The sequence below is a fragment of the Candoia aspera genome, chromosome 8 (assembly GCF_035149785.1).
Source record: "Candoia aspera isolate rCanAsp1 chromosome 8, rCanAsp1.hap2, whole genome shotgun sequence".
Classification (NCBI taxonomy): Eukaryota; Metazoa; Chordata; class Lepidosauria; order Squamata; family Boidae; genus Candoia; species Candoia aspera.
This window is the reverse complement of record NC_086160.1, coordinates 20,579,563-20,651,651: the sequence shown is the minus strand read 5'-3', so window position 1 is coordinate 20,651,651 and position 72,089 is coordinate 20,579,563. Positions and strand designations below refer to the sequence as shown.

Here is a 72,089-nt window from a genome sequence, read left to right as displayed (position 1 = left end):
AATGAGCAGACATTTATTACCAACCTAAGCCGGTTCAATAATGGCAGTGATTTAGTTCCTTTTTAGTTCCATTTCAAGTTTGGCAGGATTGAAGATAATTGCGGATTGTCCTCAAACTGATTAGGGAAAGGGGAATGGAAGCAGGAACAGTCTGGAAGTCCCCTCAGTTTAAAACAGCTTCCTGGATTCCTATGGTGACTTTGTTTATTTGCAGCACTTCAAACCAATTATTTCAGTTAATACCAATAATACTCTATTGGTATCAGTAGAGGTTTCTAGTATAAATTCAAAAGCTGCAACTCAAGCCCAGCCAAGGCAAATATACTACAAACTAGTGCAATTATTATCATATTTGGGATACAAGGTATTTTTATTTCTTTATTTTGTTTACTCTGTTGTGTTCTTCCAAGCTGTTTAATGGTTAGAAACAAAATAATATGTTGTTATTACTTCTAATAGCATAATCAGCTGCATGCTAACAAGATTATAGCCAAGAAAAGAACCAGTGTGAACAACTGGGAGGTATCAGCATGCTCAGAATATCCACAGTTTGCAGAAGTATAAATATTTTTAAAATGTTGGGGGGGGTGAAATAAGACAACAGTAAATGAACAAAAAATCAATATATTAGTGGATGAAATGGAGGAGTTAAGGGTAGTTTGAACCTTGCAACATTTTGCTGCAAGTTCCATACTTGTTTCCTTTTTCTTGAAACAGAGCTAATTAGACCAGCTGATGGCAATTCACCCTCCTTTATCATTTCTGTATCAATGTGTTTTTATAGTAATTTTATTAAAAATTACAATTACAAAGATAAAAAACTAATACAAACTAAAAAAGAAAAGAATAAAAATCAAAAAGAAAAAAGAAAAATCAAAAATCAAAAAGAAAGAAAAAATAAGAATGTAGTAAAGAAAAGAAATACATAAAGAAATGACTTCCCCCTTCATCACAAGTATTAACAATTTTAGTAACTTATCACTTTCTCTTAAAATGCAACAAATGATCTCTTTTTCCCATATCCCATCTCTTGTCTATAAACAAATCCTTAAAGCCTTGTCATTTCACTCCTGATCAGCAAAATGCCATTACAGGTAACAAGAGATAACAACATATCTATTTTAACCTTGATCAAATAAACCAACTTTATATTCCTTCCTTTTACTTTTAACATTCTTAACCTTTAGTCCCTTCAAATAATGTCCTAGAACTTGATTTCTTTTCATTTTTTCTTTGCCCTTTTCACCAAATTGTTCAAAGCTCTAATAAGCCTCTTCTGTAAATCCAATATAGAAAATTTATACAGATCACTGTCTTGGTTTATTATTTGTATACCCCTTTTAATAATTAAGACATCATCCAGTTTTTTTTGTATATCCAGTGTAGCATCTTCTCTATATCATTCTTGTAGCCTATCATTTTTAAATCCACTTTCAGACCAGTCTCAGTCTTGTCAGGTAAAACTTGTTCCTCTTCCACAATGTGTTTTAAACACAGTTTATCTATAGATACAGGCACTCTTAAATTAACTTATGAGTCCATTGCTCAAAAATATCCTTCAGTATGTCCAATGTTAAAACATTTTGCTTCTTTCGGTATTAGTAAGTCAAATTTAAGTGTTCTAGTCCTTTAACTGTAATCTTTAGTTCCTTCTAGTTCCTTCCAGCATCTAACCTTCTAAGTCTCATCCTATCATGATTTTTAAGAGAATTCAAACAAAAGCATTTGCCCATGTGAAGGATTCTTATAATTAATTCCAGAATCTTATTTCAAGTTCATCTGGACCCTTAGTCCATTTGTAACTTTCCAAAATCAAAGTTCTAATCACCCTTTTTAAGCTTATTCCGAAAAAAAAAAAATTGAGTCCTTAAACTTGCATTTAAAATTTCTTTTACTAAGAATTGAAGGAAACCCACTTGGTATTTTCAGACTTGTTGATCCAAAGGTTCCTAATAGCTGAAAAACAGTTAACAAGCAATTTCCAAAAGTGATTAGAAAAGGAAGTATGCAAACCCAGTACCCTTTCGAAGCCGCCAACCATGGTTTGAGCAAGACAGCTATTCCCTCATCTCCCAGAGTAATAAACCCACTGGAGACTACTGTCTTGCAGTCTCCATGTGAGAAGCAACAGTGTGGAGCACTTGTGGGCGATGTCAAGTCTTCTCCTTGTCTGAAGAGGAATTACAAGGAGCCGCTTTACTCACTGGCTCTTCATTCTGCTGCAGTTGTCAGCTCAGCTTTTAGTGGAGCCGTCTTCAGGTCGCCTTCCTTCCCCGGAAGTCCAGTGTGTTGATATTGTTATTATCTACAAGAGAAACAGCATACACACAAGTGCTGGCTGGATTGATATACTGTAATGGCTGGAAACTGGTATAAAATTCACATGCTCAGGTTCCAGCACATGTACAGTGGAGCCAAGAGCTTGAGCTATTTCCCTCCCCACTTCTTCTCCTTCTTTTTTTTAACAATCCAGCAGGAAAAATGTGTATCAGTTAGTTTAATACCCAGGAGGCTTCAGGACTTTGAAGTCATAGTAGCTGTGATGATTTTGACAAGTGCTACAAATGAAAAGCTTATGCTAATGGAAGTTTCAACAATAGATGGAAATCCTGTTAGCCAAGCCAATGTCATTTGACAGCACATGAGTATTTGAGTGCAGGGAACTGTTTTCTTGAGTGGGCAGGCAGGCTTCACATGTATCCTTTGGGGAGTAGTCACAGTTTTATATCTTGACCATATTCCAATTGAACTTTACTGCTCTACTCCACCTGATTATGTCTTGTCTGAATTATGGCTTCATTACTTTACAGCACCAGACTATTCAGTGGACTCATTCATGCAGGGCTCAGGGAATTATGCTTTGCAGCTACATGAAAATCTAAGAGAGATGGGGAGAAGGTTTCCTCCCAAACCGTATTAGGAATTTGTGGGGGTAAAAATGCAAGTGTCATCAATGCTGCATCCATCTTTTGTGCTGAGAATAGATTTTAAAAAATGACAAGAGTGAGCTTCTGATTAGAAGATGACATTATCTGGCACAGCTGCTCCCTTAAATACACAGCTTCTTCTGCAGAAAAATGGTCCTGTCATAATTGGGTTGAGCTTTCATTGCTACTTTATCAAAGCAGGTGAAGATGTAAATTAGCTATATCTTCTGTTGCAAGCAGCTAAGCTGTAGCAGATGAAATATCAGATATGATCCTTGAATCCCCCTTATTGTTTTTCAATTATTGAAAACCCTCTGACTGCCTGTTAGTGATTAAGGAATTATACCTGAATTGGTTTTAAACTTTTGTGAACTAGTCTCAGTGGTACACAAACAGGAAAAAGGGGTACCTTACAGTTCTCAGGTTAGGAAAGAGCAGAACAAATGTAGCTGTCTTAAACATACACCTAGTCCTCATTTAGCAACTGCCTCATTTAGCAATCATTCACAGTTATGACAGTGATGAAAAAGAAATTTATGACCAGTCGTCACATTTATAACCTTTGCAGGTCTGTAAAGCAAAGGAAAGCTGAAGTAAGATCATAAGCACAGTTGCAGTTTCACTTACTGCTAGCTTCACTTGAAGACCAAGTTGCCGGTCCCAATGGTGGTCCCTAAACAAGGACTACCTGTAATGAGATGGAAAGCATACCATCTGAATGAGGCCTTTTCATGCTTGTTCTTTTATCAGACACATGCATATAGAAACATCCAATGTCTTCATTAAAATGATGAAGGTAGAGTTACACCATCATGCCATAAACTGTCCCTTTCATATATGCATACAAATGGAGTTTGCAGTGCAATGATGTGACATGTGAGGTAGGGCCTAACTTGACAGCTGTTTCTGGACTCCGTATTCTTAGGAAGGTGCCACTTGAGAAGATGCATTCAACCTGCACAGCTGCTTTGGTCCTACCAATGCAGAGATACCAAATTATACGGTGGCAGAGCCTGTTTTTCACTTGGCTCAAATAACTGCTTAGCATTTCAGTGCAAGATACCACACAGCCAGAACAAATTTGGGAGATGCTACCATCCTAGACAGATGGATTCTAGGTTCGCATATGGAGCCTTCCTCATGCATTCACCGAATCATCTTCCCCTTTAATACAGTAGGGCCTTTCTTATTATTAGAGACGTTCATTTGAATGCATCTTTATGAGAACCTGACCAATTTATTTCCTCAAACCTACAGACAATGTACAGCATGGGCATAAATTGTGAAAAAAGGAAAGTCCATTAAGAAAGAATTGCTTGCAGAAAGAATTGCACTTGTAAGGAAGAATGCATGTCAACCTGAGTAGGTTACCAAAAGTCATACAAGTTTCAGGCAGCCTTTTGGCTATTTGCAAAACTGCAAGCTGGTAAACAGATAGTAAAATTAACCTAATTCTGGAAAGATGAGAAACGAACCCAAAACAAAACTGAAAGATTTACCCATTTCCCCTCATTAATGCATCCACTCAAAGGACATAGCTAGTCAGCATGTAAATCAGTGTGTATAATCCAACTGCTTTCTTTGTTCACCATAATCACCATCACAACTGGAGAAGTTCTTCACGTATATCCTTCTGCTGACATAAAGGACAAATTTATTTCTTGACAAACAGTCAGCTATTACAGAATTTCTTAGCAGCTCAGCTTTCCTAAGGATGGGAAAGATTTTCCCATTGTACATAATCTTACATTACAGACTTACTCACATATACACTTGTGATAATTAGCCACAAGCAAAAGTTACTCAAAGCTAGGGGTTTATTTCTCAAATGTAATAACAGTTACTGCAAATGTTTTTACTAATAGCCTTATTAGCTAGCAGCTCTATAAGTTCTTGGCTCATTATGCTTAACCTCCAAGATAATATCCTCTCCCTTTATCCCGATTAAAGTCTGGGAGTGCCTAATACCTACCAGTCTCTTAATAGGTGCATTAACTCTGCCTACAAAACTTCCCATCCGCTAATAGCACCACATTCTGCTACCTTGTTCTTAGTTAATTAAGATCTGTGCAGAAATGTTGACCTGATTCCAAAAGTAATTTCTAGGTAGTTTATCTAGATGTTCATTCCTGTAAATCTGGGAGTAGTTAAGCTGATGGTTTGCTCAGAAGCACCTCCAGGAATCTTAGGACCTCTAAAGCCATAGATCACAAAAGAGCCTCATAGCCTCAAGCTCCTTTTCCAAAGATCCTATCACAGGAATTTAATAATAATGCATGGCACAACTTCCGAAGGATTTCCAGCAAGGACTATTATTATGTTCCTATGAGTCCTTGCCAACTCCAGGTGACTCCAGGGATCAAAGGTCTCCAAGCTCTCCTGTCTCTCACTGCATCTGTCGGCATCACAACAGTCTTTCTTGGTAGATTTCTCCCCCGAGTATTCCTGGATAGTTTGCCATTGTTTATTTCTCCTGGTGCTGTAACTTATAGAGTTGCTGCAGCCTTGCCTGTGGCTGCCTGATCATAAGCCAGTTGAGGTATTTCATCTTCGACTTACACCAACACTGGCTATACCACTGCAGTCAGGGGGATGGGATTGATTTTTAACATGGTCTGTACTCACCCTGTCAAACTGCCATTTTTGGATTTCTAAGGCATTTTGTAGAACTGCAGTTTCCCCCACAGTTTACCATCTCCTGCCAATACTGCTGTTCATGTCTGTGACTGCTTATTTGTCAGAATAGATCCCACTTACGAGAGCCAGTTTGGTGCAGTGGTTAAAGGCTAGAAACTGGGATCAGGCTAGAAACTGGGAGACCGGGAGTTCTAGTCCCGCCATAGGCCAGTCACTCTCTCTCAGCCCTAGGAAGGAGGCAATGGCAAACCACTTCTGAAAAACCTTGCAAAAAAAACTGCAGGGACTTGTCCAGGCAGTCTCTGAGAATCGGACATGATTGAATGGAAAAAAAATCCACTTTTATCTCAGCTAACCTGCATATCTGCAGGCCATCCCAGTACCAGTGGATGCACCCTAGTTCCTCAAGATAAAGCCCCATCTGGGGTTCAGTAAGAAACAACCCCAATCCCCCCAAAAAGAACAAAGCCAAACCTCTCATCCTCACTAACATTCTTATGTTTCCTTCAGGAATCAATCATGATTAATTTTTACACCTCTTTCTAGGTTAAATGGAAGTATACGATTTAACTAGCATTTCAGAATTAGCTTCTGAGCACAGACACCTTACCTAATGTGGTTCTTTTAAAAAATGGGGCTCTAGGATAATTAACAAAGCTAAATAAATGCACTGAAGGTTCTTCAAAGTTATGCTTCCTTCTAAAGCGTAAACAACATTGCTCATGGAGCCTAGTTTGACTCTTCTGACATGATTCTTCTGAGTGACTGTATACCAAGAGTAAGTGTTACAAATGAGAAGGTTGACTCTGATGTATTTACACTTGTACCAAACTGTGATACTTTACAACTGCAGTCTCTTTCCTTGCCCTCACAATTCTGCCTTCACCTCAACCCTAGTCCATTAGTGAAACAGCCTTAAGCCATTGTTAGTAGTAGACAGCCAGGGAGGCAGCCTTGAAGCAAATATTCAGAATCTGATAGGTAAGCAAAAAGGGGACATGCGTTCCTTAAGTCCCAGGAAAGGAGATAGCATTAAGAAGAGACTCAGGATGATTCCTCCCTCACCCAGTAGGGTAGAAGAAGGATGGGAGGAGAAGGCCAATCAGACTTGCAAGATTCTATTATTATAGCCTATCTCAATAAAGTATAGTTCTAGTCTTCCTGTGGAGCAGGTTTACTGATCTGGTCTATCTTAAAGGGCTGGTAGTTAACTGTGTTAGTAATATTTTTTCCATTATTCTGACACCATCCTATCAAACCTCAGTTGATCAAAATCTGTAAGGCTTTATCACATTGGAGGAAGCCAGATAACTGGGAAGAGAGGCAATGAAGTCTGAATAGGAATTAGCAGTGGCTAATAATGCCAGCAGCCAGCATTTTATGCCTGCTCAAGGATGGGTGGGAAAACATCATTTATCTTAAAAAGCTAAAGCCCCTGAAATATATCAGGAGGGTTGAAAAATCCTCTGTTTCAGATCCATTTGCAAGATGCGGCTTCTGGTGGGAATGGCGAACTGAACAGCTGCACCCGAGGGTTCAGCAGGCAACACTGACAATGCAGTAACTATTTTTGGGCTCAGGCAGGTTTTCCTAAAGCCCAGAAATGTTCTTCAGATCAAGGATAATACCTGGAATCATCCTATCTGTCCTACAGATGGCTGCTTGCAGCCAGAAGATCGCAAACAGCGTTTCACACTCAACTGGTAAGAGCAGCTGGGAGGCTGCAATTTCACCATTTCCAAGCTGCGCTGTAGCCTTAAAGGGACACTAAGACCAGCCTCCTCATTTCTAAATCACCAATTTGTATTTTTTTTTTAAGTATATGTACCCCAAGGGAGGCTTTCTACAGCGAGGAGAAGCTGGTTCTCTTGATGCTTAACATTATTTTTTGGATTACTTTTTTTTTTAAAAAATCTTTTAAGTTTTGGATTTCATTTTCCTTCCAAAGGAAATTCCAAACATTGGGAGTAAATAATTGTCTTCATTATTATTTTTGTATTAAATTTGAAGATATTAGCATTTTCCTACACATTGAATTGGTTGATTTGAACCTTCAGCTTTCTGTTTTCACTTTCCTTTGAGAACTGTCTGCTATCTCTCTCTCGCTTTATGTAAACACACTCTGGAACTCTTCCATGTCTTCCACTTTCACTAGTTAAGCTCCTAGGGGGTGCCATAATCTACTGCATGAAACATGGAGGATTTCAAACAGATTCTTTCTGACTTTCACCAGGATTTTAAACACATTTCTTCTGGCTTTTATCAGGCTTTTATGCAAGATATCCTGGACACTGTGGAAAATATGAGATCTAAAATGTGCCATCAGGTTGGGGATGTGGTGGATGAAATTGAGGAATCTAAGAGCAATAGAAAGGGTTTTTTTAAGACTGAGATTGGGATTTTTATTGAGATGCTGGATGAAGATTGGATAATGGAGTTGGAGAAATTTATGGGAAAGAAAGATCTGCAAGCCACAAGTGAAATTGACTTTCTGGTGGAATGCCATTAAAAAAAATAACCTGGAATCTTTGAGGGGGGCAGTTGGGCTGTTTGATTTCAAGAGGACAGCTCTGTGCATATTGTGGGGATATGTAACTCCTCTGGTTTATTCTGAAGTGGGATAAGAGTTGAAGAATATTTATCTGGTTTGCTTTAAGGATTTGATTGATGCTATTTGCCTTTAAAGATTTGGATTTACTGTTTTGCATTGGCTTTGTTTTTTGGGTTTATTAAGATGAAAATTATTAAAGCTGTTGTATTAGAGACAGGGCCACAACTAGAGGGGGGCAACTGGGACATGTGCCCCGGGCACCGCGCTGGTGGGGCGCCAAAATGAGTGCTAGTGGGGGCACCAAAATGAGTGCTGGGGGGGTGCCAAAATGGGCACAGAATCCATGTTTGCCCTGGGTGACACAGACCCTAGTTGAGGCCCTGATTAAAGTTAAAGAATGTTTATCTGGTTTGCTTTAAGGATTTTATTGATGTTATTCCCTTTTAAAGATATGGAATTACTGTTTTGAATTGGCTTTGTTTTTTGGGCTTATTAAGATGGTAAAGGTAAAGGTTCCATTTAGTTGTGTCCAACACTAGGGAGCGGTGCTCATCTCTGTTTCATGGCTGAAGAGCTAGCGTTGTCCGAAGACACTTCCACTGTCATGTGGCCAGCATGACAGTCATGGAATGCTGTTACCGTCCTGCTGAAGCAGTACCTATTTATATACTCGCATTTGCATGCTTTAGAATTGCTAGGTTGGCAAGAGCTGGGGCGAGTGCAGGAGCTCACTCCATCACGCAGCGCTTGGGTCTTGAACCGCCAAACTTTCAATCTTCTGGTTGACAAGCCTGGTGTCTTAACTGCTGAGCCACCATGCCCCCAACATGGTAATCCCAATTATGATTGGGATTATTAAAATAGTTGTACTATTAAGTATAATAGCAGACAACTTATGTGCTTTTTTAATTTGATTCTTATTATAGTAGACAGAAATGTATAGAATAGTGGTAGAAAGGGAATAATTAAATAGGTGTTATCTTCTGAAGGGGAGAAAGATGTTTAGGAGGTTTATATGAATTTTTTTTCCTTTATTTTAATATAAGGGGGAGGAGTAACTGTACTTAGTGATTTTTATTATGTATTAAAGTGAAATGACTTATAGAAATAATCTGGTGTTCTGGTGTAATATAGAGTAAGAGATTGATTATGGAAATTTTTGTATATCCTTGCTGTTAAAAGTTGGAAGCCACATCTTTCTGTAAATTTGAAAAAAAAAATTATCTTGTGCTTCTGCACTTTTTTAGTTTTTTTTTTTTTTTGCTCTCTTTGCAGCTTTGCAGGGGGGTTATAGTTTTTATTCTTTTTCTTGAAATCTAATAAAATATACTATTAAAAAAAGATCCATTTGCAAGATGAAAAGTACCCACAACCAGTTTCAGCAATGCATTCACTGCACAGTTCATTATCCCAGTTGTACTTCATTTTAATATTACCATAAAATTCAGAAATAATCTGATAATAATTCACTAAAAGAAAATATGTTAGTTGAAGAACACTGATGCTTATAGGTAATTAAACTGAGCAATAGTCCAAGATTCTGATTGCCTGTCAGCTGTTTCAAATGGCTATAAGTAATAGCAAAGTGCAGGCAGTCAAAACTATTGTAACAAAATAGGAAGGATAGGGTCTCATTGGGAAATTGTTATGATTCTTTTTTTCTGCTTTGTGAAACCTTTGGGAGTCTTGCCTCTTTCTTTCTTACCTAGCAGAAAATCAGCCTTCCCAAAGTAAGAAATTGCTGTTTGTTAGCCAGTTCAATCATGCTTATGAAAATAGTTTTCTAAGTCCAAAGACTCAAAGAAGTTTTGGGGAAAAAAAAGACTTTATTGCTCAAGCTGGTCTGGCACTAAGTAGGGACACCAGGTAGCAAAGGGCCCATATTTCATATTTCAGTGATGAAGAAAATGGTCATACAGGGGAAATTGGGCTTTTAGTGTCAACTGCTTCCCACTTGTTAAGAATTAATTAATCTTTATTATAGCCATAAGGTCGTAAGTCAAATACAATATATAAAATTTTAAAAATTACAGTTCTTCGGTCACAAGTAAAGGTGGGTGGTACATGAGGAAGCACAAAAATTAAGCAACCTGGGAAGATATATTTGGATCCTGGTTGGACAAAAGAAGGAATGAATAGAAGTCATGTTCTCTGCCAGGGAATTTCTTCAGAATTGGATACATAAAAGTCATCTGGAATTCTCCACAGAGAGAGACAGCAGAAAAGGCGCATACGGCTCAGGGGCTCTATTGAACCATACCCACAAGGACGTATGTGCTGGAGGGGGGGGAGTGTTAAGAAATTGAACAAAGAGACTGATTCCATTAAAGGCATCATGTCTGAAAGGATGGCAAGTAATATGAAAACTCAGAATATTGAATCAAATCCCTCATTGCGACTGTTTTATATTTCAGAGACAAAGAAAACAAACCATGACAGCTATCTGAGGCACTGGTAGACCACTTTCTCAGAGACCGAGAAAGAAAAGTTGGTATTTCAAAACAAAGAACAAATGAATGTTTCAGTCTTCATTCTTACCTGGTAAAAGGGCCATTGGTCCTTCAGTTAAACAATCTGGGAGAAAGAAATTCCAGCAATTTACAAAGATCCCACCTTAATGAATTCACCAATAAATAAGGGCTGGAAGTTTCTCCTAACTACTTTTGTGTGTGTGTGCACGTGCACATACCTTCAAGTCAGTGTTGACTACTGGCAAATGTCTAGACTGGCCCTTGCCATTTTTGGCAAGGTTTTTCAGAAGTGGTTTGCCCTTGCCTCCTTTCTAGGGCTGAGAGAGAGTGACTGTCCCAAAGTCACCCAGCTGGGTTTGTGCCCAAGGTGGGACTAGAACTCACGATCTCACGGTTTCTAGCCTGCCGCCCTAACCACTACACCAAACTGGCTCTCCTTTTTAACTGATACTAAATGAACTTCATGTGAACCTTGCTTTTCTGGCTGCATGTTGCTACTAGGAATTTGACCGCCACTATCTCATGAGTTCAACTTCTTCACAGTATGCAAATGATATGAATACAGCTTCGAAGATAAGGAAAGCTGAACCTTTCCAGCATCAGATAGGGACACTGCCACAAAACCTTTGCATTACATTTCTGTTACCCTATGTAGTAGTCATATGTAGTCATATGATTTATAGTTCTGGAACATGAAATCTCACAGAATGAATTAATTGGTTCTACATGTATGAGTTCTAGTCCCACCTCAGTCATGAAAGCCAGCTGGGTGACCCTGGGCCAGTCCCTCTCTCTCAGCCCAACCCACCTCACAGGGTTGTTGTTGTGGGGAAAAGAGGAGGAGGAAGGAGTATTAGGTGTGTTCGCCGCCTTGAGGTATTTATAAAAATAATAAAGGCAGGATAAAAATTAAAAAATAAAAAATAAGGAAATATGTGATATCTTATTGGTGTAACAACTGCCTCATTCTTAGAACACCTGATGCAGACTCTGATCTGTCCTCTGGATGAATTTTTCCTTCAAAAACAAAAATCCATTTTTTCTCTGACTGCTTTTCAGCAATCATGGCTTCCATGCACTACCAATTATAATGTATTTCAAAGCTACAAAGCTATTGTTCTCATCTGTGGACCACTGCTTAAGGGACTTATAAACAGGGGAAGCCAAACTTTGCAATATTCTATAGGAATTGTGAAAATAAGTAGGAAGGCTTGAACCTAGCAGAAGGAATTAAGGATTAGAAGATATTCTGATAAAAGTCAAGTATCAAGGATTAGGAGATATTCTGATAAAAACAGCTTATGAAATCGGCTTGTGAAATAGACTGGTTGCACCACTTCAGACAGCAGGAAAGTGTCTTGTGGGGTAGATTTGTGGAGAACTGGGTAGCATATGTGACACCAGTTGGCATCCTGGGTCATAGTGTGGAATGCAAGGTAAATATTTTGTCCAACATGTTCTCCCAAACTTTTACCCCAACCTGGTAGATCCTGTGAGTAACATACAAGTGCAGAAAGTTAATTTCTTTAGATTACAAATCAAAAGCTATAGAGTGGCCTAGCAGACTATTAGGAAATCAATATGGATCCCACTTTTAAAATTACTTCCCTAAGTTAAAAGGTCCAATGTTTTAACTCATTAGCTAAATTCATCCATAGCATTATACCATGGCTTGTTATAATTAAGGTTTGTAAATAAGCCAGCAGGGTTGGAATCATACCTTATATGAAACCATAAACAAAAGTTGATAATCCACAATGGCTTGGTTTGCATGCTAAACTGGAATTAAAGAAATTGAGTTATGGCTTAATGTGATGTATAAATCCTATATAAAGTATGGTTTCATATATTCATAAGTGGTACTTTCACTACTGGGGCTAAAAGTAAGCTGTTCTGGGACTTATAAGCAGATGGCCTCCATTTTATATTCTTATTTCTTCTAATTAGCAATACAATTGTGAGAACAAAGATGTCTTACTATTTTACGAAGGACCAGATGGTCAGTCTTAACTCACACATTTCAATAGGACACTTTTCAGGAGGACTTTGGTGAGGTAACTAAAGGCAAAACCAACACTTTCTGATTATGATAGGTTTGATACAGCAGAGGTGTTTAAAAGCTGTACGATTTATGAAGTTAATGTTATTTGGTACAACACAATGTGAATTATAAATAGTGTTATGCAGATAATGCCATAACTTGATTTAAGAACCAAGATTCTAACACAGATAAAGGGGACAATGTGCACGGATGATGCCATCTTTAAAACCTGGGCATTTAAGGCTTTATTTAAGGCTTTAAAGTATGTTGGGAGGATTACATACTATTTGTTCAGTAAATGGTTGAATAATTAACAGCAGTAAATCAAATAATGTTAACAGGAAAAAAAAGTTTTAAAACCTCTGTAAGAAAGATTTTAAATGAAGTGCAATTATGTAGAGAACAAAATAGCAGTAATTGCAGCTCAGTATGGTCTATCTTTTCTTTCCTTGACAGTTCATTGTAGCTGGAAAATTATACAGTAAAAGGATGGAGCCTTATAAACAAACACATTGTAAGATTTCAGTAACTGTAAAAAATCAACTGTAAATACAGAGGTAAACTTTCTTCCAATGCTCAAAGGTTTTCTTTCCTCCTTTTGGTGGACAAACTGAATGTACATATATTCCAAGAGCCATGTTGGATGGAAACATTGGGACCTGCAGCTCAACACAACTAGAGGGCTCCAGTTTATGGAAAGATAAGAAAAGGTCTTAATGAATCAAGACCTACAAAGTCAGATAAAGTCTAGCAAGCATCTCCTTAGACTCACAATATTTTAATGAATGGATTTTATCCAAATAAAATAAATAGCAAAGTTGCTGGAAAGATAATGCTTGGGGCATCTACTGTACAGTAGCTTCTCAAACTCAGAATAGCTTTCTGTCTTAAAGCAGCAACTTGACTACACCAAAAAGAGCCCTGAAATTCTTTAATCAAGCTGTTTTGTAGCAAGTCCAGCCTGGAAGATTTCTGGGCAGCCTTCTCTAAGCAAGTGTCCTCCAGAATTATGGTAGATAAAGTCCAACACAGCAAAGAGACTCTAGACCAGAAGAGATTACTTTAGATGCACAGAGTATCCCTTGATCATTGTTCATTTGGAGTAGACAGTTCTTAGAATACGGGGGAAAGATCATGCAGTTTCAACTGAGAAATGTTCTATCTTTATGCCCCTACTCCAGCTTTGTTTGTATCTAAAGTGAGCCCCTGATATTAGACCTTAATAAGACCCACAATGGAGTTAGTTTCTTTTCTAAAATGAAATCCTTTTTGTGCTTTATCATTTCCTCCGTTAACTCTGATAACATTTGATAAAGACTATTCTCTTCATAATAAAGAACTCTCTCAAATGACCTATTTTTCTTGGGAACTGTTAGAATTTTCTATTCCTGGAGGGTTTTGTATTGGTTTTTTTTAAAGAATATCATTAGGCTTTTGCAAATGAAGACATGTAAGAATTCTTAATCTGCAGCAATTGGTCCTGGTATTTTATTTTCTGCTTGGGATTTCTGCAGTCCCCTAGCATATGTGATGCAGCAATCCCAGGCCGAAGCATGACAATCTGCTTATGCCAATAGTTTCTCTACCATGTCACTGTAATGTCACCGGAGGAGGCTGTGGCTTGATGGATAGATATGAGCCTTCTTTACTCATTCAGCATATTTTGGGTGAGTTGTGCAAGGAGATGAATAAAGAAATAAGAACCAACTTTTTGGATCAGGCCACAGGTCAACCTGATCCAATGGTCCACTTTGGACAGTGGCTAGCTAGATATCTCTAGAAACCATTATTTTATTTTATTTTATTTTATTTTATTTATATGGCCACCCATCTCATATGCATGACTCTGGGCAGCTAACGGTTAAGAACAGAATAAAACATAGCAACCAAAATTAAAAACAACATTAAATAGCATAGCAGCTGAGAATACCCATTTAGCATATCCATGACTGAGGAACAGGCTCACCCATTCTATCAGGGTGCCTGATTTGTTCTCATTTGTTCACATTGCCTCTTCACATTTCATTTATTTATCATAGCTAATGGGAAATAAAAATATTTAATTCCTATTCATCTTTCTGAACATTGTAACTAGAAGTGAAAGGAAAGGTGTGGGCAGCCCATGACCTCAGTTTAGCAGCCTCAAGAATCTTCTAAGATACTGTTTTTTTTCCTTCTTTTAAAGAAAATAATCATCCAAAGTATTAAGTATTAATAATAAATTAAGCATTAAATAATAAAATTATTAAGTGTTTGGAGAGGTCTTATCACATATATTTTGAGTGCAAATAGCTATCTAGATTCCCTCAAAATAGTGGCTTTTCTATAGTCTCCCACCCCCAGTTTTAATGCATGGTTTTATAATTTTATAATTAATACATATCCCTTTGGGATTTTAAAGATCAGAAATGGGATTTAAATGCTCTAATGAAATCAATATTAAAGTCAGACTTGATATCTCTGGGGAAAATCCCTCTTTACCCTCCTAAGGTCAAAGTAATTGCAATAATTGTGCAATAATTTAAAAGAGAGATTGCAAAGCTGACCGCTGCAAAGTTCCAGAGGGGGCACATCTTTCAAGCATGCATTCTCCAGAAAACTTAGGAAATGGTAAAAATGATTCAGGTCAAGTCCAACTTCCAAAGAATTTTATGGACATAGCCATGCAGTTTTCTTGGCTACTGAACAGATGTGGTTTGGCACTGCCTTCTTGGAGGTTTTGTTTTTTCTTCCCAGGCTAGTGTTCAGCCTGAGATTTCCTGGTGGCCTCCTGTTCAAGTACTAATTAGGTCCAACACATCTTAACTTCTGAGCAGAGACAAGGTCAGCCACATGCAGCTGCTTGCTGAGACCCAGAAACCATTGAGTATGTATTACATTTCTAGCAGCAAAGCACTTGAGGCTGTGGGAAGGATCTCAAAGAGAACATTATTGAGTTCTCAAGGACTACGGAAAAAACAACTAATGCTTCTAAATTTTCTCTCACTTTCAGAATGCCCTCCAAATGAGAAATGTGTGCATATCTCATTGGAAGGGCTGGGATGCTTTCTCTTTATTTTGTTTTGTTGTGTGCGGTTTTACTGAGATGTTTCGGATTAATAACTATGATTTTATGATTGATCACTACTGCCCTGTAAAGCACCATGAGTCGCTCAGATTAGGCAATATAGAAGCATAATAAATAAACAAACCTTGGAATGAACATTTTTAGAGCTGAGATGTAAGAAAGGTTATTGCATGCATGTTATTAAAGAGTCCGTGTGTAGTCCGCACATAAGCTTATGAAAGACTTGTCATAATTATTTTACGCTTGTGAATATAGGCTTTGATATTTAAGATGGACTTAGTGGAGTGCAGATACCACCAAAGAAACGTAAGGAATAAAACCTCAAGAGATTTAACCTTGTTCTTCTGTTCTTTTCTCATTTGACTTACCGGTGCATTGAAGCTTAATTGGCTAGGTTTCAAACCCTGCAGGTAAGTGAGGGGCTGCTATCAAACATACTGTTCAGGACAGTTTAATGCTTTTTTTCTTATCTTAGTTCACCCAGATCTACACATTTTTTTTCATCCCTGTACAAAAATGAGTCTCCCCACTGGTGACATCAGCATCCTTTCCTCTCCAAATCACTTGAAAGCAAGAGGGACGGGTGCCCATTTCTCCACAGACTCTCTGTGACCCAGGGCCCTTTCTAATAGCTTTGACTCCGCACTAGAGAGACAGCTGTTTTTCTTCCTTCTCCCTTCTATGTTTTTGGAACAAAGTTGTACAGTCCCCAAAGGACCCATGTTTGATCTACTTGGTAAAGGAGGCCTGCTTTGAGATCCAAGTTTCTTTTGAGTGAAGATAGTGAAAACCATTTCGGTCAGATTTAAGGAAAAGGGCACTTTAGAAAGCATGTTAGAAAAAGGTCCCCTTGCTAAGCTCTGTGCGTTTTAATGTGGCCAATTCATCTTTAGTTATTGAAATAGATGCATCATGAAGCAGTTGGGGAATGTCAGCTGTGAAAAGTGACAAGAAATATTGATCAGGCACTGCCAAAGTCCAATAATATGGGGAGGGGAGTAAAATAATAATAATAATAGCGATCCTTTCTGCTACTAATTATAATTCCTTTCTTTCTTCCTCGTCTGACTGATTTTCTATGTTGGCAATGATTTGTGTTCTTTTCCATTTTTTATCTTTCTGCCAAATGTTGATGTCTATGATTTTATCATTGAGTTATGCAAGATTTACAAACCAGGAATTAGAATGGAGGTAAAAATGGCTTGCTAATGCTCAAACCTTAAATTTTATTAAAAAAAACACATGATGATGATGAATGAACCTGAGTTACATCTTTCTCAAAATGAAACTGGTTACCCAACTTGAACATTTGGGAATAGCCTGCAGGCAGAACTGTTTTTACTAAATCAATGTGGCCTTTCCTTTCCTTTCCTTTCCTTTCCTTTCCTGAGGCCAAAATACCTGCAATTTGTTTCTGTTCTGGTTTAATTAAAAGAGGAACAGAGTCTGATACCAGGAGAAGAGGATCCGCTCTTGCATGGCTGATCCATCCATGTCTGATGTCAGGGCATTTGGCCTGGCTCTTTCTCTCCTACCCCCTTAGTGCCCATTCATTCGCTGAGTCTAAAACTGCTACTGGAAAATTGTTCAGCTATTTCGATTATTTAGCAAACTGTCAACATTCTCTGAACTTTCTCGTCACCATGTACCCAAAAGTGAGACGAGTAAGAGGCTGCAGATAAATCGTTATTGGGGCTGTGAGATGTAGGAATTATTGTCACATGGTCTGAAGTTAATTTTCACCCCAGATATGTTCACTCTAGATACTTGGGGATACAAATTTCTCCTTATCCACTAGATATAAGGATGTCTCATCTCTTACACATTTTTTAGCACACCATCAACTTTTGTGGACTTTTTTGCAAGTCTGGAAAAGACAGCCACTTTTAAATGGGGAACCAAACTTTATAATGAATATATAACATTTATTCCTATGCTGCAATACAATAATTTCTGCAGGTTATCATTACCTGAACTCATTTTCATTTTAATGACAAATTGATTATGCATACTTGATTTTGGAAAAGAGAGAAAAGCGAAGACTCCTTTTTCATCAATCACAGTGAACAAGCACAGGTTTCAGCTAAGGATGAGTTTTAATAAAGCAATAAACATATCCCTGTCTTTTGCAGTAACAAGCATCAGAGTAATTTAAGCTAGGAAACGAATGGCCCTGGCACCATTAGAGTTGCACAGGAGGTGAAAGTAATAGGTTCTTTATTCATACCAAAATCTTATTAAGGAAGATTATTGGTTTAGAATGTTCTCCCATATAGATTTTTTGCCCATCAGAGAAACACATGGTGGGAAAGTAAAGATAAAGGCCATACCAATGTTCCAGATTTAATCCACTGTCACTGTTGGTTATCTGAACTCTAAGGCTTTGTATACTTCAGTAATGATCAGAAGAAATGCTTTTCTGCTAGTACTTAACGCAGCCATGCCCTTTTTCAAGATCTGCACAAACCACTGCCTCTGCTTTAAAGAGTCAGCTAATTAAAGTCATCAACATCTCTTTGTTTTCCCCTTAGGTTGTGTAGAAGCTGATGAAAAGCAGAGAGGTATGTGCTTGTAGAGGTTTGTGGCATTTCTTCTGAATTATTTTCAAAATGTGCACAGCCCTATTGATTTTGGTAGGTATACTAGAGACTCTAAATTCTGGGAGCTCCTGATATAATGAATGGATTACTGAATCAAACAATGTGAAATTTATTTATTTATTTATTATTTAAATTTATATCACCACCCATCTCCCCCCAACGAGGGACTCTGGGTGGTTTACAATAAAAGTAATAGTAAAAACTTGTAGACTTAAATTAAAATATATTTCCTGTGATCTTAAATGAGGATAATAATAACAACAACAATATGCTTCATGTATACTAGATGCTTCAGAGATAAATTTGAATAAAAGTTGGTTCCAATCATCCTGCTTTGGAGATTAATTCAGAAATTGGAACATTACCCAATATGGTGTGGTCTTGTCTAATTATAGCTATGTTTGAAACTGACACTAACAGGACTGTTAGCATAATTCTGGATCAACTGCTGTTTATTAAAGATGCACATGTTCTTGTTAACTATAGCCACAGTATTTGAAATCTGTGTTCAAAATAACAAGAATTGTGTTTTTTTCAGGCATGGGAGATTGACTAAAATAATTATTATACAATATTAGAAGAGAAAATCTACATTTCCTCTTCTAATATTGGTCTACATTTAATGACAAACTTAAATACTGAATTAACTTTGTAGTTAATCTATAGTTAACTACATAGATTTTTGCTGTTGGTTTTGTGCACGTTTAATTTATTTTCATTATATGATATATCTAGGTTTTAGTTTTCACCATATAATCACTATCTATATTTTCCTCCTGTTGGTGATGCAGAGTTTTGTTTTTGTTTTGTTTTTTTGTTTTGTTTTGTTTCACTATTTGAAAATAAAAGAATAGAGGCCTGGTAGCATTTCCCAAATCAGCATTCTTATCCCACTGTTGGAAGGAAATCTTACCAAGGGTTCATCCTGAGCCAGGAATGAAGAAGCACAGGTAATTGCTGGAGCAGAGGTGAACGCTTTATTTCCCAAGAGCATGTATACAGTATGTTGGTTGGAAGGTGGCCACCCAAGTATTTCCCCACTAGCCCCTTTTATAGAGATGTAGACCTTTGATGTTTATGGTAGGTGAGAGATGGTGCTTGCCCTTGCCGGATTTCTGTCAGTTTCAGGGACGCTTTCTAAGGATTCTTAATTGAACAAGGCTAGAGGCATTTTTTTGGTCATGCCCCCTGCTGCTTTTGTGGTTTCTGGCTCCTTTGATCAATTAAGGCTTTCTTTCTGTCTGTCAGGCTTTGTTGTTTTATATTCTAAAGGGAATCCTTTCTTTGCATTTATGTTAAGATGTTTGTTGCCTTTCCACCTTTCCTGTCCTGAGTAGTTTCAGCGGGAAGTGTCTCTTGGCAGGGAAAGGATGTGGTTTGGATGAAGGGGAGAAATGGCGGTTTTGAGGAGAAGGAAGAACAGGGGGGTTTCTTAAATTCTTCTAAAACCAGCTAACCCTCCTTTAAACTTAATTCTATAACTGCCCACTGATGCATTCTAACTTTTAAATATAAGATACAATTGTTATGTGCCAATATACATTCCACACAATCTTGACTATAATATTGACCAACTATCTGGTAGAAATGGGATGTGTATATCTCAATAAAAGCTCAAAGTTAGGGGGAAGGGCAGGCTTTGCCACCATTTCAAAGGCCTTGTTGAAATGTTTATACTACTGCTTCTGTCTGGCTTCATAGGGGTGGCTAATACAGCTCCAGCTGGCTAAAAGACACCATCCCTTTAGGGATGCTTCAGCAGTTGGGAAGCTGGTCACAAGCTGCCCAAAGGATGTGTTATATTCCTTTGACTCTGCTAGTGTGTGTTTGGAAATACATACTCTGTTGTGATCTCTGAATGGATTTTGCAATGGGCTATTTTGGTCAGAAAGGGCAATAACTATGACCCTTTTCAAAAGAATCAGGGCTCTGCTATTTTGTTGAGGCCTTTTTCTCAACATTCTTCAAATGACCCTGCTCTCCACTAATAAATCTCTCTGTAGCCTTTTGGTCACTGTATAATGAAAGATGGATAATAGTAGCCGTATTTATTATCTAGCGATACTTTAGGAGTCACAGTGCAATTTGTAACAACTATAATAAATGCTTTGTAAACATGTGGACAGAAAGAAGCATAAGGGTGAGTGTGAAGCATTACATTCTTTCCTTTTTATTGTGCTCTTTGTCCTCAGTAAGATGCAAGGAAAGGCTTTGAAGTCCTGGGAAAAAATATCTGATTGATTTCAGGAAGGGTACATAGCAACCACCTGTGGAGAGCTTATTCTTTTGCATAGCACAAGAAACTCTTTTTGTTGAGCAGGTATTTTCAACAAAGTTCTCTCTCAGTATTATGCTTTGTAAAAACAAAATTAAATTCCAACTCTGTAGAATGCTGATGTGAAGCTTACCCTCACTTCATTTTAAAGCTCATGTTAGAACAACAACTGCAGCAGCAACCTCTGTTTTGTCCTAGAAGGAAGGTGAATCAAGTAGGGATTTTTAAACCAAGATGGGCAAAGCTGTGCCCTCTGTATATTTCAGATTAGACTCAGCCAATGTCAGGGGTTCTACTTTAGGATAGCTAGAGGGTGACTCCTATGTACAGCGAGGACATATGTCAAATAGAGTGTTGTGAAACTGGGATATGCAGATGCCTTTCATTACAACCAATTCCAATGTGTTTGGCTTCAACCAAAATATTCACTTTGCTCCTCATATACACACACGTGTGTGTGTGTGTGTGTGTGTGTGTGTGTAATACATACACACAAATATAATTTTCCCTGGAACTGCCATTACAGAAAAGGATTCTTTTCCTCTTCATCAACTGGTTGAGCATAAAGATATGTTTGCAAACAGGTTTCAGGTTAAATCTTTCTCTAAAACCCAAAGGCTACTTTGTCACCCCAACCCCCTTTTGTGGCCCATGACTGAACCTCCAAAACATCCAGCAAATTGATAATTTTTGGCAGCACATACTGTTTGTTTGCTGAGGGATGGAAAAAATGGTAATACACATGTCTATGCTTGAATCTTAATCACCCAAAACATTTACCTTCCCCCCAAACTAAAAAGATTGACCCTGCCCATTAAGTATCACTCCTATGCTCTCTATGGCTGAAAACATTTTTTTTAAAACCCTCTTGCCACACTCAGCTGCCATCAGCCTTGCAAGGTAGTCCAGACAAGAAGCATGCCCAGATGAACTAATTCTACTTTACTGTAAGGTTACATTAACAGAATCTTGCAAGTCTGAAAGTACATTTCTCCCCTTCACCTTTACAGCCCAAGAAATTAGGAAGGGTCCCTTCTGTTTGCCATGCCCACATTCCTTCAGCGGGCTAAGCTGCCTCTTAACCGACCGTTCCCCTGGCTGCAGCTCTTCCCCATCTCCCAAGGTCATTCCCACATACCATTACAGCTGCACAAAAGACTGTCTTCCCTGAATTACTAGGTAGAAGCTTAAGGCCTCCAAAGCCCATGCCTTGGAGAATCACTGTCCAGCAGGGATACCCATCATGGCAGATAACTTACCGTCTTTCCCCACTCTTTTCTGCCATGTCCCCATGACACCACCTTGATCCCATCCCCAGCCCTAAGCAAGGCAATCCTATGTCACTGTCCTTGGCTATATCATTCTTAAAGCAGCAGTTTCCTCCTCATTGTGATACCATCCAAAGGCGGCTTCATGATGAATAATATCTGTTAGACTATTATCTTGAAGGCATGTCAAGTACCCAGCGACAGGCAATAAAGGCAGGATAGGGGCCGGCAATGGGGAAAGCTAATTTAATGTTTGTATGGTTTCCCATTGACCCAAGGATGAGCGGAGACCATACTAGCTCAGTAATGGGGAAAGGCCCTTTGCCAGCCATATTCCTTATGGCTTCTCCCAGATCAAATGTCCTGGCATCGTGAACTGTGCTTTTAGCAAAAGGCAACTCTGTTCATCAAATGCTGCCCTTCCAAGGTAAAACCGGTGGTGAGATTGCTAATGAGCACCCTTCAGCTAGGGTGTTTGTATACCCAGTTTTAGCAGGCAGCTGATCAAAAAACCTATTAACGATATATAATTGATTTTATACACAGAGAGAGAAAAATACACACAGAGTTTCAGATAGCTTTTCAGAGCTGGTTAGATAATATCCTTTAAACTAAACTTGACCCAAGCCAAAATATAATTAGCCACAGCATGTTATCCTGAACTTCAAAGCTAGAAGAGGACAGAAAATGGAAATGGATCCCACCTGACTGCGGTGATGTTCTATATCACATGTTGAGGTTTTTCTTCCAGTATTAATTCTTTTAAAAGAGTGTTAGGCAAGTGAAATGGATTTACAGTGCTGTGCAGAAAAAGCAGGGTATCAGAATTTCTTAGATGTACTGTGTATGATTATGATTCTTTTCCTCCATAAAAAACAAAGGCTAATGTACCCCAAAGACAGAAATAACTATTTAGTGGACTGAGGGTAGTTTAGGGCCCAAAGATATTCTGAGGTTTAATTTCTGTCTAGCATGGACTCTTTCTTGGTGTGCCTCATTCACCTGATTTGATATGGATGTTGGGGAAACATCTGAGTGGGCAAAGAGAACTCATTAGTTTACGTTTACCCACTCTTTACTCTGTAAAAAGATTGCTAGAATTGTTTTTCAGAGTGATTTGATCAGTCATGATTCTTTCCCTCCCCCTCCGTTTCGTCCTCTGCATCTTTTCCATACACAAAACATGATTCATTCCTTGTTTTTATAGTTTCATATACTCCTACATATTTTATCTTGCTGTCATTCCCGATTGAACAGATTTGGTTTTGGTGCCTACAATGCCTTTGCTGTTTAGAGTTCAGACTGAGGCAGGTGTATCTGATCTTGCTAAACTGTATAAAACCAACATTTTTGGCTTAGGCAGAAAATTATTATTATCATTATTATTATTATTATCATCATCATTATTATTATTAGATCAGTGTGATATGGAAATGAAGAAACTTGTTACCACCATTATTGAATACTGATTTAATACCAGCATATATTAGAGTACATTAAATTTGGGACCAAGAATTCCATTTTGTTCAAGAACATCACAAGTTTCTTCTGTTTCAAGAGCTTTGATTGAATCTGATACCTTTCTTCAGATAAATAAATATTAAGTTGGTAGCTGGGAGAGTCTCTGATTCCATTACTATCATTAAAAGCACCAATTCCATCTTAACCTGATGCAGCAGCTGTAGCTCTACTTGCCCAAATACAATTTTGCTAGTATAATCCATGCTCTGGTAGCTTAGATTACTATTATACAGTACGTGGGACCACCCTTGAAAATTGTTTAGAAACTAATACAAACTAGTGCAGGAGGAATACTAACCAAGTTGGATGATATGAACACTGTACTATTTTTAATCAATTTCACTGGCTCCCAGTTCATTGACAATCTCATTTCAAGGTCCTGGCTTTAACCTGTAAAACTCTTCACAGATTGAGGGCAAAATATCTAAATTAATGCCTCTTCCCTATGTTTCTACCAATACCTAAGATCATCTTCAGAGGCCCTGTTCCGGATGCCCTCCCAATGCTTTGGTGCAGCAGTTGTCTACTTGGGAGTAGACCTTTTCAGTGTTAGCCCTTTGATCTTGGAATGCCTTCCACAGTGAGATCTGCCTGGCACCTTGTCACTTCTGCACTAGGCAAATATGTCTTTATTCTCTCAGGCCTTTGAATATTTTATTTTTAAGTGTTTTTAATATAAGAGATGGAAACTTTTTAAGAGATACTTTTCATACAACTAGGACCTAATTCTGTCCTTACTGTAGCAGTGTAGGAGCTCAGTCAAACTTACTCCAGAAGGCCTAATACCTGGCTGATAACCATTTCAGGATCTACCTAGCAGGACTAGTGAGGAGGAATTGGTCCATTCTCCCCATCTGACTTGACTTCTTTGCATAGATCTTTGGCACAGTGTGGAGCCCAGCAACTTAAAAGTGATTTTCAGGCCACAAGAAGATGATGTGGTCTCAAGTAATTCAAAGAATCTCTGTCTTGCTTAGTTACACTAAGGCAAGGGTGGCAAAAGGGAAACATATTTGTTGGATTGACTGTAACTTGTGCACACTACTAAAAAATGGTACAGATGATTTCTTACTTCCTCAATAAGTATGAAATATCAATGGCTCAGAAGACTCCTGTGACTTTATTAGGTCTAACACTTCATTCATTTGATAGTAATGTGACTTACAGCTGGCATTCCCTAGAATAGATTTGCTTCAGCAGATCTTCTTTTGCAAAACAAAATGTCAAACACCATTGTGATGGGTCACACAGAAGCCTTAAGCAAACTGGTTTTCTGGCTAACAGTACCACTTCTTGCAGATTTCCCTGGAAATAAGTCCCAATATATTTCACAGTGCTTTCTTCCTAGTAAATGTGTTTAGGATTGCCATTTCAAAACTGAAGGCTTATTTTAAGAGATACAGTATTTTAATACTGCTTGAATGTTGCTGTGTTCATTGGTTGCTCTGAACCACCTAGGATCACTGTGTGGTAGGCAGGCGAGAGAGAGAGAGAATTATAAATGGAATCTGCAACAAACTGTTGGAGTTTATCATTATCCTTAATGGGAGGAGGGCCTATTCAGTTTGCTTAGCCATCAGCCGGTTCAGCATCTCATCACTTCTCTCTTCCTGGTTTTCTTTCCCAATTGACATGTTCCTATCATCTACAACTGGAGTCTGAAGATGATAGGAGCTGAGATGCAACACAGAGAGAGGACATGGTATTTAGAAAGCTTTTACTGAAAAATTCTAATTATGAGTGTCTCTGATTATGAAGAGGCCAGCACAAAAACTGTTTAAATAAATCAGGCATATAGCCTCCTAATAGTGACCTTCCTGTATAAATGATGCCGATAATGATAATGATGTGGCTTGATGAATAGTTTTATTTACACAGTCTTGTAATCTATGCTTGACTAAAACTCTAAGTTCATCTAGAGGAAACCACTAGATGCAAATCCAAATCCCATTTTTAGAAGCCCACTTCCCACATAAATTATTTTGTTAGGTGTGCCTCTAAAATAACATAATATGTGAACACAGCCGAAATAATGCACAACCAACAGGCCTCTTTAATGAAATAGTTGGGTGTGGCTGCAACAGCAGTTTCAGTATTTGTACTTCGTTGTAAAGTGCTGAATAACTCAACAGCCCAAACCTCATGTTGCTGGAGTTGATGTGGTTCTGCTTCTCATTTGGGTCTATCATTTCAGAAAAAAACAGTCCATCAGGTTCAGACTGGATGTTTATTTGCCAAATTTTATTATCGCCCATCTCCCCTCCAAAGGAGGGACTCTGGGCGGCTCCAAAGTATTTATTTTATTTATTTGTCAAATTTTATTATATTATTACATTGCATTGCATTGCATTGCATTATATTATATGTTCCAACATTAGTACTGCAACTCTGAGCTATCAGCACTGCTAGGAGAATTTCCACAGTAATGAAGCAGTGAAAGCTTCACCAGCATTTGTCTTAAGACAAATGTCACCCCAGACAAGGGGTGTCTTCTCTGGCGCCTTCCTCCATTTATTTAAAGTTACATACAGTACTTTAAAAAATTGAGAACCTGTATTATGGGTCTTCCTCTAATAGCAGTCTAGGTGTTTTTCCTCTGCTTCACCTCCCTGAGCTCCTCGTATAACAAGGAGCAACAGTGAATCTGCAAGATGAGAGAGGACTCAGATTTTGGCAGCAAAGAAATGAAGTTTATTAATTATGTAAATAGTTTCAAGGATTCCAGCCACTAATATAATTCGAATTCATTTCATTTTCTTTTGATGAATATACCAACCCAAGGAGCCTTCTTGATTTTTTCAAAGAAAGGGGACATATCTGAATGTATCAAGCTTTTGTGTTATCAGAATTGAGATGAGTCAGCCATTGTTTCTCTATCCCAGATTTTAGGTGTAATAATATGACATCTATTTGTGACTATAACAGTGTGGGTCTGAAATTTCCTTCTTGAGACACTTTGAGACCTTGCAGTAAAATTTGTGGACCCTTCTGCTTCTTTCCGATTTTTTAATATTTTGGTACCACCTCACCTGATGAAGAATCCTGGAGAACTCAAAAGCTTGCACATTCTTTGTATATTGCCCAAGTGTGGATTATGGTTTATGCCCAACATACAGAATAATTCATTTACATGCGAGGATTTGATCATAATACTTCCTCACACTGTTTATTTATAAGTTGCCCATTAATTTAAAAACCCAATTTTTCAAGCACACACAGACCCAAGGCTGAATGAAGGCCAGTGCTGCTGGCTACACATTTACATTATTTCCCACTCCTAGTTACTAAGTGGATGGAGTTCATCCTCCCAGAGATTGGCCTGTATTCATCCTCAAAGACAGACACAAAACATTTCAGGAGTTAGGTATAACTCTGGAGACTTCACTGTGCTTTTTTCAAAATTACATGCGACGTGGCGCTTAATTTTTGGAAAGTTCAGGGAATTCTTAATTGTGCATACTTTTCAAAATAGCACACACAGCTCTACTTTATATCAACTGCCTAATGTTTTATTGACTTCATATTATCTGGGTCTAACAGGATCATGTTGCAAGCTTCCAGTACTGTATTGTATTTCCACAGGTGTATTCAGCCTGACATTCCTCTGATAGAGGCACATTTGTCAAACCCAGTGCTGACATTTTCTATTTATAGAGTCAAATAAGCATGTGAGGTTTTGAAAATGAGGGTTTTCATTCTGGTATAAAACCGAAATAGTGCTGGCACAGGAATTCTGTCGTGATTTACTGCCAGCAAATGTGACCCCATGCTAAGTCAGTTGGACCAGCATGCACCTGATGCCTGCCAGTGGTTGTTAGCTCTGTACCAGAAGAACTATCTTTTAGAAAATGCATACCACATGCTGGAAAATTAGCAGCCTGGCATTGAATCAACAGATGGAAGAAGTTAAATATCAGCCTCAGTGCCCTGCATGTGTTTGTGCCCAGTGAATGAAGTGCTTCTAAGGCATCACATTATTTAATTTTTATAAGGCCTGTCACATCCACTGAGATATACAGCAGTTGCCTTTCAAAAATATCTCCTGAAGGTGCTTTCTGAACAAGTTCCCACTCAAACACTGTCAACTCTGTGTGCACTTAAGCAACTGGGCTCTGCCGTAGTAATGAAATCAAATGCCCCAATTAAATGATTAGTGTAATCCAATAGTGTTTGAGGAAATTGAGTTGCAATACACAAGCACAGCAGTGTTCCCAAATTCTTGACTGGTCTTGCAAATGTTAAAGAGTCTGGTTTGTGCTTAATTAGGGATCATTCATATGAAAATACTTTGCGGCTTTGGGTTCAGGCTTTTGCAACTTGCAATCTGTCAAGCCAATTATAACCACTAGCCATTTAATATCCTGATTTTCCTGTCTGCCTGTGTGTGGTGCTCAACATGATTATTACTGGTATCAGCGGATCACAAATTGTGGCAGTTCTGGAACATGGTTTAATAATTCAAATCCATTGACATACAAAATGTGTTTCATACAGGAAGTAGAAGGAAAAGCACACTTTCCTTATTGGATCCAGCAAGGCTTAATGGATAACTCAGGATGGCTTAGTCAAATATTCCAGGTTAGATTATGAGGGGTTAAATTAAGCATGATCCACTAAAGAAGGAAATGGCAACCCACTCCAGTATTCTGCCAAGAAAACAAATGGATATTCAGAGTCAGAACATTGTCTAAGTGACACTGAAAGATGTAACCACTCCCCAAGTTGGAAGATACTCAATGAGCCAAAAGCAAGCACGTGTAGCACCAGGGTTATGAAGTGGCTGGATTAAAGCTGAAAGGATGTGTAACTGCTGATGTTGCCATAGGGAAAGCAAATAAGTTTGATGCTGCAGAAATGTATATGCCACTGGTACATGAAGTGTCAGAAGCATGAAACAAGCAAAACTTGATGTTATCAGAGCAACATGTCAAGATCTGAACACTGAGATGCTGAGAATCAGGAAACTGAAATATTTAGAATGGGTCACTTCACATCAGACGAGCACCAAATCTTCTAGTGTGGACAAGAAACCATAGAAGAAATGGAGTAGCCATAATTACTTACAAAAAAATGCTAAAGTCAGTGCTCAGATTATGTAAATTTGAGTTCAGGGCAACCTTATCAATATGTAAGCCATCGGTGCTCAAACCACAAATGCAAAGGAAGATGTTACTGAAAAATTATTTGCCTATTTGCGACACCTTGTCAATACAATAACGCCCCCCCCACCCACCCACCCACCCAAAAAAGGGTATCACACCCAACATATGTGACTGGAATGCTAAAGGTGAAAATAAATTAGGATCTGGAATAATGGGGACATTTGTTGTTGGTATATGAAACAAAACCACTGACAGACTAATAGAGTCCTGCCAGGATAATTTTATGTTTATAGCAAATCTTTTTCTAACAGTGTAAAAGACAGCTCTACACACGGACATCAGTAGATAAGCAATCTCAAACTCAGATTAACTGTATACTATAAATTGCAAGCAAAGATGGAGGAACTCTGCTGAGTTGATGCTTACTGCACTTAAATCATGAATTTATTCTTGCAAAATTCCAACTGAAACTAAAAGAAGCAACAAAAATCATCAAGCCAACAAGATATGATCAAAGCAATATTCCATATGGGCATGCAGAACAGGAAAAGAAAAGATGTAATGGAACAGATTTGATAGAGTATGAAGAACTCTGGACCAAATTTGTGATATCATTAAAGATGAAGCAACTAAAAATATTCTACACTGCAAAAAGCAAAAGAAAAACAAATTTTTTCTCCTGCTAGGTTGAAAATAGCTGAGGAAAGGTAAAAAACAAAAGGCAACAGCAATACAGAAAAAAATTACCCAAATACCTTCCAAATTCCGGAAAAGAAGAAACAGAGAGATATATCTAAATACATAATGTAAAGAAATTGAGAACAGCAATCAAAAGAGAAGTACAAGAGAGCTATTTAAACATTAAAGAAATCAGAGGAAATGTTATGCAAAGATGGGCTTGAAAAAGATCCAGCAGGCAAAGATCAGATGGAGAAAGATCTAAAGAGATGGCAAAACTATGTAGAAAAACTATACCAAAAAGATTCCAAAATCAGGTTTCTGGGTGAGGAAAATGGCAAATTAGATGTCTCCAAATGATTGGAGATGACAAGCCAGAGAAAGAAACTTAGGAAGGGCCCACCCTAATTACTCAGGCGGTAAATAGGGAGGGCAGGAGATTGGTACTTTCAGACTTGCTAGATTGATGTCAGCCCTCCCAGGTAAACTAGACAGGAAACACAACTAGATGAGCTAATGCTACTTTATTGTAAGGCTACGTTAACAGAATCTAGCAAGTCTGAAAGTACCAATCTCCTGTCCTCCCTATTTACTGCCTGAGTAATTGGGGTGGGCCCTTCCTAAGTTTCTTTCTCTGGCCGTTACTCCATTGTGGGCTCCTTTCTCTTTTATCTGATCATTCCCTAGGCGGCATCACTCCCTCACCCCCATCTTCCAAGGTCACCGTCACATTCCATCACATAGACACATGTTCAAAAAGATTGGTATTCAGTCTTCCACACTGGATATACTGTAGGTGTTTGTTTTTTAAGAAATACGTGTTTGGCCACAAATACCTCAAGAGAAGCAGAGATCAGGTAACCCCTCCTTCACCTTGAAAACAGATCTATCATCTCATGTTCAGAATGAGCTATTTTTCCAGCTCTTAGTTTCAAATCTGTTTAGAGTCAACAAACAGAAAATTAAATGAATTTGGGAGTGCCAGATCTTCACAGCTAACAGCTTTGACACCATTCATATCATTTCCACTTCTTCAAATAAGCAACAGATTTATTTTATCTAAACTGATAATGAGGATATTGCTTGTTGTTTTGTTTTGCTTCATGCATGCACTGCTGGCTTCTGCAGATACTTACTGAACAAATCATAGAACAAACAAATCTGAGCTCTGCCTAGATAACTAGAATTGAGGCTAGCAGTGTTACAACAATGATAATTTTGGGATTTGTTTTTTAATACTGAAAAGCAGATTAAAATCTTATAAGTAAAATGTATTTTAGGAATCAATATTCTTACATTTAATACTTTTGGAATTATATAACCATGGGCAAAATAGTCATTTTATATATCACAGCCATATCATGGCTGCCTTTCCATTTCATGGAGTTGTAAACAATATCAATATAGTAAACTGAGTGATATGATTGCTTATGCTCACATGCAAATGAAAATTGAACCTACAGCTTAGATTCTTCACTGTCGTAACATGGCTTCATGCCTAGCTCTTTTTCCCAACTATGGGTAGATTTTTAGAAAATATTGTATGCTGTAAACCCCTGAGAATCTGGATTATGAGTATGAACTGTATGTCCTGGAACCATAGATCAAACTATGATTTCACACATTACCACTTGCATGTATAAGACCAGGTTCACCTCTCCCACTAAATGTGGCTTGTTTGTCTGTGGCTTAATACCATATGATGTGTGAACACATCCATTGTGTTTATTGAACAAACTATGATTCCCAACTTTGTGATTTAGTGTGACATATGAACCTAGCCTAAGATTCAAGGTGGATCTCAGGCTGGTGCTTCTAAAGTCTGAATCCCTAGGTGTAATGTTAGTCAAGCTAAAATAATTCCTAAGCTTCAACCATATCATGACAAATAAAAAAAAATTCAAGCGCTTATAAAGCAAGATGGAATTCACCATATAACCAATAATGAAGACAAATCTGCATCAGAGAAGAGTTTTATCATTTAATTTAAAAAATGGACATATTTTACAGATAATAACAATTCCAGATATATTGCCACAATGCCAGACTTACAATCAAGGATCTCATGAAACTGTGAGAACCATGACAATGATATTAATTTTTCTTACCTCTGAGCCATTTCCAAAAGAGTATTTTTCTATTACTCTTCTTTTTTTGAAGTTTTCCTACCAAAAGTGAAATAAAAAAGACTGATAGCCTTTCAGTCCATCTCTGCTATTAAATGAACACACATCATCCAGCAAGTTTTAGATCTGTGCAGTCTCTGTATGTCCAAGTTATTTATCCTCATTCCTTGACAACGTTCCTTAACTAGGTGCCTCGCATAAATCCCAGCCAGAACTGCTGAATTTTAACCGATCTGGAGAGCAACAGAACAGGAAAGGCATTTTGGGTAGACAAAGTTTACAGCAGTGTTTCTCAACCTTGGCAACTTTAAGATGTGTGGACTTCAACTCCCAGAACTCCCCAGCCAGCCTGTTGGCTGGGGAGTTCTGGGAGTTGAAGTCCACACATCTTAAAGTTGCCAAGGTTGAGAAACACTGGTTTACAGTATTGTTCAGCAACTTCAACAGATGCAAAACAAAACTGCCAGAATGTCCCCTCATATTTGCTGTCTGGAGTACGTTTCTGCAAAGTTGTTGGATCTGTACTGGCTGCCAATTCATTTCAGGGTTCTTTCCCCCTAAGAGCTACACTAATCTTAAAAGGAAAACAGTCCAAATGACTGGAAAAGGTCAGCATGCAAGAAAATGCCTAGCAATCAATATGGTTAGAGCGACCTGATACATTGCAGTTGCTTATTTTATTCCCATTTACTGCAATCACAAGATCAGCATTGCCAAACTATCCTCAAGAAAAAGAATTTTTAAAAGTTTAGAAAGAGAAATTAAAGCTAGCATAAAGGAAGAAAAAGATATTGTTATCTAGTGGCAACTTTCAGCTTAAAGCAGACATTAACCTTTGGTGGTGACAAACTGTAACACAAAATGTAATTACCTTTCATGTCTGACCTATGCTTCTCTCTGTCAATAAACAAAATACATAAAAGTCATCTGGGCAATCCTGGGAATTCAGTAGTGGGGAGACAATAGGAGTGTCACTACTGTCATTGAGACAGAGGCAGCTTAAGAGGACATGGGGCATCCATCATTGCCATTATCAGCCCATCAAAATATACCAATGAAAGCACTCTTCTTAGTTTTGGGGACTCCAAAGAACATATAGAAGTGGCTGGGGACCAGCTAACAGAACACACCATAATCTGTTTATTATCTCCTTAGCTTTGCTAAACCCCAGTGGCATGAATAGCTAGAGGAAAGGCCATATTTTGCCACTACAGTGATCAGAAAAAATGAAGTGTGGCTAGGTTTCCTGGTTCAAAAAAAAAATCTAATTTAAGCAGATAATAGAACATCATGATCCATACTGTAACCCGCATATTTGCCTCCCTTCCTATTAATCCAAATGCTGCATTTGGCACACATCCTGGAAAAGAAAAGAGCAGTCAAAAATTCGTTCCGAAGAACCTTGGTACACTTTGCTTTGGATTTTCATTATTCTTTGTAGAAAATAAGAGAATTGGAGCAGGTTTGATATGAAACTATCTAAAAATATCCGTACTATTTTCCAGGTGCCCTCACCCTCTGCAAAAGATAATGTTTCTTACTCTATTTATTAAGCAAATAGGATCATTTAATGTTGGTAATTATTTATTCTTTAACTGCTGTAAGGTATTGTTTTGTCCCTGGTGGTGATCCATAAGAGGTTTAACTTTTTAAAAAGTTGCATTTAGTCTCTATATTACTTTAGGTGCTTAGAATGAAATTGGACTAGTATGAATGAAGCAAGTTCACAGTTCCCTGTTTATTATAATGCTAGTAAATTATGGGCCTAACAGCAGCAGGAAGTTTTTATTACTGACTTTATGGAGATCAGCCAGCTCTTAGGTAAAATGTGTATTTTTTTTTAGCAACCATAACACAGGATTTGTAGACATCTGAGGTTTGAAAGTAAGACATTTTGTATTTGTACGTGTTAGAACCAAATTGATACTACATATCATCTTCTATGGAGAGTGCATAATGGACAACTTGATCTGGTAAGGAAACCACCAACATCTTTTAAATCTTGTTTCACTTTCCTAAACATGTGGGTGGCCTGCATGCCTATAGTAATGAAAGTTGAAAAATGGCTTTTTCTGACTTTTTAGAGACATCCAGAAGATAACTGCAAACTACTGTTATGCCATGAGCTTAGGGCTTGATTTTCTGGAACTATCATTGGACAATATGCAAATGGAAGAAAAATATTAAAACTACTGCTCATATTTAAAACAAACAAATCCTCCCTTGAGTTTGAAAAATGGTACTGAAATCCAGGCTTCCACATGAGAACTAAATTGATTTTTAAGTTCTAATGTATCTTGCTTGCTGTGAGTGTGAGTGTGAGTGTGTGTGTGAGTGCATGGGCATGCACATATGTATGAGAGAGTCAAGAATGCTCCAGATCCACATAGATCCAAAAGCATTCCTAAAGAGTGGAAATTGGGAAGGGGGTATGCTGCTCATTGCTCTGTTTGGACATGTACCCATCTACCAAGGAAAAAGAAAAAGGAGGCTAAGATTGTACAGAATATCCTGGGTGGCTAGACAAAATGATGGGAAGCAATTTCACCAGTTTTTGTAAATGGGTATTTCTACCAAATACCCATTGGTACCCATTTCATAACATACCCCATGTCCTCCTCATTGGGGTATGTATGTATGTCATCTCCATCACCTCAATTGACCAGACTGTTGACTGACAGAGTCCTGCTGGTCACAACTCACTTTCCCTTCATCTTGATTCCTGGCTTTTCTTCTCCAGGTTTGGCCAAAGTTCTCAACTATTGGATCTTCCCATCTCTTTGGAGGTCGGCCAATCGGTCTTTTTACTTACCTGGGATACCATTCGGCAACTGCTGTTGTCCAACAGTCATCTGACATGTGCGCAATGTGTCCTGCCCAGTGTAGCTTCCATTTTCGATATTCGATGACAACATCATTTATTCCACTTCGTGTTCTAATCTGGCTGCTTGAGATGTGGTTGATGTATGTATGTATGTATTCACAAACCTAGTGAAAAAGGATGCTACCAGAAATTAAGGTTAGACACACATTCAATACACTAGAATATCTCTTGCACAGTGTCTAACAGTTCCAGCTATGATTCACAGAATAATTGGTTTAGGTCTTTATGACTCATCAACCTGATTTAATCATTCAGAAGAAGCCTTTGTTTTCCGAAGATACTCTAAAGGTTTCCATCTCTACTTCCATTTTTACTCATGAGACAACAAAAGGAACTATCTGATCTGTGTCATTGAAACTGAGGACCTCTTTGATCAGCTATTTCCCCCAAGTTCTCCTGGAGAAAACAGCACGTTCTCATCCTGGGATGCTCACAGAGATCAAAGTGTACTTTGTTCCATGTATGCAACTGCAAATAATTAAATCAAGACAATTATTCACAATTATATTTAATCAATGTTTTCTATACCTGGAAAACTGAATGCTTTTCTGTATCACAAGGTATCAGGATAACATTAAACTGACAGAAACCACATAGCTCCCTGTTTCATTCACTGGGATCTTGAAGAAAAATAAATCCTGCAAAGATTCACTGATATACAAGTCTTAACAAAGCTCTATTTCGAAGCAAATATTTGTAGCTCAGGGTTGAACTGTGGAGTCCTTGGTGCTCTCTGAGCCTTGTTGTTTTCTTGCAGATGTTTCATTGCCAGACTAGGCAACATCTTCAGTGCAAAAAGGGAGTAGTCATGCTCTCTGTTTATATACTGTGGTTTGTCCAGCTTGTGCTGGTGGCAGTGTTGTTCTCTCCTTGGGAGTTCCTTGATTGGGCTGTTGTTTGCTGCTTGGTTGATTGACTGAGTTAACAGTTCCTTGATTAGGGTGTATTGTGCTGTTTGATGGTTCATCTGGTGTCAATCCTAGTGTTAATCTTTGCATATGTGGATGTTGATTGCTGGCAAGGGAGTGTGCTGGTCTTTTGGCTTTTCTATTGTCTCTTTTGAATGGTATGTACCATTGGTTCACTTATGCACAATATGATCCACGGTGGGCATGTCACTTTACTGAAAAGGTCTGATATAATGGTCAAATTGTGTCCATCCCTCCCCTCGCCCAACTGTTTCAAATTCCCCACCCCAGGTGCTGGTAACGAGTTCTGCTGATCTCCTGGGAAGAAAACCTTGAACAGACTAGATAACCCAAACACATTCCATTCCACTGAATACAGATAACAAACCCAGTAGAAGGAGTCCTCCCAAACAGAACCCGCATCAGCAACTTGACATGCAAAACGTTACAATGTACAATGCACATTGAAACAGTGAACATGACACCATGTGAGTTTGCGTGTATGTGAACCAAGACATGGGGTAAAAGGCACTTAAGGGTGAAAGCAACCTGCATTACCCTAATCCTAAGTGCTGCTTGCTTTAAAGCTTTCCCTTTTCAACACTTGACAAGTACGTGAAGACAGCATTTCCAATTATTTTGACTCCACCGTAATTTATGTTGTTTGGTGATTGAACTAGTGCTTTCCTCTTGGACTCCCTTGCCTTTTTACTCCTTGCAGCGGAGAGGAGAAGAACAGAGTCTGGGGTGCCATGGCAACATCCTCCTTTTTGCAGTTGCTGAGCTGTTAAATAATGGGGCAGTCAAAACATTTATAGGCTAGAGCAGGTTATAAATATGCTTACAGTACAGGCAAGGGCAAACTTTTGATGACCGCAGGCTGCAGGTTATCAATACCTTCCTTCCTGGGGACTGGATGATAAAACCAAGCAGTTGGGTCATGTCACCTGTGTGGGTGGAGCCAGGAATGTATGTTGTTGTTGTTTTTACAGTGGGGAGGAATAGAGAAGCTTTGTTATTTCTCTGTTTTAACTATGCTGAAATTACACTGCCTTTCTTACGTACTTTCCATGTAAAACCACAGGAAACTGTGCCAGTGATTTGGAAGGAGCACACTGATGAAATTTGGAGCATCGTCAGAGAGAGTTTTTGAAGCCCCCTCCCCCAAGGGAAGGGGGGGTTGCATGGATGTGAGGATGCAATTTATCCACTGTTATAAGAGCATTTTTTTCCCTTTTCCAGATGACAAGGATAAATTCCAGTCCTATACAGGGTTTTGGCAATAGAAAACCCTTTCCTTTAATTCTGTGAAGCTGACAATGGTCTACCAATCCAGAAGGATGCTACAGCTATTGTTTTAAATTAACTCAGGCTTTTGTTTTAAATTAACTCCTTGTCAACTCTTATTGCTAAACAAGTGCTAAGCAGCTGTAGCTCTCCACCTGATTAGCATTAAACCCTTCAAAACCCAACCCAGCCTGGGCAGGAGCGCTGTTCTACAGTATACACAATTGATTAACTCCTAGTGGTTTGCAACTAACACTAATCTATTCATTTAACAGTCTTGAGAAAGCTGCAAATGAAGTGTGCCTCTTGTCCGATGAATTCAAATCAATCAAGCCATACATACATCAAAAAGATAGCACTCCAGAGATATTTTAAAAGGTATAAATAACTTAAACAGATTTAAATCATCCCATTTTCATATGCCTTTTCACTCTAAACCTGCAGAAAGCTTTATTGATTTGGCACATACTGCTATCCTTTGCAAAACGCTGGTGAACAGGCATAATGAGATTAATCTGGAGAGAGACAGAATGAGAGAGGGGGAAGAGATGGTGAGGGAGCCAAACCAATCAACCTCTCATATCATCTGCCCACAGCATCTGCATGCTTTTTTTAAAAGGAGGAGGAGGGAGCTTCCATGCATAAATCATGACTGTATCATAAATGAAATAGGCATAAAATAAACAAACAAGAAAGTGGTAGTCCACAGATTTGCATTGCCTTGTTCAATTATCAAGGATGAAAAAATAGCATACAAAAAAGAAGAAAACACATAACAAATTAATTTCTGGGCTATCAATGGATTTTTATCAACTACCACTTAACATCCTGAAAAAATTCATCTTACCTGGGTGATAGGTTTGAAACCCTAGTTTTTAGGCCAGAAGTTATCAGCTCCTGAAATCCCTTTTTTGTTCAGTGGAAAGCAGTTTGGACAAGGACTTCTGCTGACAAAAATGTCCTGCAAGTCAATAGTATAACATAGCCTTTCCCAATCTTAGGGCCTTCAGATGTGTGCACTTCAACACAAGAATCCCCAGCAATGGTCACGATGACTGGGAAATTGTGGGAAGTGAAGTTTGCACATCTGCAGAAGATCCAGTTTAGGAAAGGCTGGTGCAACCATCTTTTCTCTAGCACTACCCTGTTATCAAAGATGGCTGGGCATATATGCACACACCCCCTGTATTTCAGTAACAAAAGTTGGGAGAACTAGCAGATACTTTGCATATACTTTGGTATTCAAAGTTAATTTGGGGGCATCTCTTGCTTCTAAGATTATAGCTCTGAATCATTAACCTAATCTGTTTCAGTCATTCAGAATTAAGCCTACCATATCCGAACTGGAAAAATTCAGATGTCTTCTAGATGACAGCAAAGACACTGCTGTCATTCAGTGACTGTCCAGGTTTTTAAAGGCCCAATACGGGAGGCTTAATTCTGAATGACTGAAACAGTTTCGGTTAATGAAGCCCAAGGTGGCTTAAAACAAACTTAAGAAGAGGGAGGTGAGAAATACATCCTGAAAAAGTTGAAACAGTTTGAAAGCTGTGCCTTTGAAGAATGTTAGGGATGTAGTTTTCACCTCCCTCTTTTAGCACCTTTGAAATGCAAAACCGTTGCAGACTGATTTGTAACACTCAAATTCACTGAAATCAATCAGCACATGAGACTTATCATCAGCTCAGGATGTAACCGTAGCAAAGCTTTGATCTCCAATGTAATGTTCAGGTGAGATTCAAGGTCACCTCTAAAGCCCTACCTGGCTCAAAACCTGAATAACCCTGCTCTCCACAGTATCTGCTCATCCAGAAAGATTTGGAAGAAGGTGTCTCTGCAGGGTATGGTCAAAACAGTCAAGTTGGGAGCCAGGATGCTGCCATTGAAGCTCTGCCATTTTAAATATATATATTGCATATGCAATGCAAGTAAAACATGGGCAGAGCTTTGACTGCACTATTGTGGCTGCCAACTTGATTTTTTAGACTATAACCTTTGGACACCCTGTCTGGAAGTGTGAGGTGCTCACTCATAAAGTGTGTTACCTTCTGAGGTCATGAAGGCATAACTTTTCCATTATTACCCTCCTTTGGTGGAATAATATTTCCCCCAGGACCATAAAAACGTGGCTATTCCAGGAAGCCTTTGAGATCTGAATTAGGAGTTAGGATCCCCCTGCAGTAAGTGATGGTTAGTTATTTTGCGACAACTGTTCCTCAGTGTCAGGGAGTCTGCATAGACTACTGCAGAGTTGGTTGTACAGTGAATAATAGGACATTTAAACATATTTCTTGGCCAGCTCAGGACTAAATAAAAAGAAATCACCTTGTATCCAAGTGGATTTGTCCAAAAAATATCTTCTTCCTAAAATTAAAAAAATAAATAATGCTTGTGTTGGTCAAAAACTCATTGACAATTTCACAATTCTGAAAATGAATTAGCCCAAGTGAAATATATCCTTGATGCATAAAAAAGCCAACACAGCATAGCCTTAAATTAAATGATTTGTGTCTATAATTTATTGCACTAGAGTGTAGACATCTGCCTTTTTTTGTCTTGTCTTCAGCAAAAGCAAACTGATTACTTGGAGGTGAATTTAATTTATTACCACAACAAATCTCATTGTTTGTTAGGAGCTGCTGAGAGGGAGCCTTCACTAGTGTGTACAATTGGCCCTTTGGTGACCAATCAAAATGGCAGCTTAGCATAAGTCTATCAGTGATGTTGTAGGCCTTTCAATTTGAGCGATTACTTGAGCTCTTGCACATGAAGGAGACTTACAAAAGTTTCCTGCTTGGAATGGGGGTGAGACCTTGTCTTAAAAAGAATGTTTTCTTTGCCCTTGTGTGCTTCTTCCGAGTCCTTTCCTTACCCTTCTAACTTTGGCTCAAGGATGCTCTTCCTTGGCTTACCTCCAAAGATGCTTATGGTTCAGTCTAGTTCAAACACATTTTTCCCCCTCTTTTAAGTTATGCAAGCAAAATATTTTCCATGAAAACATCTGTAAAACTGCTACTTTATTCTAATTACAAATTATTCCTAAGCATCCCACTATCTGAGGAGAGTCCCATCAGGGCTGTTGATCTGAAGGTGTGAGCCACTCAGCCTATGCTTGGCCAAAGAGCTGCTCAAGAGTCAGCAGATTTTTAGGACCAGATGGAAGGAATTCTGTTGTGCCGCTGCTAAAGTGGTAATTGTGGAAAATCACAAGGCTACTTGTCATGTTTGCTTTCAACAAAGAGCAATTGTGGAGAGAACAGTGCTTAGCTTTGTTGATTGACAGAGCATATACTCTGCATGAAAATACAGAGTATTCATCTTTCAGCCTCAGCACTTTCGCTTTATAGATTCAGGGGAAATAATATATATACTAGGGAGGAGATTTCCCTTTTGTAAGAAATGGTATTTTTAAAGTAGAACCACATGTGGTCCCAAAAACAATTTTAGGGAATCCACTGCAACTCTCTAACCCAAATGGGTGATGCAATTCCTCAACATTTGGAGGTAAGAGATATAGAAAAGTACAAGCCCTAAAAAAAGAGACATCAACTTAAAAATAAAAAATCCTAGCCCTTCCCTTCAGAAAATGCTCTTAAAGAAACAAAAACAGAAAAATCCAAGCCACAAGGTGAAAATGCAGCACTGCTCACTTTACATCACAGAATACCCTCAGAAACATTACATGCACTGTGGCCCCTAGCTGCCAAAAGTTGTTGCGCTCCTGATTTAAAGGAAGGTTGTAATATTGTAGAATGATTTCATGTATGCTCCTCTAAAAGCAAGCTTCATTAGAGTCAAGTGATGTTTGAAAACATATTCAGTGTAATTCTATAAATCTGTACTCAGAACTAAATATTTGGTATATTTGGTGGGCTTTTTTTAGTGCAGAACTGTCTTAATTGAAGAAAGAGATCTCCCCAGTTATTCAGAAAGCACATTTTTGAAGTGTTTCATTTGGGGAGTTAAAGACAGATCTGCATTGATCTCTGCCATGAATGTCCATTGTTCATTCACCCCAGACACCAACACACGCCCATGTATGCGCACACACACATCCCAGTTGCCACATCTGCAATCATGCTGCCAGACAGCTAGCCAATTTTGGATACTTTCTGCTTCAGAGGAATTGGGCTCTCCAGCTATTTGGCGGTGGCTGAGCATTCAACCAATCATGCTTGGAGAGAGATTGCAAAAAGCAGACATTGCTTCCCTATTTTCCCATTGCAATGGGAAGGGTTAGAGTTAGGGTTAGGGTTAGAAAAGGGTTAGGAAAAGCATTATGCATGGGTGTATGAATGTGTGTGAGTATGCAGTCCCTGACCCACCATTCTGCACTGCATATTACTTTCAGGGCCCAAAAGATTGCTCAGTCAATTGTAAGGGCTAGAACGTCTTTAAATTAAGAATTAAGAACTTAGCCTTTTGGGAAAAGAAGACAGGAGGCCCAATAGCCACTACTATAGGAAATAAACCAGAGCCAAGTCACTCAGGACAAACCACCCTTCAAATTCAAGCAGGCAAAGTAAACAACCTTTGGCAGGCAAAAAAAAAATCACCTCAGGCCAGATAGAAACACTGGTATAATAGAGTGTCACAGGACCTTTGGGAGACAGTTAACATACTTCACAAGAGATTTTAAAAGTCTTCTTGTGGGGAAATGCAGCAGTGGCAGCAAGAAACACTTGCATCCTTTCAAGGATTCATTTTCTTTTCAGGTTCTGCCAATGCATGTGCCAAGGGAGACTGTCAATGACCCCAAGCTTTGCCTCCTAAGCCTGTGGTTGGAGGATACATTACCAAGCACCAAAAGCTCAATATTAATAAGACAAAAAAGTGGCGGGATGCAATTTGTCCTTCTTTAATAGTAATATATATGCTACAAGATTGTTGTATATATGCTTAATGAACAGTGAAAGAATGAGTTATTTTAAAAATTTAGCTGGGAAATAACTAGAGTTGTTTGGCTTAGTTGAAAGAGTCCTTCATTCTATCTACCGCCATGAAAAAGCCCATATGGCCTTCAGGTTGTACAGAATTCAGAGAAAACTCAGTTTGAGTCCATGATTTAATAAGCACTTGATTGCTCCATCACAGCGTTAATCATATTAGTGATGTGTTTTATCTGGACTGAGATTTTTTGATTATGTAATATACAGTAGGAATACACTCTAAGAGCATTCCAAGCTTTAGGAAATCCACTGTGTAGGCTTGAGCTCTTGCAGAAGCTATGAAGAGCAAAAAATTACTGCAAAAAATAATCTAGACAAGAAAAGACTCTACTGTAGATAGAGTTGAGATCCAGGGAGAAGCCAGCAGAAAACTGACATTGCAAAACAGAGTGCGCCATAGAACTAAATTGTCTAGAGGTTCTCAGGCTATGTATAAGAACTTATAAACCACTTTCAAATTATAACTGCACTGGGTTCACATATCTTTCTGACACAAGAATGGCCTCCTTCAGGCTTATTTTTGCCTTCCAAATCGTGCTGATGAAATTTGGCAGCACAATTTTCATTACCAAAATAGGATGCAAAGTGGTCTCCATGAGGCTTAACAACCAACTTTACTTAAAAACAAGTGAACACTCATCTATATAAAATGCTTGCCGCCAGACCACCCCAGCGTGGCGCTGAAACAAAAGCACCCATCAGCCCACTGACAGAAATCAACGGCAGGAAGGAACAGGCGCACAAAACACAGCAGACCACATGGTGCCATCCTGCCATAAAGTGGCCGCTGCCAGGCCACCCCAGCGTGGCGCTAAAAGAGAAGCAGCCATCAGCCCATTGATGGGAATCAGGAAAGAGTAGCACCAATCAGCAACAGGAAGGGGCAGATGTGCCAAATGTGGCAGACCAGCCTTTGTGAATTCACCAACCTTCAGACATGTTAATCCAGCACCCTGGACAGACGAAAGCGCGCTGTCAGGGAATTCACATGGAGAGGTGCAAGATGGGGAAGGATACGGGGCACCAGAGGCTTTGGTGGGAGGGTGGACAAATGTATTTATATTGTCACTTGTGAATCACTAAGTTACTCAAATCTTTGACGTGCTTTGAGTCACTTGCCCAATAAAGACTCTTTCATATTCCAAACGATTTGTGTCAAAAGTGCTGATTCGTTGGGTGCAGGACCGGAGCCACAATACTGTGTTTCAGCCATTTTACCTGCAGCCTTGGGGAGTTAGAACAACTTCTGAACCAGCAGGAAAGTTCAGTTGCAATTTTTAAAAATTCACTTATTTTCTATTTTGACAAAGAGGCACACCCATTTCTTTCCATTGCTATCAAGAAGATGAATTTCTGCCATCATTTCAATAACTATAACTAGTAAATTGGATGTTTGGTATATGCTTTTTTTTAAAAGATACTAGCCAGCAAATTGCAGCATAAATTGCTACCTTCAGAAAGAGTCTGTCATGTTCGCCGTTCCAATGTTGCTGGTACATCGTAACATTTCGCATGTCATTTCGCTGATACGTGTTTCATCTGGGAAGGGAGGAGGATTCCATCTCGTGGGGTTGTTATCTGTTGGCTGCTGGTTTGGAATGTGTTTGGGTTATCTCATGTGTTCAAGGTTACTTTCCCAGGACATCAGTAGAAACGGTTACCAGCACCTGGGGGGGGTGTGGAGTTTGCAACGGCAGGGCAAGGGGAGGGATTACGTTTTGAGCCGAGGGTTTTTAGTTTGTATTTGGCACGCTTTTACTCATTCTCAGCTTTCTCTGTATTTGCATACTATTCTTCTAATAAATCAGATATCATTAAGTACCTGCTTGTGAGTCTGAGTCTATTGGGATAGGCAATCATTACAGAGTCTTTCTGGTAGCTGCTTTGCTGTTTACAGCTTACTATGTTATCTCTGAACTCTAATGATAAAGCTTGCTATTGATTGATTATGTGTCATCAAGCCAGTGTCATCTCCTAGATAGTCTCCAGGATGTTCTGTCCCCAACCTGGTCCTTCAGGTCTTCCAACAGTGCACTCATCGCAACTATAGTTGAATCTATCCACCCTGCTGCTGGTCATCCTCTTCTCTTTCCTTCCACCTTCACTAAAATGGAGAAAACATTACCATGCAACATTACCATTGCTGACATTTAAAAAAATACATTGTTAAAAATAAATAATGTACTTTCTTTGTATAAATCAGCTGCATCCAGCCTGTAGCCCAAAAAGTCCAGGTACATCCACAGAGGAGGTTTATATCTATATCGATATCGATATCGATATTGATATAGATATATAGATATATAGATATAGATATAGATATGGTAGCTATCACCACCATCTTGACAATTTGACTCCTCTTGTGGACAACCTGCCAAAAACTCTTTCTGCTTTTTTCAGGCCTTTGGAGACGTCCAATTGTACCACAGAATTTCGATGGCATTTGCTGAAAAATGGCAGCATGCTTTCCGCCATTTTAGGCTGAGAAACCCATCAAAACTGTAATATAGTCTAAAATCATCTTGACACAATTAAAACATCCCCCTAAACCAAGAAAAAAAATCCCAACCTTAATTTCCACTTCATTTTATTCACTACTATTATCCACTCTCACCTTCCACAAAAATTTTTTTTTAAACATCAGCCTTAGATACTATTAAATGTTTTTCTGCGCTTAGCTCATTTGTTTTGGGGGAATCACATGTTGTTTGCTTGTCCACAACTTTACAAAGACTGCATACTTTCACAGAGTATACTTTCAGACAAGTGCATTTTTACCCAGCCTAAAAAGACCTAGACATCTATTTGTATCAGCCTTTTGAGACAGGCCAGGTCAAGAAACAGGCATGGCAGGGATTCTAGAAATGTGCTTCTTTGCAGTAAGGCAGAATAACAGAATAGTGAAAGCCTATCCTAATTTCCCTCTGTTCCATCTTATAGTAAGCAAATCAAGATGGGATTATTCTGAGTTTCTTTCTCATGCTTTCCACTTTCTCAAGACCATGTGATCTTTTCTGAAATTCTTCCTTTAATGGCATGCTCCTTCCTCCCCTATTCCCGAGGTCAGCTCTGCATTCCTCTTATAATCTGTAAACCTTTGAGGGTTTCTTCCTAGCTCGTCCATCATTTTTTTTCTTACAACTGAAAATCCGATAAAGAGAGAAAAAGTAGAATGGTGTCTTTTGGCCAGCAGTCTTTTTCTGAAAGCATTAAAAGATAGAAAGGTTAGTCACATTAAAGTGGAGGGTTTTATTCAAAGACTAGTTAAATAATTCTGAAAGGATCCATTTGAGACTTAGGAAGACTCTTTTTGTTCTTCATACCTGTAAGATTGGAAGCCACAATATGCTAAGAAGTTTTCAGCCTTTCTGTATTAAACAAGCACTTTTCATGTTGATTTCTCTGCTTGGATTGCAAAAGATTCTGAATTCTATTCTGTGGTTCACAGTCAGTTCATAATGAGCACAAGTGTGAGCTATTGGGTGTCATTCTTCTTCCACATGAATAGGAGTAACTGCACTGTAGAACTTTCCCAGTGCTATTGTGATGCACAGCAGTCACAATCATCCTGTTTTTCCAGAAACAGGGCCAGCTGAAGAAACGGGGGGGGGGGGGAGTAATGCAATACCACATTTGGAGCAATCTCTTAAACACACAGCCCTAGATTAATATCAATGGATTCCTACATAATGAGATGTTAGAATTATGTATAGGTAGTCCTCCTTAAAAATTAGGACTAGAATTTTGGTTGCTAAGCAAAGCGGTCAGTAAGTGAATCCGACCTGCTTTTATGATCTTTTTTGCGGCAGCCATTAAACAAATCACTGCAGGCGTTAAGCAAACAACATGGTCATTAAGCAAATCACACAGCTCCCCATTGGTTTTACTTGCCAGAAGCTGGTCAGGAAGGTCAAAAATGGTGATCACATGGCCATGGGATGCTGCAACAGTCATAAATGTGAACCAGTTGCCAAGCACCCAAATTGTGATCACATGACTGTGGGGACGCTGCGATGGTTGTGTGAGTACCAGTCGTAAGTCGGTTTTCCCAGCACCATCGTAAGTCCAAACCATCACTAAACAAATGGTCATTAAGCGAGGACTACCTGTATTCAGAATGGAACATCCACAGAACCTAAGATTATCTAGAAGATCTATACTGTATATACCAAACAAAATCCTTTGCAGGAGAATGATCCTCATTGGCCTAGTCTACCTGTTACAGTGGATACACTGTAAAAAGTCTACACACCCCTGGTAAAATGCCAGGTTTTTGAGATGTAAAAAAATCAGACCAAGATAAATCACTTCAGAATTTTTTCCACCTTTAAAATAACATATAAGCTGTACAATTCAATTGAAAAACAACTGAAATCTTTCAGGGGAAAATGAAGCTGCAGTAGCCAGCGTCAACTGTCCCTCGTGGAAATCTCATTGGCCTGAAGCAAAGACAAGATGCTCTCTCATGGTCGGAATGATGGAGACAGGCAGTTGTAGCCTCTTCACTTTTGCAACATCTCTCACACATAGTTCATTGCAGCCTGTGACTGCTTCGCGCTTCCCTACTGCTTTGGGTCCAGTGCACTTATATATACCATGACCCCACATACTCCCTACACCAGGCCTGAAAGAAAGCTTGCATGCCGTTACACTTCAGGCAAATTTAGTTAATTTCCTAAGAAACTTCAAGGCTCCATGGAACATACTTTAACCATCATTGTGCTAAATTACTGAACAGGTCTTATAGTACCATTCTCTAATAAATTAGGAATTTTGCACTTAGAGTAATGGTTAAGTCAGTCTTAATTTGGAGGACATGTGTATCAATTCCATGATTCCTTTCAATAATGCCTTGGGGTGGGGGGAAAACACCCTATAGTGTGAACGGCTTCTTCCTTTTCCAATTCTAGATTTATTTTTGTAGTATCAGCAACACCTGGTGGAAAAAGGTGGAAAGATCAAAAAGCAGCATTGGGGGAGGGGGGTTCCTCAGTTTCTGAAGAAAGGTAGAAACGTTCAAGTACTGTCAAAGGGAGCAGCAGCAACATCATGGCAAGAAGCAAACCATGGCTATCATCTTTCTTCTACTCTTTCCCTCCGCAATCCAGCATCTGAGGCAAGTCGAGAAGGAGAAAGCTGTGGCCCCTTCCAAAGGAACATTGCCAAGGCCCCAAAGAATCTGGAATAAGACTCCACTTCTGCTTGAGCAGAACAGCACTCTTTGCAGCCAATGCAAAGCAACAGTTTAAAAATGTGCACTCAGCAGGAACATGGCACTCCAGTTTCCCATAGCTTGTAATGGACATCGGCCAGATTTGAAAGAGAGGGCTGGCGAGCATCACCCAGAGATGCTTTGCACTAGGACCTAGTGCTAACATGCTGGATCCATCTGGATCACCTTTAGCAATCATGCAAACAACAAAGAGAAGGAAAAAAATGCTGTCATCCCCCTTCCTTTGCTTCAGTCTCTCGGAGACAGCAATTGTGGTGTAGGTTTACTATATTCAGGCAGCAGACTCCAGACAACCTTGTGGAACACCCTTCCCCGGCCATCAGGTAAAACCCCACCCTTTTAGCCTTCTGGAAGGCCATGAAGACCTGGCTGTTTATCCAGGTGCCGGGGTAGAATGATGGGAACTTGTGGATGGTTGTTGAAGCATCCTAGGAAGATGACTGAGACACCAGGCTTTTCATTTTGATTTTAGGGGTTTTACGTTTTATGGCTTTGTAGTTTTATTGTTGTGAGCTGCCCAGAGTTGTGCGTTAAGACGGGCAGCCATACAAATCTTTTAAATAAATAGGCAAGCCACTGGACAGCACCAAAGAGATTTCTGTATCTCTGTGCTGCCATGTAGCAGTGACCTGGATGGTTGCATCATATGCCTGTTTGGACTGTGGACCTTCAGCCATCAAAACTCAGTGGATCGCTTTGGGCCACTTCTTCACTCCAACTTACACCATCCTGGAAAAAAGGCACAATATTAATCTAACCCAGAGTTTCTTGAACATTTTGCCCTCAAGACCCCTTCCCACTTTTACAAATCATGGAGGACCCCAAAAGAGCTTTTATTTGTATGGATTATATTTATTGATATTTACCATATTAAAAATTAAAATTGACACATTGGTAGAATATTTATTTATTGAATCATGTAAAAGTAACAATATTAAACCCATTTTGTCCTAACAGCTAGGAACCACGCTGAGACAAGGAATAGGTCTCTAGTGTTTATTACTGCTACATTAGACAGAAAATCCTAACAAACTGAAGCAGTGTGGGAAAAACCCATACAGATAAATCCCAAAAGTCAAGGCGGGTCTGATCTGTGTCTCTTTGAATGGCTGCTCAACTCCTCAGTACTACGCATGAGTTTTCCCCCCTGGATAGGGGCCCCCTCCTGCTCACCATCAGTACTCATGACACATTTGATATTAACATAAATGAAATACTTTTCATGAAAAAAAACCATATATTTTTTTAACAAATTAAAAAAAGAAATACGAGATTATTTTAGATTTTTGCAAATATCTTTAACATCTGGCAAATCATTCCTATTTCCTGTTGCCCTGAGAGGGTCTTGGGGGACCCCCAGGGGTCCTCGGACCACACTTTAAGAAACCCTGATCTAACCAATAGGCCAGAAAAACAAATTGCAATCTCTAATTATACACGAATACATCAAGGGGGTGGAGGTCCAACTGTTACCTAGGGGCTGCCAGATCTGGGCTGCAAAAATCCAGATCTCTAAATGGCACCAGAGATCTCTTTCCTACCATAGGTCAACCGGATTTTTGCAGGAAACTTGGTAGCCGCCTCGCTTCCCCAGCGGGCTCGTTAGATGAAACGTGGGTAGCTGATAAGATCGCAAGCATGAGAAAAGCTGCTCTTTAAAACTTCGGGGCGGGCAGCCCACGCTGCACAGACGAGGCGCCCTTCGTCGGGTGACAGGCGTCGATGCCTACACTGCGCATGCTCAGTCCGGAAGACACGAAAATATCCGAAAGTCTTCCTTCACGGCCTCCGTAGCGGCGCAGGAAGAACGAGAGGTGGAGTTTGTCCTTCTGCAGCCCCCGTACTACGCCAGCATATATGGCCGAGTATTCCTGCGTTAAGAAGACCAAACTGGTTCTTAAGGGGGCCAAATCCAAAAGGTGAGCGTGTGACCTTCAGGCTGTGGGGTGGCGGAAAAGGTGGAGGGTTCCCCCTTTTCCTCCAGAATATCGGGCTGATGATCTTCGCCTGGCAGGCGCGGTTTTTAGTGCTCGCTCTGAAATAATGATTAGGTGCCTCTGAGCATACACAGATGCCCTTCCCTCGCTTATGAGAAAAATCTCCTAATGCAGCTGAGATTAAGAGGCTGTGTCATTTTCAAGAAATTTTGAAATCCAGTGTATTTTTTAACTATAGGTTTTTTTAATGCAATTAACACTGCTTTAAAGAAGGGATCGATTTGTTATAAATTTCATATCCCTCAATTTAGAGTAAGTGTATTTTATTTGATTTATATAGCAGCCCATCTCACACAAGTGACTCGTACAAGGATTAAAAATACACACAAACCCCCCACCACCACCACCAGATATAACCCCAGGCACCCAAGAATCAAAAGTAATTCCACTCACATTAAAAAAGCACATTGAGAACAGCAGAGTTCACTTACCCACCTGACCCTTGGGAAACAGCCAAGTCTTCAACGCCTTACAACAATCTAATATCCTGATTATGTTCTCCCATAATTCTCTATTAAATTGAGTTTTCAGGTTAACGAGTGAAATAATGATGTAGTTCTCTGGATAGCATTCAGTACCTTGAACCTTTGTGAGTAGCTGAAATGTTTTGCCCTGCTTATCTCTTGTAATATATTCCTGTGCCTGTAAATCCTCTGCATCTAGGTGCTATTAATGCATGATGAGGTGGAAGGTCCCCTGTGCAAGCACCAAGTCATTAATGCATAATACTACTGAAAACAGGGTTCTAAATACAGGTTATGTTCACATACATGCTAAACCACAAAGAATTAAACTGGATTTTTAAAATTATTTTATTTTTTGTTCCTTCCAGTGAGTTTTATTTTTACTTCTGGTGACTGCCTAGACTATTCCCTGCAGTTTTCTTGGCAAGGTTTTTCAGAACTGGTTTGCCATTGCCTTCTTCCTAGGGCTGAGAGAGCACAACTGGCTCAAGGTCACCCAGCTGGCTTTGTGCCTAAGGCAGTACTAGAACTCAGTCTCTTGGGTTCTAGCTTGGTGCCTTAACCACTACCCCAAACTGGCTTTCCTAAAGCAGATTTTAGCTTAAAAGAAAGCATAATAATGTTTAAGTTTTAGTATGGCTTGAATTCTAGAATTCAGCCAGCTACTTTTTAAAACCTATGGTTAAGTAAACTATGGTTTAATTTACATTAGAATTCTTTCTGATCTTAATCTTGATTTTGATTATATTCTGGCAGTATTTTATAGAAATGGGAATTTGCATTATGGGTAAACATAAGCAGCTGTCCGGTGGTCTACAGTCAGGACAGTAACAGACTTGACTAAGGGTAGGATATATAGATCTCTGTATAATGGACTGTGCTGTCCTTTTATATATAGATTCAAAAGATCTATATCTTTTGAAGATATAGCAGAATGGCAGAATGAGTTGAAGTTTCAGCAAAACACCGATAGAAAGATAGCCTTTCTTTTCTCTGTGTCTTACAGGTGAGATTCTGAGAAAAACTTATATTTAAGAAAGATCAGTTCAGAAAGGGTTTGGGAATCTGTACCTCCAGATAAGAAATGTAGTTAATTAGTTCTAAACCTCAGCATTTTCCTTGGATATATGCTTGGTTTCTGCTATTGAATGTTGCTGTCATTTAAGAAAGAAATATGTAATAGTAAGTCGGTTAGAAATATGTATTGCACACAAATATGTCCATTTTTCTTGCAGTAAGAAAAAAAATAAAGATAAAAAACGGAAAAGAGAAGAAGATGTAGAAGATCAACTTGATATAGTTGGTAAGCTGATTTTTTTTCATGGAAAATAAAAAAATATTTTTATGGGAGTTCTTAATTATTAGGCACCAAAGTAAGATTAATGTTTAAATAAACTTGAATTTATAACTAATTGGGACATTAAGACCTCCCTGTCTTAAACAATTAATATATCATGTTTCATGTTTGACACTAATAATAGAACATAAGCCTATTATACAACAATATTGATGGCTGGAGCCTAGGTGTAATGGAAATAGCCACAGCATTGTGTCTATACTTTCCATATTTTCAGATATCTTATTGGGTGCAACATTCACAGCACTTTATTGTGATTCCCAATACTTCAAGCTGTCTAGATTATGAACACAGATACTTAGTCCAAAGCTAGCAACAGTAAACATGAACTTGCAGATTTATTCTTATCAACTGTTGAGGCAGAATACTTTTCTACCTCTAAAGCTGAATACTTTATCATTTCAAGTTTAAGACTATCACTAGACTGCAAAATGACAAACAAGGACTAGATATCAGGAAAAAGCATTTTTGTATCTAGTGGCCTCATATATATTTGCAATCTAAATCTGGTATCCCTAAAGAAGTTAATGTGTTTAATGTCAATGATAATTTGAAAGGCTGTTGATTAACAGCTGTGATTGTGCATTAACTTTGATCTTTCTTTAAATTAAATTGTTACAAAGGAAAACTGCTTGGTATCTCCAAAACCTTTCCTTAAGCAGTTGCAATCCCTTACATTTTAAGATCTAGAGAGCACCTATGTAATTGTTCTGTTGTTTTCTCTTACATTAGAAGGCTGGTGGACAGTAACCAATTTTGGTGAAATCACAGGAACTGTAGCAATAGAGATGGGTCTTGCAACCTATATCAGTGCTCTTGACAACGGCCTTTTTACTCTTGGAGCCCCACATAAAGGTTGGTATCTCATCTATTTATGGCAACAGTAACCATTCTGTATTTACCAGTGGTTGCAAATGTATAATAAATGAATCCTACAGACAGGTCCAATTGCTGCCTGCACATAATTATTGGCATGCCAGTTGCATCCAAGGAATACAGAACCAAGTATATTCTATTCATTAGTTTAGATATCATTGCATAATGGCATCTCCCTTATTATTTCAACACTGGTCACCAATGCTTTTTAAAAAAAACATGGGGGGGTTTAGGTAGATGCCAAATTTTCATCTCTCGTGATGCAAAACCAGTGCCATTTATTATTACTGTTTAAATCATAGAGAGGTATAGGTAGTGAAAATACCAGAAAAAAGAACAGATAAACTTTAAATTGCCTAATATCTTTGGTGCATTCTCTGAATCTTTTGTATCAGTAATTGTTAAACTAATTAAACTATTAAAAGCCAAAGTTCTGGGTCTGATGCTATATGGTGCTCAGCTACATATTTATAAGGAGTTTAAAAGCAATTCAGTCAAAATTCTTGAAAATCCTACTACAAGTTCCTTATTCAGCTTCTAATGCTCTAACACTTTTGCAATTAGGCTGCATTTCCCTTGGAGCCTGATTAAGACTTCGCCTTCTTATATTCTGATTGAAGCAAGTCTATTCGGGAACTTCCTTAGTCCATCTCACCTTGCTAGATAAGTTCCACCCTAAGAGGACAAATTAATGATAATTTGGCATACTGCAGTTTCACTTTGTCAGCACTTCCTGCTTGGGGTCTTAATAAAACCCTGGCTGAACTGAAGAGAAGATTTTGGATCTAGAGATCCAAAATGACAGAGCCAATGTCATTTGTCATCCCTTTTATAGCACAATTGCTCCTCCTCTCTGCACTGTCCTTAGATATTTCTTTAGCATCTGATATGCTCCACCCAGGAGACTATTTATTTTGGCCCAGATTGGGACGCTACCTACTAAGGCAACAACTGTAGATATATAAGCCTTCCATATGAAAACTGGACTTCTTTTTCTTCAGACTTGGAGATAGAATCTGTCATGAGTACTGATGGTGAGCAGGAGGGGGCCCCTATCCAGGGGGGAAAACTCATGCGTAGTACTGAGGAGTTGAGCAGCCATTCAAAGAGACACAGATCAGACCCGCCTTAACTCTTGGGATTTATCTTTATGGGTTTTTCCCACGCTTCTTCAGTTTGTTAGGATTTTCTGTCTAATATAGCAGTAATAAACACTAGAGACCTATTCCTTGTCTCAGCGTGGTTCCTGGCTGTTAAGACAGAATCTGTCTCACATGGGCTATTAAAATGTCTGTTGTACACTCAATGGCAATCATATTTTATAGTTCCAATGGTTAACAACTCTAATTACCACTGCGATCAGGCGGCCATTCTCCTTCTCCTGGGTGGCCCCTCTTCAGAAACCTCCAAGAAGTTTGACAAATTTCTGTCAGTAGCTATAGTTGTTGCAAGCTGTCTGGTTCCTCCTTCATGTTATTCACTGGTAGCCGTTGGCTGTCTAAGGGTTTTCTTGTCATTTTTAAAATTCCTTTTTATAGTTGTTATATTGTATTGCTGGTCTTTTTCTTGTTTTTGGTCTTGGGCTGTAAATACATTTTGATTGAATTCTCCAACTATAATAAACATTTGTCTGGTTTTTTAAAAAAAATATTTAGATGAAGGCCCTAGTCCTCCTGAACAATTCACTGCTGTCAAGCTGTCAGATACAAGGTAATTTCTCTCTTGGACTTTGAATTAATATAAGATAATCAAATTTGAGAGCCAGTTTGCTGTAGTGGTTAAGGCACTGGGCTAGAAACCAGGAGGCCATGACTTCTAGTCCCACCTTAGACAGAAATCCAGCTGGTTTGGACCTTGGGACTCTCTCAGCCCTAGGAAGGAGGCAATGGCAAACCACTTCCAAAAAACCTTGCCAAGAAAACTGCAGGGACTTGTCCAGGCAGTCTCTGAGAATCAGATACGATTGAACGGATTAAAAAAAAACAAATTTAGAATGTATTCTCTCTCCCTAGATGACTTTTGTAATCATAGTTTAGGAACAATATTCCCCTTTTAGAAATTGATATATATCAATTTTATGTATGTGCACAGGAGTTACAGAATCCCTGGATGTACCCATTGAAAGAACATGTGAGGGAGATCCTATAGGTTAGCTTCACTGCTGACACAGTTGGATTCTGCAGCTTCTGCCCATGCAGGATGCATACATAGAGGTCTCCCACATGAAGGGAAGAGGAGGAGTATGGGACAGAGCCCCTTGAGACTCATTCAGAGCTTGCAATGGGTGGTGTTACTTGATATGTCATCAGGGGAAGGGCAGCCTACATATCCTCTTCTTGCCTCATTCCCCATCTGCTTATGTTCTGTCAGTGTCTGGAGAGAATGATGGCACCTTTGCTCACATAATTTGCATAAAATAAGTACACTTGCATTATTGTCTTACCTTGTATATTCTGTTTTTGCTAGAAATGGGGAAATCGGGTTTAAGAACTTAAAAGTTCAATCTAAGATCACAATTAAGGGGCTGGATTTGAATCTAGGAGACCCAGATTCAAATCCCTACTTAAGCATAGTATCTTTAAGCTGTCGTTCTCTCTTAGCGCAACCTACTTCACTGGGTATTTTTCATGGGGAGATAATGAGAGGAAAATGCCATGAATGCCACTCATTTAAACTCCCAAAGAAAAGACAGGATATAAATGCTATTATTAACAGTAACAGCAATAATTGTATAATGCTACTTGAAATCTTATTGGTTGAATTCATTCATTGTGCTATGAATGGCTTATTTTAACTAATGCCTAGTTTACCAAACTATAAGCCATCACTTACAAACCACAGTAAGGGATTCACATGTCATGTTAGGCCAAAATCAAGCAGATAGCATTGTGGCTAAATGCGGTATACAAACTGCACCATTTGTATTTCTGCTCTTAAGTACTGCTCTTAAGTTTATAAGCATCTCTGCAACCACATGGGACACTTTTTTTTTCAAAATATATAGTGATTCTGAACAAGTTGGATTTCCCCCAGTATGACTACAGTCCAGATCCTAAGAATAGGTTTTGAACTCCAGACTTCTTAATTTTGAATGAGGTATTTCCATTATACTGTTAGGATAAGTTTATGATATGATTTTGCATTTTATATATATTTATGTTTGTCTCTTCTGGCCTGTGACTATCATAAATAATAATATACCACTGCACAATCTTCTGCAACTTCTGGGTGCTCCTATAGACTCATAATAGTTAACACAGCCCTGTTCTTAACTGCCTCTAGTATGCCATCTTTCATCGTTGTAAACCTGAAACCTGTTTTGGGATGTGTATCCTTAAATTTTGAAGAAAGGCTTTGAAACAAGGCAGTGCGTGAGAACAAAGTTTCTGTTTCTGATTTCTGGCCTATTTTCTATATAAAGTTTATTGTTTCTAGCTTCCACCCCTCCAACTGAAAAGATGGTCACTTACAGCACAACTGAAGGGAAGATCCTTGGGGATGGTTGCTCTTGGTTGCATGGCGAGTTCATGTGAAGCCTTAACCAGACCTTTGGATCTTCTCTGGCTTTCTTTGTGAATTGCAAGTGTACTCCTAACACACATCCACACTTCTCCTACAGCTGCCCATACTAAGGAAGCTGTCTGCTAAAGAAATGTGTTCACTGTCTTCTCATTGGACCCTGGACTATCCTGGAACATAATGTGGAGAAGTACTGAGTGCAGTAAGAATCTGATCACCCCACAAAATAAGTTATTTTCTTTCTTTCAGAATTGCATTGAAATCAGGCTATGGAAAATACCTTGGCATTAATTCAGACGGGCTTGTAATTGGACGTTCCGATGCGATAGGTTCAAGAGAGCAGTGGGAGCCAGTGTTCCAAGAGGCAAGTGTTCTAAAATGTTCAGCTATCATTCTTAATGTATCTTAACAGAAGAGGATGCACTTTGTATTCATGCTGTGAAGTGTATGCAAGGTGTGACATTTGTCAGATAAAGTCACTCTGATTTGCTCTGAGTTAGACTCTGGCTGTGCAGGTCCTTGGAGTTCATGGAGGCATAGTCTGGCTTCAGTTATCTGTGAAGGGTTTGAGCCTGTTAGTACAGAGGACGTGAACCTCAGAACTGTGGGCACAGCCACCTGTGTGTTAGATTCATAGACTTCCTGGTTCATCAGGGTCTCTTAGGAGACAATGTGGAGCAGGATCCAGGCGGGAATGAATGCATCTTTTTTTTTTGGAAGGTGGGTAGAGGTCTGCCAGCTTTTAAAGAGACAGCGGTCTGTCCTTTCCTCAAGAAACTATCACTGAATCCAACTCTGCTGGACAATTTTTGTCCTGTCTCCGACTTTCCTTTTTTAGGGGAGGTTGTTGAGAATGTAGTTGGTTTGCCGCTTCAGAAGGCTTTGGAAAAAATGGATTATCTAGACCCTCTTCAGTTGCATTTCAGTCCAGAATATTCTACAAGATGGCATTGATTGTGCTTGTTGGTGATTCCTTTTAGGACTAGAATGGGAATGATGTACCCATTCCAGACAGACTTTGGGGTCTGGCAGTTTAGGGCATGATATTTTGGTGATTCTCCTTCTTCTGAAGTTGGATTCAATTGCTGTTTGTAGGAGAGAAATCTAGACCAGATCTATAAGCTGGGGGTCCTTCGGAGCTCTGCATGAAAGCCACTGTGTGAAGTCGTCTGACAGTATGGGGTTAAGTATTATCAGTATGCTGATGATGCTGAGCTATAGATCTCTACCCCTAGCTGGCCAAGTGATGCCATCAAGGTCCTTTCCGTATGTCTGGAGACTGTGGGGAAGAACAGGTTTTGGCTCAATCCTAGTAAGACTGAATGGCTGTGGGTTTTAGGGCCTATGAAATCTGGGGACCTTCCATTCTTAGTTTTGGATGGAATAAACTAAATAAGATAGAACTGGTGCACAATTTGCGGGTTCTCTTTGCTCCTGCATGAAAAGCAGTTGGCAACCATGGCTAGGAGAACCTTTTCACAAATTCAGGAAGCCCTACTCACATTCATGCTTTGGTCACTTCGCGAGCTGCACTGGTTCTCTCTAGGCTTCCAGGTACAATGTAAGGTGCTACTTACCACCTATAAAGCCCTTCATGGCAACGGCCAGGCTATTTGCTGGACCACCTATATCTGTATATGCCCATCCAGTGAGATGCTCCTGGGCGGTCATACCCTACGTCCCTTCTAAGAAAGTGTCCTGGTGGTACTCAGGAAGTATGCCTTCTCTGTTGCAACACTTGCTCTTTGCAGTAGCATAGCTCCTGAGATTCAGATGGCCCCAACCTTTTTTAGCCTTTTTTAAGATCTTGGAAACCTGGTTCTTCCTCCAAGCATTGGGCCAGGGTGTTGGATGAGCCCATTTTGTAATGGTTGGGAAGGTGATTATGATTGTGGGCTCAGCTGTATTTTGCCTTTTGTTGTTTCAATTCTGGCTAGTTATCCTTTTTGGTTTTGGTTATAATCCTATTTTAGCCATGCTGTCATGTTCACTGTTTCAATGTGCACTGTACATCGTAATGTTTCACATGCCATGGCGCTGACGCGCGTTTCTGTTTAGGAAGGAGCTGCTGTGAAACCTTGTACCAAGCTCTCTATCTATGTTCATTACAATGGAATGTGTTTGGGTTATGTTATCTGTTCAAGGACTTTTCCCACAGACCATCAGAAACCGTTAGGAGCACCTGGGATTGTGAGCCTGGGAGGATTCTACGGGGGGGAGGGATATCATTTGCACCGAGGGTTTTTAGTTTGCATTTGGCGCGCTTTTATCATTCTCAGCTTTCTTTGTGATCCTGCATACTATTCTTTAATAAATCAGATATCTTTATGAACCTGTTCATAAGTCTGATGGTGTTTTAGGATAGGCAATCATTACACATGCAGACTTGCATTTTGCGAGTTGGGTGACCATATAAATCACATAAATAAACAGAGAAAGCATGCCTCCTGAATACCACCAGGACATTGTTTCTTAGAAGGGACTTAGAGTACGACCACCCAGGCACATCTCACTGGATAGGCATAAACAGATAAATAAATAAAATACGTTCAATCCATAGCCTCTTTAGTTACATCAGATCACATAGCACATGATGGAAGACTATCCAAAGAGCCCTGTTCAGTCAGGGAAGACTATAAAGGGCTTGATTGGCAGGACAAACCACTGCAAGATGTGTCAAACTCACCTTCAAATTAGATCTCAAGATTTTGTTCCTCACAAGCCCAACTACAATGTATTTTCTTTTTCTCCAACTTCAAAGAAGAGACATTTGCACAAATTGGCAAAGGAATACTTATTACATACAAATGTCTTTTACTGTTATTGAATAACAGAAGCATCCATACCTCTGTCTCTGTAGGGATTTGACTGTTCCTATTGCAAGTGTGTGGATTCACTTGGACTAAATGGATGAAGTAGTATATTCTGTAATAAGTCCACTTCCTATGTTTCTGAGACCAAAATGGCATTAATGGAACATTTACTGCAACACATTTTTTGAAGTTGCCATTTTGTTCTGACAGATGGAAAAGCATGTTCTTGAAAATAATTGTCAACTTGTTGAATGCAGCCTTGAGTTTACATTTGTAATAGTGTTCTGAAATGCTGTAGAACATAGCACTAATGAAATGGGGAAAATCTGCTTGTAGGTCTAAAATCCATGACCTTGCACACATAGTCAAGATTTAGAATAACATTAATAGGTTTGGAATTAAATGGATATGAAAATTTGTTCCTGCAAAAATAAGCTTATTTAAATCTTCCATGTGAACTTTAAGAAATAGTACTGCTAATTTGGCTTGGTTTTTTTTTTCCCTTGCAGGGGAAAATGGCTCTGTTAGCAGCCAACAGCTGTTTTATCAGTTGTAATGAAGAAGGTGATATAATAGCCAAAAGTAAAACAGCAGGAAGTGAGGAAATGATTAAGGTAACTGTTGTGATTTGTAAACACAGATACTGCTATAAGCAGAATTTGAGTGACATAAGTGAATGCAGAAACTTTTAGCGTATCACTATGTGAATTTTCTTCAGTGATTGTCATGATTTCAAGAACTGAATGATACACGTGTGTCCTTTCAGGTGTTTTGCCTGTAACTCACACCATCTCTGATCATCAGCTATGCTTCATAAACCCAGATCGGGAAAGCTTACCTTATCTCCTGATTTAAGTTACCTGTTTTAACTGGCTTGTACTTCAGTACTTCCTTGAGACAAAAAGGAGATCCTCAGCCATTTTAGATGAAATAGCTTAGGCTAAAGACTTTTTCCAGAGTTATTTAAGGCTACAGGCTTATATACCAGGGTTGATAGAACCCCATGCCTTGATGGAATCCCCAAATCTTTCAAATCAGAAAATATTCAGGAAGTTGCATAACAGAAGGCACTGTCTGTTCTAGCAGCATTATCTCTTCCACCAGTAGATGGGACAAAATGGATGTCATGTTCTTTCTGCATAGAAGAACGGACCTCTATTGACATAAAAGGCTTCATGCTGGAAGAACAGTTGTACAGTCATGCACTGTGAACAAAATCCTTGCTATCTATATTCCCTGAATCAGTTTTACGCAACCTAGCATATTCTAGACATGTTGGATTATAAGTCTTGTTTTCCTAGTGGACTGAGAATGATACGAGTTGGAGCCCAACACACTTGGAATGTATCAAGTGGAAGAAAAGCTGCTCTGTTTCTAAGGGCTTTATTATGAGATTGTTATTAAAGCAGATTCTTCACGTACCTTAGGATTAATGAAACTGAATAGGAAAACATGGGGGAAAAAGTACCAGGAGGGAAGCTAATTTGGAGTTGGACTTTTCAGCATCTGTACTTTTCTCATTTAGATCAGAACATGTATAGAAAGAGAAGCCAAACAAAAGGACGACATTTCTGAGGAAGATAAAGGAAATGTAAAGCAATGTGAGATCAACTATGTGTATGTAACACATATTTCTTCACTCTCAGTAGAAAATAAAAGTTGTATTTTCACCACTAATAACAGTTTGTTTTGTCAGAGAAAACTTTTCAAGAGCTCTGGACTGGGATGTCTGACTAAATTTTATGCTTCAGCTGCTGCTAGGGCTCAAACCTGAATATATGGCAGATTTGGTTTTGAAAAGCAACTTGTTTTCATAGAACAGGGATATAAACTTTTGCAGTTAGATGCAGAAGTGTTATATTCCCCAACCCATCTTATGGTTTATCATTGGGGTTAATCCATAAATGGGTGGATTGTTTTAATCCATTTTACTGTAAAGAGGTTTTGAGTATGTTTGTTCTGTAAATACACAGTGATACACACACACGCAACACTCCTCCTCAATACCATGTCCCTTTGATTTCATCATGAAGCTTACCTTCTCTGGCATTTGCTACTAATCCTCATAAGTAAGAACTGTAAGTATATGTAAGATACCTTTGTTGTTCTGGTTTGCATCTAACCATGCCCTTCTGCTGTATAATATATGCTGTAAGGAGGTCAAGCAAGTCAGTTGACCCTTCACTGGCCCCAGACTTCACTCCAGTTTTCCAGTTTTTTCAAGTGATACTTAGCATTCTATAGCTCTTGGAAAAGTTAATTTTTACAGGAGTGTTTTTATTCTGTTAAAAATACTTCTGTACACATCAGGCTTCACCCAACTATTCTGACATTTCTCCCATGCTTTTCAGTGGTCTGTATTTTGGCTTCCATCTCTCAGGATTCAACCACTCAGGATCACTATTAGAGAGAAGATTTATATTTCATTTAAGCCCAAGGCATTAATCACCTGTGTTTTACTTTCTAGGAAGAAGTTTCAGAGTTTCCAAGATCACAAACTCAAAGTAAGCCAAGAAGATAGTAAAATTCTGAAAAAAGCTAGGAAAGAAGGGACTTTCCATGAGGCCCTGCTGGACAGGTACTCTTACTTATATACTGTTAGTTATTGTAACAATCTCAGAGTATTTATAGCTAACCCATGATAACTGTCCATTAAACGTTCTGAATTGCAGTCCTTCTCTTAACTAGAGGGTAGCAATGCTGACATTCTGTACGTGGAAAAAAATGGTTTTGTGCAGCTTTTCCCAAATTAAGTACAAATTTGTGCACTATAATACGAGTATATGAATAAATTGCAAGTACAAATATGACAGCAATTATAATTTTGTTTCTGCTTAATTTCAGAATGACTTATTAAACTTCTGTCACTGCTTATCTTAAATACAATAATCCTCACACAAAACCAATAAAAGCAACAACAAAACAATCACGTCACCCATACCCGAAGCAGCACAATTCTCTCCCTTTGTGTTCCATCTGATACTGTAATTGCAATCATTTGAAGAGAGTTGCAAACGTTTTAAACATATATAGCCAATAATTTTGTCCAAAACATTTGTACCGTCAAAGTATTCTTATTCAACATTAGCTGATGAGTGGTGTCCAAATGTGATGGATATATCTTTTTTTTTTTGGCTTTCTGCTGTTTTGCAATAACAAAATTAGCTAAAAGTGAGAATTCAATGTATATGCGTTAAGAAATTAATGCATATAAATAATGCATTATTTTTATGCATTAAGAAATATATATAGTTAGCCAACTTCAGGATTCATTGTGGGAGATGATGGGTGGTTTTCCTCCTGGATTTCTTCAATCAAAGGCATTGGCTAATGGGGCATTCTTCTAAAAATAATATGTAAATATAATGTACTTTACATCTTCATCCACACAGTCTAAAAGGCTTACCATTAGGGATGTCCAAACATTTCACTTTTAAATGTTTTGATCGCTGTTTCACAAAATATCTAATTTTGAGTATAAAGCATGCTGTTTTGAGTATTTTTAGAAGCATGTCAAGCTCAAACTATTTCAAAAACGCCCACAACAGTCCAGTTTACCTGTAAGATGGGACATGTAAAATTTCACACTTGAAATGTTTCAGAATCAAACATTTTGCACACTTTTACTTACATGTCAAATGATGCAATTTTAGTAGAATGTAATAGTTCCCATGGATTCTGCTTATTTCACAATTGCATTATGTCAACCATTTTAAACCATCCTTTTCTTCCTTTCTTTTATAGGAGATCAAAACTGAAAGCTGATAGATATTGCAAATAATCAGAACTGTGGTGTGTTTTTTTCTTCCTTTATTACTATCTTTGTGTATGTGTGAATTCTTTTAAATAAAACAGATTTGTCAGAGTAAATATCAATTACTCTAAGATCTTGGTTTTTTTTCTTTAGGAAGTAAGTTCTCGTGTTAATATACTTAATATCTCCATGTTTCTAATTGGCATTACATTCTAATCAGTACAGGGTTACCGAAAGAATAAGCATAAACTTGGAGAAAATCTGCAAATCCAATACATAGTAGAACAAGAATTGTGATTGACCCAAATGGCTCTGGATGGCTTAAAAAAAGAGCCATACATACATAAAATTAAGCACCATGCCATTAATAGCATTGACAACTTTTATAAACCTAAGTAAAAATTTATCTAAGGCCCCTTTTACATTATTACAGGAGGGGAATTACTTCCATTTTAACGTTAGTTCCAAAATCAAGGTCCCACCAAAGGAGGAGGAGAATTTGCTGTTGATGTTGAACATATGCAGGATGGGACCTGCAAAAGGTGCTCCAGTAAGAGTGAAGGTAGGGGATAGACTATGCAGGAGAAGGTGGCCTCACAAATAACTTACACTTTAGCTGTGTAAGCTATCATACATCAAACTGAATGCTTTGTATTAGGCTTAAAAGGCAACTGGCAGGCAGTACAGAGATGTCACTATGAGGATTATATGGCATCCCAAGAGGTACCACCACCAAACTGCTGCATTTTGAGCCAGCTACAGGTTCCAAAACTCTTCAAGGGCTGCCCCATTATAAATATGCTGCAATAAAGTATGTATGTATGTAATTAATGAATTAATACCTACCACTATTCCCAGACTCGATGGTTAACAAAACTACAATGATACTGCAATCAAACATCCATAACATAAATTTAAAAATTACAATATAAAGCAACAGTAAGACCAACAATAACAAGTCAGTGGTGTCATTTCATTCCCACAGGCTCTCCAAAAGGTTACAGAAAAGCAAAAAATTGGAGGCGAAGCTGATTTCTAGCAGGAAGCTTTTCCATAGTGCAGACACTCCCAATGAAGCAGCAGCATCTGCAAGCCAGGTCCCCCTTGCCTTACAAAAGTAGGGAACCACAAGTTTTTTCCAGGATAAGCAGTCAAATTTGGTTAGAAATAGGTTTTTCGTAGAAGCCATGATGACATTGTGCACATCATGATGATGTCATAATATCAGGACATGCATGACATCCATAGAGGTTACAATGTCAAGTCTTTCTCCTTTAGGTAGGAGTGAAAATGATTTATCAAACAAAGCTAATAAAAGATCTCTACTGTCATAAATGTTACTATAATCAGCATCAGTGCTGGATCCAGGAATGTGTACACATACCCAGTTTCTGAGCTTGTTCCTTGAAAAATGGATCCATGCAGAGGTATCACCTTGATCCTAAAGTCTAATCCTTGGAATCAGCCTTAACTGTGTCTTACCCAAATTAAGCCTTATACCAGTGGAAATTGGTTCCAAACTGATACAATCTTGCTCTGCAGATATTTAATAGCATGGGAAATAAGTTGGACCCTTCTGATACTCCCAAGGACGATTCCAAAACTTGAGCACATGCTGCTTTCTGTAAGGGTCTGGAGCTATAGCACCATGCATTCTCCATCAGCCTGGCCAAATAGGAAAATTTGGGGACCAGCCTGTACTTAAAATTAGTCACATGCAAATACAGTTTCTTAAGCAAAATTGGGGCAGACAGAGGAAAGAATGAATTACTTCAGTACATAAACTATCAAGGGGAAGAGAGGCTATCCAAGATGACTATACACTTTCATTCAACATACATTTCCATGTTGTCCTGGGCTGAAGTACATCTCTATTTGAGAGCTGCTTCTCAAACAACTATATATGGTTTGTGTGTGTGTGTGTGTGCGCGCGCGCGCCTTTAAGTCAGTGTTGACTCCTGGCAACTGCCTGGACAAAGCCATGCAGTTTTCTTGGTAAGATTTCAGAAGTGGTTTGCCATTGCCTCCTTCCCAGGGCTAAGAGGGAGTGACTGGCCAAGGTCACCCAGCTCACTTTGTGCCCAAGGCAGGACTAGAACTCCCAGTCTCCTGGTTTCTAGCCTGGTGCCTTAACTACTACACCAGACTGGTTCTCATAACTATATAGGATACTGCAGCTTAAAATGCATTTTTGGCATCAGTGCACAAGGGTAAAGAAAAGGCAAATCATACAGAAAACAATCAGAGTAGTCAGCTTTACCTGTCTATGCATGATTGTGTCTCCCAATGTATCTTATTGTAATAAGACCAAACAAGCACATATTTTAGCCCAGCAGTCCCCATCTTATAATTTATATTGTATTTCTATTACATCAAAAGCTTCTTTATGTGGAAATAAAGGAGGGGCATTTCATCACTGGTGTTAGCATATGTGATCTGTATTGTTTAAAATGCCTATCCAATTTTACTATTACTTTACCAGAAACGTTCCCTTTGAACAAATCCTGACATTTTTGGAAGGTCTGAATTTCTGCTTTCAAGCTTTACTGTGTCATCTTTTCCCACATTTTTAGATTCCTCTCCTTTAGAATTCTTATGTTCCAAAAGAACATGAGGAAGCTATATAAAATACAGAATGGCGAAGCTACAGACTTGGTACACCTTCCCTCGTAATAAATCCCATTGGACCCAGAGGTGCTTATGGCTGAGTAAAGATACATAAAACAGCATACAATGATAGTATCTTCCCAAACATGCCAGAGGGTGAATTGCACAATTTATGAACACATGGGAAGGGAATAGAACAGAATGGACTTCCAGATAAGCCGGTTTCCAAAATGTGCATTTCTTATGTGGCGTGGGCTGGTCCGTGAAGTCACGAAGAGTCGGAAGCAACTAAACGAATAAACAACAAAGAAATAGCTACAGTACAGTCCTAACCTAAAGTAGTTACGAAGAAAAAGCATTTGTGCAATGTTGTTGCTTACAAAATAGTTAATACATGGATTGTTGCTCCAAATGAAATTTATCCTGAAGGAATCTCAGTTCAGATTGAGTGCAGATCTAGGCACTGTCTCCTTTGTGCGTGGGGGGGATGTAGCTCTTTTGGAATTAAAACCCTGATTTCTAAGTTTCTATCTTTGTACTTAAATTAACATACATCATTTTCATCCATATCTATTCCTCTTTTTCACCCTTTGTCATTCTGCGCAAGTGTTTGCACAATTAATTGCAGAGATGCCCATTTCCTAATTATGGTCTAGGCGTTTCCTTTGGGGAACACTTGAAGAATAAAATCATTTGTCTCGATCTCTTCTTTATAAATATCCTATTTGATGTTATCTCTTTTCGCTTAATGAATACCACCTACTTATAGGAGTTGGCTAATGCAGAAAAAGCTGCTTATTGTCTGTCCACACCCTCCTTTGGCAACCTAAAGGAGTGCATTCATAGAAAATCCAATTTCTTGTCACTGGATTTTTTACTACATAATACCTGTGGCAAAACAGATCGGTGTGGCCGGGTGTTCTTTTATTTTCAATATATTGTTTCAGTGGCCTAGTTTCTCTGTTGGGCAGAAAATAGTCTTGAATGTATTGGATAGCTTTTTTTTTCTTTTTACAAATCTATTTATATAATAAAATCTGGGAAGGCGATATTAAGAATGTTCATTGTTTTCTTTTCTGATCTTTTCAGCTATATGTTCTGATTATGCAAAGTGTTTGAGTTCAAGTTAACACAAGTAATTTTTATTGCTTTAACCATAGGTCATAACAAAATCAAGATATGTATTCACATGATTATTATAAAGATGATGGTGAATATGATAAAACGAAGGAAATCTAAAACTACAGCTGATAAATTTTCATGCATCTATGACCAAGAGTGGGAAAAAGAAATGCTAAACAGAGAATTTCTCAAGCAGACTGATAAAATACAGTTCTTGGCAATGACCTAAAAACTGGTTAAATTTTCAGCAGTTGCCAAGCAAAACTTTTACAGCTGTTAGGAACATCTTATCTCTAGAGGCAATCAGGAAGAAAAATTATGCGGATCAGGCCAAGATTGTAGCTCAATATTTTACATGGTCTACTTATGAAATTGGACAAGATAGCAGGTAATGAAATAATAATAATAATAATAATAATAATAATAATATACAGTATTATCATTACTACTACTACTACCAGCACTACTACTATTATTTCGTAAAGTATTCACAGAAGTAGAATTGAAGAACTGCAAAGGACAATATCCAGGGCAAAGAAATTGAAGTCTTGCCAGAGGTAGCTCAGACAACAGAGACAAACCAGGGGGAGCCAGTAGGAGAGGAAACCAGCATCACCATTGAACTGTTCTCGTTCCCAAACCAGGCACCCTCCCCTCTACCTTCTCCTCAGAAAGAATGAAGTCCTCTAACTGAAAAACAAGAGAAACTGAAATGAAGAATAACTGAGCATCTAGAACAACACAAAAACAGAATAAGTTTGCCTGCGTTGAAGCTTGTTGCAGAAACAACTAGAGCAAGTATTAAAAGATGCCAATACTGTAATATCAGATATAAGCACCAGCTCACTGCAAGAAACAAACCAACCAATGTACAGCACAGCTGCAGTTATAACTGAAGATCTTGGATGCAAAACCAACGAACAAGAAAAAAAGCCAAATATTGCATCACCAAATGGAAGATCAGGTTGGAAAATAAGATCAGCATCCTAAGATCAGATGCAAGCAAGCTAGAACAGACAAAAAAGCTGAAGAACAAGAAGACCAAAGAACACCTGATCAAGAAATATCACCTAGAGACAAGGCAGTTCAAGAAAGCACTGGAAATGCCAAAGCAGCAAATAACAGCCATAGCCAAGAAAATCAGCAGATACAAAGCTCAAATTGCACACTACAGGCAGAACCTCCAATTTCAGTTGAATCAGAAGTGTTTCTACCAATCCATCAATGGAGAGACTGCAATGAACCAGCCAAAACCTGACAAAGAAGAAACAGTGCAGTTCTGGGCACAACTATGGGACAACCCAGAGAAATATGAGAATGCAGCTTGGATAAAGGAGGTGGAGAAGAAAAAAAAAGCTGAAATGAAAGACCTCATAGTGACAACAGACATGGTGGAGAAAAGGGCAAGGAAGTTCTAGCACCAGGTGAAGATGAACTGCATGGTTTTTGGTTGAAACACCTGACTGGTCTGCACCCACTCATTGCCAAGCAGTTTAACAACATACTGCAAGGAGGTGAAATTGAAGATTGGTTAACATCTGGCAAAACCTACCTGATAATGAAAGATCCAACAAAAGGGGCAGCACCAGGCAACTACAGGCCAATTACCTGCTTACCAACAACTTTCAGATTGCTAACTGGTGCGGCAGCTGATGCAGTCCAACAGCATCTAGTTGAAAACAAGCTCTTTTCATTTGAGCTGAAAGGAAACCACCCAAACAGCAGAGGGACAAAAGATAAGCTCTTAATTGACAAGATGATTTTGGAAACCTGCAAGAGAAGAGAGACCAACCTGAATGTAGCTTGGATTGATTACAAGAAGGCATTTGACTCCCTGCCACATGACTGGATAATAAGTGCCTAGAAACAACAGGAGTCTGTAGAAATATCAGAAGCTTTGTGCAAAGATCAATGGCACAATGGAAGACACAGGTGCTGGTCAATGATGATAGACTAGGAGAGGTTAACATCAAGAGAGGAATCTTTCAAGGAGACTCACTATCACTACTACTGTTTGTCATCGCATTGATTCCTCTGTCAGCAATACTGAACAAGTCAGGCCATGGCTATCAAACATCAAAAACCTCTGCCAGGCTATCCCACCTCCTTTACATGGACAATCTGAAGCTGGGGGGAAAACACCATTTGAAATGGAATCGCTGCTCAACACTGTCCAAATATACAGCAAGATATTGCAATGGAGTATGGACTGGACAAATGTGCCATGCTTACCATCAACAGGGGAAAAATAGTGAAAACTGAAGGAATCAAGATGCCCTATGGAAATAACATCAAGAGTCTGGATGAAGATCACTACAAATACCTGGGCATCCTTCAGACTGACAACATCAAGCACACAGAAGTCTAGAAGATGATTAGTAGTGAATATATCTGAAAAGTGAAGATGATCTTAAAGCCCAAACTTAGTGGCGGAAATACCGTCAAGGCAATTAACACCTGGGCAATTCCAGTTATCTTCAGCAAAGGATCGTTACCTTGTGGTGCTGGAGCTTGAGCACCTCAATGATGCCATGAGCTAAACCGTGAAGGGCTACCCAAGACAGGAAGGTCATGACAGAGAGGTCAGACTAAATGCGATCCCTTGGGAAGGTAATGGCAACCCACCCCAGTATTCTTCCCATGAAAACTAAATGGATCGGTACAACCAGAGATATGTCGATATACCATCGGAAGATGAGACCCCCAGGTCGGAAGATGGTCAAAATGCTACTGGGGAGGAACAGAGGCAAAATGGCTGTCTGCTGAGACACTAGAAGTAGCCCAAGAAAGAAAGCAAAAGGCAACAGCAATAGGGGGAGATATGCCCAATTAAATGCAAAATTCCAGAGGTTAGCCAGAAGAGATAAGGAATTATTTTTAAACAAGCAATGCGCGGAAGTGGAAGATGACAATAGAATAGGAAGGACAAGAGACCTCTTCCAGAAAATTAGAAACATTGGAGGTAAATTCCAGGCAAAAATGGGTATGATCAAAAACAAAGATGGCAAGGACCTAACAGAAGAAGAAGAGATCAAGAAAAGGTGGCAAGAATATACGGAAGACCTGTATAGGAAGGATAACAATATCGGGGATAGCTTTGACGGTATGGTCAGTGAGCTAGAGCCAGACATCCTGAAGAGTGAGGTTAAATGGGCCTTAAGAAGCATTGCTAATAACAAGGCAGCAGGAGACGACGGCACCCCAGCTGAACTGTTCAAAATCTTGCAAGATGATGCTGTCAAGGCAATGCATGCTATATGCCAGCAAATTTGGAAAACACAAGAATGGCCATCAGATTGGAAAAATCAACCTATATCCCCATACCAAAAAAGAGAAACACTAAAGAATGTTCAAACTATCAAACAGCGGCACCAATTTCACATGCCAGTAAGGTAATGCTCAAGATCCTGCAAGGTAGACTTCAGCAATTCATGGAGCGAGAATTGCCAGATGTACAAGCTGGGTTTAGAAAAGGCAGAAGAACTAGGGACCAAATTGCCAATATCCACTGGATAATGGAAAAAGCCAGGGAGTTTCAGAAAAACATCTATTTCTGTTTTATTGACTATTCTAAAGCCTTTGACTGTGTGGACCATAACAAAAATTGTGGCAAGTTCTTAGCGGTATGGGAATACCAAGTCATCTTGTATGCCTCCTGAAGAATCTGTATAATAACCAAGTAGCAACAGTAAGAACAGACCACGGAACTACGGACTGGTTTAAGATTGGGAAAGGAGTATGGCAGGGCTGTATACTCTCACCCTACCTATTCAACTTGTATGCAGAACACATCATGCGACATGCTGGGCTTGAGGAATCCAAGGCTGGAGTTAAAATCTCTGGAAGAAACATTAACAATCTCAGATATGCAGATGATACCACTTTGATGGCTGAAAGCGAAGAGGAACTGAGGAGCCTTATGATCAAGGTGAAAGAAGAAAGTGCAAAAGCTGGCTTGCAGCTAAACCTCAGAAAAACCAAGATTATGGCAACCAGCTTGATTGATAACTGGCAAATAGAGGGAGAAAATGTAGAAGCAGTGAAAGACTTTGTATTCCTAGGTGCAAAGATTACTGCAGATGCTGACTGCAGTCAGGAAATCAGAAGACGCTTAATCCTTGGGAGAAGAGCAATGACAAATCTCGATAAAATAGTTAAGAGCAGAGACATCACACTGACAACAAAGGCCCACATAGTTAAAGCAATGGTGTTCCCTGTAGTAACATATGGCTGCGAGAGCTGGACCATAAGGAAGGCTGAGCGAAGGAAGATCGATGCTTTTGAACTGTGGTGTTGGAGGAAAATTCTGAGAGTGCCTTGGACTGCAAGAAGATCCAACCAGTCCATCCTCCAGGAAATAAAGCCAGACTGCTCACTTGAGGGAATGATATTAAAGGCAAAACTGAAATACTTTGGCCACATAATGAGAAGACAGGACACCCTGGAGAAGATGCTGATGCTAGGGAGAGTGGAAGGCAAAAGGAAGAGGGGCCGACCAAGGGCAAGGTGGATGGATGACATTCTAGAGGTGACGGACACGTCCCTGGGGGAGCTGGGGATGTTGACGACCGACAGGAAGCTCTGGCGTGGGCTGGTCCATGAAGTCACGAAGAGTCGGAAGCGACTAAACGAATAAACAACAACAATTGGCTTAGGTTTAAGGGTGCCTGAAGCAGCATTGAATGCACTTCTGTTGAAATGTTAAAAGGAGTTGCTTGTGTCCTTCAGAAAGGCAGTTTCTATTCATTTAATGATCAAGATAGAATTTTATCTTCACCTGGGCTAGAAATCCTTAGGGAGAACCCTAATTTTTATGCCACCCTTAAGCACAGATTAAAAATGCCAGGGTAATTAAGGTTATAAAATATTTATTATAGAACTGGGGAATGGTAATTACTTCTGAAACAGAGATGGATGAGAAGACACGAAAAACTTAAGCATGGGAAGAAGGTGACCTCTTTTATTTCCCTTATGCCATTCCTGCTATTTGCTTCAAGAACATCTCAGTATTAAATATATCTGTTAACACCAAGTAGGTACAAACTAACAAAAAAAGTCATGTAGATAAGACTGACATACTAGCCTTGCATTTGCTTTATGTAGCACAAGTCTCATAATGTGTGAAACGGAACAATGTTCCTAAAAATCATGACATGATAGATTTATACGTTAAGACTTCAGCAGCATTGCCCTGTGTACTATTATTGTAATGGATTAATGTGCTCTCAAATTAAAATGCTCCCCCTTTCATCTTTTATTTTCAATTGATTTAAAATATGTATATATTGCTTCCCTTTTTAAAAAAAAAACTCAAAGCAGTTTGTAGTGAAAGCAACCATTTAAATTTGCTTTAAAACATTGTATAAAATATACAGTAACAAAGACTTACTGTCAGCCCTTGGAGGTAGTCCAAACAAGAAACACCAACCATGAGTACTAACACTACCTTTATTGTAAGGTTACAATAAGAGAATCTTGCAAGTCTGAAAGTACATCTCTCCCCCCTGCCCTCACCTTTACAGTCCCAGAAACTAGGGAGGGTCCCTTCTGAGATGTTTACCATGCCCACGTTCCTTCTGTGGGCTCAGCTGCCTCTTATCTGCCTGTAGCCTGGTCCTCTGCTCCTCCTCCACCTGTCTCTCAAGGACATTCTCACAAACCATTACTCTTACTTCTTAAGTGTAAGATTATTCTAAACTCTGACAAAAGCTAGAAATAGACAAGAACTACTCATTTTTCTCTTCCGTCCTGCTAATCAAAAGTCACGTTCATAAAAGAAGCAAGTTTGTTGAAGGCATAGAGCAAGGCGTGGGTAGCAAGTAGGAGCCAAGTGGGTGTCGTATATCTGCAGGCCACAAGGTGGAGATGTCTGCATAATGAATTTTATTTGTAGGACAGTGTTTTGCTGGCAGACTAGAAGGATATCTGGCAAGCTTTAAGAAATAAATTGTCCCAGGGCACCAATCTGAACCTGATTTTTTATGGATAGAATTTTGCAGCTGACAACTGCCACTGAAATTAATTCCGGATTGCATAAAACAGAAAAGTAATATTTTTAAAACAAGGTGGTCCTGGGGAAATTCTACTGCAGCTTTACAGTGTAGTAATCTTCAAGGTATAAAAAGGCATTTCTCGCATGGATGTTTTTCGGTAGATCCAATGCTAAAAGAAAATTAAATTCCATCCACCTGATCCAGATCAAGAATAGCCATCTTCAGTAGTCTCAAACTCAGACTTCAGAAAGTTTCACAATAGTAGAGCAGAGATAATTAATGCTCCTCTACATATTCTTGTGTAGGAAGTTGGCAAATAAATGGAATAATTAAATGGCTGCTCCTGGGAAACTGAAGCAATTGTAAAGACTGGAGGAATAAGTTTAGAAGCTTAGACTACTCTGTAATTGACATCTTCAAAGTCTCCCCATGTGGGACAAATTCCAATTATGCTTCTGTGGATGGGTTTTTGATGGTTAAGATGATCCTTTGCCCAGGATGTTGTTTTCACTTTAGGTTATATTGATATTAATAATGGTAATATTTTTAAAATATTAGTAATAAGGTATTTTCTATATTTGTTATATGAGATGAAGGTATTTTTTGTCATTTAGAATGATTATATAAGAATGTTAAGAAGTATTGGGATTAGATATGCATTTTATAAACAAGATACTACCTTTTTGAGGTAGGATAAATTTTTATGATTATGATTGGTATGGATTTTGGTGACTAAGATGAATACCCAGGATGTTCTTTTTATTCAATGTAATACTAATATCGATAATGGAAATTTTGTAAGAATGTTAAGAAGTACTGGGGAAAGGTATGTATTGTGATCCTAAAGTTTTTTTTTTTTAATTGAATATGTAACAGAATTTATCCCTTGTAGGTTTGTGAAATATTTAGTTTGAAATAATATTTTGATTTGTATTTTGTATATATTAAGAATTAGATATTTTATGTAAAGTGATGGATGGGAGTGTTAGGGATATAAGATAAAATTAGATTTGTGAGAGAAGGTGACACTGACTGTAGAAATGTGTGACAATATTTAGTATA

At 38.8% G+C, this 72,089-nt stretch overlaps 1 protein-coding gene across 1 annotated transcript; it reads left to right on the top strand.

The window, feature by feature from the left end:
* The first annotated feature begins 48,292 nt into the window (after positions 1-48,292).
* Positions 48,293-61,427, top strand: FRG1 (FSHD region gene 1). Its single transcript, XM_063309972.1, has 9 exons — positions 48,293-48,444; positions 50,222-50,289; positions 51,076-51,198; positions 52,875-52,929; positions 54,988-55,102; positions 58,061-58,165; positions 59,077-59,168; positions 60,019-60,129; positions 61,296-61,427. Exons 1-9 carry the CDS (start codon positions 48,383-48,385, stop codon positions 61,330-61,332), a joined length of 768 nt encoding a protein of 255 aa, XP_063166042.1. The 5' UTR covers positions 48,293-48,382; the 3' UTR covers positions 61,333-61,427.
* The last annotated feature ends 10,662 nt before the right edge of the window (positions 61,428-72,089 follow it).

What these genes read in the sequence shown, in the direction of transcription:
- FRG1 (XM_063309972.1), top strand. Translation starts at nt 48,383, where the DNA reads ATGGCCGAGTATTCCTGCGTTAAGAAGACCAAACTGGTTCTTAAGGGG. An exon ending in TCTTGGAGCCCCACATAAAG is followed by an intron (nt 51,199 to 52,874) that starts GTTGGTATCTCA and finishes AAAAATATTTAG; the next exon opens with ATGAAGGCCCTAGTCCTCCT. An exon ending in GAAGTGAGGAAATGATTAAG is followed by an intron (nt 58,166 to 59,076) that starts GTAACTGTTGTG and finishes TTTCTCATTTAG; the next exon opens with ATCAGAACATGTATAGAAAG.